This window comes from Lissotriton helveticus, chromosome 6 (genome assembly GCF_964261635.1).
Source record: "Lissotriton helveticus chromosome 6, aLisHel1.1, whole genome shotgun sequence".
NCBI lineage: Eukaryota > Metazoa > Chordata > Amphibia > Caudata > Salamandridae > Lissotriton > Lissotriton helveticus.
Window position 1 is genome coordinate 1237332921 of NC_136067.1, and position 72089 is coordinate 1237405009.

Consider the following 72089-nt stretch of genomic DNA (forward strand, 5'->3'; position numbering starts at 1 on the left):
TTCAAACATGGGTCAAAAACGTATTCAACGTCTGTTGCAGCAAGAGAATTAACCCATTGTATCCATCTTGGATGTAAAGCCTTAGCATTTGGAATGCTCGCTTTTGTCACTGCCTCTAAGGCAGGTACAGGAGTAACGACCATTATGCGCTTACCCTGTGCGAGGGCTCTCTCTTTTGCTACTGCAGTTTGAACCGCTGTCAGAATTTTTTATGTAGAAGTGAATTTCATTTCTGCTTGTGTGTGCAAATGTGATTTGTAAGTTATTGGTACTGTTTCTCCCTCATTAAAGGTTAAGTACGTGAATCTGCATCTTCCTGGAATGATTCGGATCACTAAGTTTCATAAGTTTACGTGTGTTTGTAAATGTGTTGTTGCTAACACGTCTTTTTGGACTGAATGCAAAATTTCTGTGTGTTTTTGAGTCCAATTAATTGTTGTAAAATCAGGTATGATTAATTCGTAGAGAGGTTTAACCCTTTCTGCGTAATTTAGAATGTAAGTTCTTCCAAAATTTAGGAAACCTAAGATTGACAGTAAGTTTTTCAGCGTTTTTGGAGGTTGGAGCAGCGCACACTTTTCTAAGAAGTTGGCTGCCAGGCTTTTGCCTTCACTTGATAACTCGTATCCTAGAAAAAGGACGTTGAGGTGGGCAATCCTCGATTTCTTTTAATTGAATTTATACCCTTCAGAGGCGAAGCCCAATATTATGGTGTTCACCCTGTTCAAGTGCTTATCCAAGTCATTGTCTGTTAGATAGATGTCATCGACATATGATAATGCCTCATCATCATAGGTCTGTAGTAACTCTGTTACTTTGGCTGAAAATAACCCTGGACTATTCTTGAATCCCTGTGGGAGACGACAGAATTGAGATGTGTCCCCATAATTGAGAAAGCGGTCAAATACCTACTTTCATGTGCAATGTTTTGACAGAAGAAACCGTTAGAAATATCTAATGTGGTTTATATTTTTTACGCACAACGTTATTCATTAGTTCTGCACTGTGTGCATTTTGTACTGCAAACTTTTGCAACAAGAGTTTAAATATCTGTAATCCAAAAGTAGACGATATGTATTGTATGGTTTGGAGACAGTAAACAAAGGAATGTTCAAGGGCGAAGTGCATGTTTTAATAACCCCTTGGCATTGAAGTTGATCTAATATCTCCCTGACCTGCTTTTTAGCTTCTTGCTTAACTGGGTACTGCCTTTGTGCAGTTGGTTGATTTTGTAACTGGATTTTATGTTGAGGAGAATCCTCATCCCATCCTACATGATTTTTATATAATGTAGTAGCCTGGGCTACTGCCCATTTCCTGGCATAGGTATATTTTATATGAATTGGAATATGATTGGAGAAAGCCTGCATAATGATGTCTGACAAATTCAGGGGGCCAGTCTTGTTCAGCTAAAAGACTGTCATAACCCTGAGAGAGTTTTTCCCAAAAGAGTGCTCTTATTTTTCTAGTTATGTCCGCCTCCATTCGGAGTGTTACTTCATATAACTTATGTGGGACACTAACCTTGGTATCTGCAGTTTCAACTTGGATGTACTCGTTCAAGTCCACTGTCTCCAGATGATCCTTCAAGTTCTTACGAGCTATAGTGACTTCTGCTGCGCTGTCCAACATCGTTTGAGCCCATTCCCAGTTCTTGAGTTGTGTCCTCAAGATCCTCAGCATGTCTGATTTTTAGACCTGCTACCTTCTTTTTGGTGAATTGAGTTTTCTTATTTTTTGGAACCTGTTGATCATCTTTGGACCTCACGCGTTCTTCCTTTTGTTCTGATCGTCCTCTTCTTTCGGATTTCTGTGAGGAATTTCCTCCTTTCAGAGGGCTCCTTTTGAGAAGACCTACCTTAGGATTGAGAACGCCTCTCTTTAGAAGTTTGTTTAGTGTTCTCCCACTTCTTTTTGGGAGGAGGGGAAGTGTTTTTAATAAAGACCTTTAACTATATAATTCTACTAAATTTTTTATATTACTTAGTAATTCATCGTCTGACATTGCTTCAATGTCAGGGTCAGGTCTGTTGTTGGCTAAAGCTAGTCATGTGGCTCCTGGTCTACCTAGTGGACCAAGCCTGGTAATGTGATGTGTATGTTTTAGGACGCCTTTAAACCAGAGCGCATGCTCTTGGTATGTTAGTTGAATTTCAACATCCTCGGAAGGAATGTATTCCTTCTTTGTAGAAGTGAAACACTTTTGTTCTTGGATTTGCTTCAGGGAAGACTATCCACAAATAGAACACCTCTGTCTGATGATATTCGTGTACAACAAGAAAAAAGATACCTGCCAGATAAGTTAAATACAGGCCTCACAAGGAGGTCCTTTGATACATTTAGAACCACCCAAACCAAAATTGATAAATTCAGCACATAATGGGAAATAGATACAAATGTTATTCCATCGAGAAACATTTTTTCAATACATTAGCAACAGACCACATGGGGCTTTTTCTTAAAAACCTGATGACTTACAAATGTAGTCCACATACCAAGATCATACAAAAACTCTCATACCTTCATACATACCAACATTTCAAACAACTCATACCACAACCACACATCCAATACAAAAGTACATGATAGCCATGGACTGATCTAATAATAAAAAATGGAAAACAGTCATTAGGGGGATGGACAAGAAATCAATCAGGTAAACCCCAGATGAAAAAAAAGCCGACCCGCGTTTTGTGTAGGGCCCCTGCCGAGGCTACACCTTCTTCAGGAAGATGATGTACAATTCACAGTGGGACAAACAATCAATCTTAAATGTAGACACACCAATTCTCACGGGGAATCCAACAATGCAGGGGTCCTCAATTAGGAGAAGATAGACGTTCGATCGAAAGTTCGCCTAGCTAGAGACCGGCGGGACCAGCGGTAGGGACCAAGGTCTCTAAGATGGCAGAAAGGACAAGAGTGTCTTTAGGAGACGGTCCGAAAACGGCGGGATGCATATGAGTCTTAGTCCAAAAGTTTGCAGTGTGAACTCACCCAGAGCTCATGAGGGAGACAAGCTCAGGGACACAAGCCGGTAATTATTTAGCCCCAGGAGTTCCTCGCACCCGACTCAGCTGAGTCTCCTAGGTTGGGAGCGCATGGGGCCCCAGCTCACCTCCTACGCTTATGCAGTGCAGCAAAGTCCTCCGAACGCAACCTCTGATGTCCCCTCCTCTCATTCCGGGGCGCCTCCGAGCCCTCCCGGCCGCCTCAGGCCGTCGTCCCTCTGGAGACGCCGACCGGCGCGATTTTGCCTTGTAGCCGCTGATGGTGTCCAGGGTTCCTCCCTGTCTCTGCTCGCAGGCAGCAAACTCGACCGCCGGGTGTTTCAGCAGCCGCCAAACGCACTGGAAGTTCTTTGTTGGTTTTTGTAGACCCGAGGGCAGCCCCTTGCTGTGATGTATCAGTGGGGGGCGGCGGAGCTCACGAAGGTCGCTACCGCTCCTCCGCTGTCGCAGCAACGTCAGCGCACGTGGCTTATGGCGCGGACGAAGCAACTGAGTGAACGTGTCCCCTATTGTCTGCTGCCGTGTAGTTAGGCCTACCCCGCCTTTGCCTCCTGAGTAGTCGGCTACCGCCCCCAGCCGCATTTCCAGCGACTCCCATATGTGCCCCACTACAGCCCAGGCATGCGATGTATTTACCTCTTTGTAAAGGTTGCTTTCCGTAGCAATCTAGCTTAAACTGGAACCCCCTCCCTCAAAACACACCAAACCCTCGAGCACTGCAGCTGTTTTAAGAACATTTCTCTGGCAATATGTCATTACATAGCTATATTCACTTTGTTGTACTCGCAAACAAGCGCACAGCCCATTGGACTCAAAGGGCTTCAGCCCCCCCCCCCCCATCCCCCGTTGTGTTTGGCAGCCCCGGGGTTGAGGCAGCTTCCCGGACACACACATAGCTATATTCACTTTGCTGTACTCGCAATCAGGCGCGCAACGCCCATTGGACTCTAAGGGCTTCAGACCCCCCCCCATATCCCCCGTTGTGGGTGGCAGCCAGGGATGAGACAGCTTCCCGGGCACACACACAGCTGCACCTGAGCACTTCACATGTCTTTTAAAGACCTTTTGCTTGTTAATGCGGCTTTAATGTTTTTCACCCTTTCTTAGAGCCCCTGCAGCTCCACTCTGCCTTTTGCTTTAAGAATCAACCCCCCCCCCCCGAAATTTTTTCTTAGCCCCCCCACCCCCAATTTTGACTCTACTTGGCTTCTGCTCGCAATTGTCACTCATAATGCCTTGCATGCTCACACATAAACGCACTGAAAACGTGCAAAATGTCACACATAAGCAAACTCAAAATATGGCAGATATAATACGGCAGCAAAAGGGTGATTTGTACTTACAAAAAGCAACATACTGTTGTATACTGTACATATTGTTGTTATCTATGACCACGAGATGGCACGTGGCCTTTCCCTGTGACATCTCGTGGCAGTTTCTGGCTGTTGTGCACATGCCTTTGAATGCATCTTTTGAATGTACATGCTGGGATCTGTGGTTTAGAACTATGCCATTATGAACTGATGCACTGGACTTCCTAAGACGTGTTTCCAATAAACTCCTGCTTCTTTCAACTCCTTGAGTCTACCAGTCTTTCCTACACTGGCGACGAGGGTAAAAGGACGTTTTCATCATCATACTGAAGATTTCGTCAACAAAAAAAAAAAAAAAAAAAAAGGAAAAGAGAATAATTTTCAACAAATCTATTCCTGGCTTACTCTATCTGGAGATCTCCACAGCGACGCAAGCGGACTCTCGCAGCTACTCCGACAACTCGCTCGTTTGTTTCGGAGGTATTTAAATTCATTTTCATCGTCTTTTCAAGCCTTGAAAAATTCCTTCTAGCGCGAGTTCCCAGCACGAGTCTGCCCTTCGAGCTTCTAACTCCACGCGCGCATGCGCGAACTTTGTGAAAAGCGTCTTCACGTCACGCGCTGTCAAAACAAGGGCAATCTCCTCTAAAGAGAAAGCAAATTTCCATGGCGGCCATCTTGAGTTGGTAACTTTCATCGGATTATTATTTTCCTCATCGTTTTTTTTTACTTTCAAAGCCGTTTTGCTTCCTGAAATTCATTCTACACGACAGTCTCTCAACTCGACCTCATTTAAAGGTATTGTTTCAGCCAGCCTTATATTTAAAAGTACTCTTATTAAATTATTTTTTTACACATCAAAATATTGTTTTACATCAACAATTTTGACATGAGTGGAATTGTTCCTCCCCCTTCGTTTTTGGCTAATAAAGGTGACCCCCCCATGGAGTGGGAAATATGGGAACCTGTTTTCCTAGCCTATGTTGAGGTCATGGAGGGCACCGAATGTGAACCTGAGAGGAAATTATCTCTTTTAAAACATTGCCTAGGGGGAATTGGATTAAAAGAATTCGTCACTCTTCCAGCCTTAACTGATCCTGGACAAAAAAATGTGTATGAATGTGCAGCTGAACAATTAAAAATCAGATTTGGAAAGAAAAAGAACATTGTTATGGAGAGATGTATTTTCTATTCTCGCAAACAATCAGCAGATGAACCGATTGATGATTTTGTATCATCTCTCAGATCTCTTGCCGCGACGTGTGATTTTGAACACATAACCTATGAACAGGTATTAAGAGACCAAATACTGATGAGAACGAATAATAAAAAAGTCCAGGAAAGACTTTGGACAACCTCGGATATGTCTCTAAATGCAGCCATTGACATTGCCAGGTCGATTGAACATTCCGAGAAATTTGTAAAGGAGATAAGAGGGAATGAAAAAGGAGATGTTTTTAGCGTTTCTAAAGAAGGAGAGAAATTCAGGAAACCGTTTACTTCTAGAAATGACTTTGCTAATAATAAGAGTGACTCAAAGTTTAAGTACACTAAAAGCGATAAGAAGAGCAACACTCAGTGGATTTGTTTCAGATGCGGAAGTTCAAATCATTTAGCAAATTCTAAAGCTTGTCCTGCTCTTGATAAAATGTGTATGAAATGCAATAAGAAAGGACATTTAACAAAATTTTGTAAATCTACTACCAAAAAAGTCAACATTGTTCAAGATTTTGACGACTATGATTCCAATGAAAATGATATCAATACTGTCATTAATATTTGTGGTAGTGAAGGTGTAAGTAAATTCCCATCTTGTGATGTGATTATAGAGGGAAAGACAATTAACATTTTTGTAGACACCTGTGCATGGTATACATTATTAGGTTTAGATGTTGTAAAAAAAAATTGGCCCAACAAGGTTTTACTTGAGTCTGACATTTCCCCAGGGGGTTATACTGGACATAGGATTGAATTAGTAGGTTATTTTTGGGGAAAAATCACCTTCTCTGGTGAATCCACATATGGGAAAATATATGTCGCTAAGTCTGGGCAGCCTCTGTTAGGATGGCCACACCAGGATCAATTGGGCATTAAGATAGACCCTAGAGCTAATCCTCCTGTTTACTCTGTTGCTAACACCAGTGATCCTGATCGTAATCTCATGCTTGATAATCTGAAATCTGAGTTCTCTGATGTTTTCAGTGGGAAACTCGGTCAGTTTTTGGGTTTTAAACACACTATTAAACTCAATGATGGTGCTGTTCCTGTTCGGCACAGAGTCAGGAACGTTCCCCTCACCTACAGGGATAAACTAAAAGTTCTTCTCAAAGACTTGTGTGACAGGGATATCATCGAGCCCATTGAGTCCTCCCCGTGGGTTTCCCCGATCGTCATTTCGGTCAAATCCAATGGCGAACTGAGGCTCTGTGTTGACCTTCGCAGTTTAAATAACTCTATTTGGGTAGATGCTCATCCCTTGCCAAATTTGCATGAGATGGTTTCAACATTAGGAGGTGCTGTCATTTTCTCATGTATAGATTTGGCAAGCGCATATCATCAAGTCGTTCTAGATGATGATTCCAAAAATCTGACGGCTTTTATTACGCCAGAAGGCCTCTTTAGATATAAGCGCATGCCTTTTGGACTGGCTAGTGCCGCTTCCGTCTTTCAAAGACTGATGAAAGAGACACTTGAAGGGTTAACAGGGGCAATCGCTTTTCAAGATGATATTCTTGTATTTGGAAAAAATATAGAGGAGCATGATATTAATTTAAGGAATGTCATTTCTGCTTTGTCCTCTAAAGGTCTTACTCTTCGCCTTGATAAGTGTAAAATAAGAGAAAAAGAAGTTGAATACTTGGGACATTCCATTAGTGGTTCTGGGATCAGACCTAAGCAAAAACATATAGAGAGCATCATTAGAGCCCCAGTCCCTGTTTCAAAAGAACAATTGGTAGCATTCTTAGGATTGATAGAATTCTATGCCAAATTTATCCCAAATTTTTCTTCCAAAGTTGATTCTTTTAGACCACTCCTAAAGAAGAACGCAAGGTTTTTATGGTCTGACGTAATGACAGAGGCATTTCAGAATCTTAAAGCGTTTGTTGTGAATGCACCCTGTTTAAGACCTTTTGTTATTGGGAAAAAATGTACCATCATGGTAGATGCAAGTAGCACAGGGTTAGGAGCTGTGCTCATGCAGAATGACTGTGGGAAAGAATGGATAGTCGCTTATGCTTCAAGGGCTCTGAGGGATGCTGAAAGACACTATTCAGTTATTGAAAGAGAGTTATTGGCGTCAGTTTGGGCAGCCGAACATTTTAAAACATTCTTGTGGGGAACAAAATTCACCATTAAGACGGACCATAAACCTCTCATTTACATGATGGCACCAGGTGGAGGTCGAACCTTATCAGCTCGCCTAGCCAGGTTGGCATCTAGACTACAATCTTTTCATTTTGAGATGGTGTATGTAAAAGGGAAAACTAACATTCATGCTGATTGCATGTCTAGGTTGCACACTTCTTGTGATGTTCCATGTGATGATGATGAATGTGAAGTAGCCTTCACTTCGCAAGACATCATGCTAGTGTTTGGGGAGAAGTTTGATTTGAGTAAGGAGTCCTGGGCAAGAGAAATGGAGAAGAGTGTTGAATTGACTCAGGTTAAGAATTACATTCTACAAGGATGGCCTGAACAAAGGAAGTTCTCAGGTGATATGATGAGTTATGCCAAAGTTCAAGACGAGTTAGCTGTTGAAAATGGGGTTTTGATGAGAGGTGATAAATTCATCCCTCCTTTTGCCTTGAGAAATACTATTATTAGTATTGCCCACGAGGGGCATTTGGGAATCTCTTTTACTAGGAGACGCATAAAAGATTTTTTTGGTGGCCAGGAGTGGACGGTTGTGTAGAACATTATATCCAAAAATGTTCAGAATGCGCTAACAGTGATAAGTCTGCTGTTCCTTTGCGTCCTGAACCTTGTCCTGTGGAGTATCCTCGAGGTCCTTGGCAGAAATTAGGTCTTGATTTCATTGGTCCGTTTTCTGTTCTACCGGAGCGTGAAAGATTTGGGATGGTTTTGATTGACTACTTCTCAAAATGGCCAGAAGTGAAAATGGTTAAGGAGATAACAACTAGGAGTGTAGTAGAGTTCTTAGATGAAGTGTTTTGTAGAGAAGGAATTCCAGAAGAAATAGTAACGGACAATGGACCACAGTTTACTAGTAAGGATTTTCAATGTTTTATCACCAAATGTGGGATTTTGCACAATAAAATTGCTGTATTCCATCCTGAAGCCAATGGCCAGGTTGAAAGATTTAATAGAGTTTGTGAAGGAAGCAATCCAACTTTCTGTTAAAGGCCAATTAAATTGACGTAATGCCCTTCAGTCTATGTTATTGTCTTACAGGACATCTCCCAACTCTGTCACTTTGATTAGTCCGTTTGAACTTTTAAGGGGTCGGAAACCCAGTACTCGCTTAACTCCATGGTGGCTAAAAAGAAGTTTGAGTGACAATAGGTTTTTTTCAAAAGTAGATTATGAATTGGTTCGAGACAGAGTTAGTGCATATAAGGATAAGATGAAGGAAAGGATGGAAGCCAAGCAAGGATCCGCTAGCAAACATATCATCTCAGTTGGTGATTTTGTTCGTATTAAAAGAAAGGAAGGTGTTTTGAAAGGGGGTCAAATTTGGTCTCGTCCCATGGAAGTTATTGAGGTTTTCAAGCATGCCGTCAGAATTGAGGATGGGAGTGTTTGGAACTTGAACAGAGTTTCTATATTTAAAGGGCAAAGTACGCTTGGGTCAAAAGATGGTGGTAACACTTTATTCAAAGGAGGTGATGCTGTTGTGCCAGGCGATGATAGCAATGTTTTTCTTGATTTTGAATCTGGAAATGTAGGAACTTCTCCAGGAAGTCTTTTGAGTGAGAATGGAGACCCTAAGGTTGTAAGGACCACTCCTTTTGCTGTGGCCTCAAAAAATTGTTCTAGGCCTCATCGTCTTCCTGAAAGATACAAGGATTTTGTCATGAATTAAAATTTTAGGATTGTATAGGTTATTGTTTTTTTTCCCTACTAGGAATTTGTCATGTATTAAGATTTTAGCATTGTATAGGTTTTGAGTTTTTTTTTTTTATTTTTTTTTTTTTTTCATTACAGGAAGGGAGGTGTGTTGTATACTGTACATATTGTTGTTATCTATGACCACGAGATGGCACGTGGCCTTTCCCTGTGACATCTCGTGGCAGTTTCTGGCTGTTGTGCACATGCCTTTGAATGCATCTTTTGAATGTACATGCTGGGATCTGTGGTTTAGAACTATGCCATTATGAACTGATGCACTGGACTTCCTAAGACGTGTTTCCAATAAACTCCTGCTTCTTTCAACTCCTTGAGTCTACCAGTCTTTCCTACACATACATTTTAAATTGCTAAGATGTATTTCTAAATAGAGACTTGAAGAAGTTCAGAAAGATTTCCAAATATATTAGCCAACTTGTAAACTAATGTCACATTACTTTAAAATTTTCAGGGATGCCCCTATTTCGTGGTAAAGAAGCAGAATTCAATCTGATAAATATTTTGATCCAACATACAAAACATCTGTGTGTAGTGCTCCCAGTAGACTTCCTTTGCCTTTGATCTGCCTTCTAAACCGCACCATTCAGAAATGGCCGACAAGTCTGCGTGGTCGCTTCCTACAAAACGGTATCTTTTTTTCTTGTCCGTTTTTCCTTTCAGTGACGACGAGGGGCTACTGCTGTGTCCTTGGTGTACTAAGACTGGTGCCTTTCTTCCTGGTGGTGGCCAGCTCGAATTTCAAAGGTGGCTGCTTGGAAGTCATGGCGAAGGTGGCGAAGGAGGCTCTGCTGTGGAAGAAGCGGATGTCTCTCGTTTACGCGGGTGGGGTCTGGGTTGTGGTGAGCTGCTTCGGGTTCAAATACATAAAGGATCACTGGTGGACGAAGAAGGCGATTCCTGTTACAGGTGAGAGTCTAACAGGCAACACTGTGAAAGAAGAGGCAGCGCAAGCACAAGTTGGACACGAAGTGTCGATACAGGAATGAGACACATTATGTTAGATAAAGCTCTTGAAAACATTTTTTTCTCTTACACAAACGTGTTCTGATGGGAATAATTTTCTTTATTTCATAGACTACGTGGCCAAATAGAATTGGGAGCTAAAGTGTTGACTATTTTAGGGGTTTTCCGTTAGCTTAAACAAAAAAAAAACGGAGTTTAAGCTCTGCCCACCTCAAAATAACGCACTCTTTTGCAGCACCCCGTTGTAAAATATAGATCTTGTTTTATTTTGGAACCCGAGAGGCTGACAAAACAGCGAAAGCTGTCTCTGAGTCAGAGCCTAACTTTGCAAGGACACACGGCACTGCCTTTTCTTTGTCACTGCACTGCTAGGCAATCTTTTGAGCTGTCACCAGTGGGAAGAATAGCGAGTTTGCACTGGTGAGCAGTGTGAGGACCTGGTACCGGTCGATAGTGCGAGTAGTGTGAAGAGCCTGCATTGTTGCAGGCGAGATGAGCACGCATTGGCTTGCGGTATGAGGAGACAGCATTGGCTGGCTGTGTAAGGAGTAGACTGTGGTTGGCAGTGGGAGAAGCTGGCATTGATTTCCAATGTAGGAGTGGACACTGGTGGGAAGTGAAAGGAGCTGGAACTGGTGTGAGTAGCATGAATGGGTGGGCAGAGTAAGTGCGGGTCTCCGTGGGTAGTGTCAAGCGCTTGCACCGGTGAGCAGTGTGAAGTGCTGCAGCATTGAACAGTGGAAAAGGGTGGGACGGGTGGGCAGTTTCTTCACTGGTGGGTGCTTTTATAAGTTGGCACTGGTAAGCGGTGTGTCCGGCTTGCAAAGGTAGTCAGTGTAGGTGGTTCTAGGAAATGTAAATAGCTGGCACCGGTGGGAGGATGTGTGCGGGTGGCTGTGGGAGGATCTGGGATTAGAGGACAAATAGGAGCTACCAAGGGTATACAATGTATGAGTTCACACTGGCGTGGAAGCCTCAAGGCACTGCCTTCTGAATCAACCACTTTTTTGAGTCAACAAATTCACTCCTGATTTTCAAGAGACTTATTTGTTATACTTGACAGAAAGCCCATGGGAGACAGGTGACAAAAGACCAACACACTCGAAGAAAGCTACATAAAGAGAAGCCACATCTCGCCTTTGGCATCACTTTAATATGTACTTTATGTTTTGTTGTTGTTTTGTTTTGGAATAACATTCAATTTCCTTGTGTAGCTATGTATCTTTGCTGAGAATAATAAACATATGCACCCAGTATTTCTCTAAAAGATCACTTATATTGTGAAAAAGCCCGAGCACTGACCGATCTTTGTTGTTAAGCATTGAGTTGCATAAAACGGTCGGGCACAATCGCATCTTTTACGGACTAAGAAAGTAAAACAATTTCCTTACCCAGGCCTACTGTTCTTGTATTATCAACATTGTCCACTTAGTGGCACTAAAGAGTCACTTTCCAAACTAAAAACAAAGTAATTTCTTTGATCAGATAAGTGGGTATTGAGCACAAAACTAAGTAAGCATAGGTATAGGGAAAAATATGAGGGGGACTCGGGATTAGAAGTCTCGAGGAAGTATAGATGGTGTGTGGTCTACAATTGATAGGTTGTCTATGTGCTCACAATCCAGAGTGAATTCTTACTTGGTATTGGGGAGACGGTAGGTTGCACCCCTGGGCGTCTCATAGTAATGTTCGGGTCACCCAATTCTACATGAATTGTCTTTACATCAAAGAACATCAAATATAACAGGCTCTGGCTAAAAAAAGAGCTTATACCCTTTTCTAGAAGAGCCTCTTGTAACCGGTGATGAACACTTAAAAGCCACAGTTTAATAGCATCCTTAATAATGATTGTTTAAATCCAGACTCTCCCACTTCTGCCTGCAATGGGACAGTCCTATAGAGACTGCTGCAGGGCAATAATAGGGGGAAAAACATATGATCATGTAGGGTTTCGTACCAGGCAGTACTCACAATTCTCGTGCATTTCTGGCACTTCACTGGTGGTGACCCTCCACCACTTTGAAAAACTCGACATTCCTGAAAACACAGGACAACGCCTAACAACAACACAGACAACCTCCCGTGCGGCGCTTTACGGCGAGTCAGTTTCCTACGGAGGCCTTTACCCGCCCTACTGGGGTGTGCTCACTTGTGTCTGTCTCCTAAGTGGCACGAGTTAGCGAATACTCACACCGCGTGGAGCATGTTTATTAAATGTTTTTTCTTTCTTATTATTATTGCGTTAGCCCTCTCCTGCTGTCATTAATAGCCGGATTCAAATTGCTCTGGCAGGCGAGGACCCGAGGGGAGCGGTGCCAGCGAAGAGAGTTTAAGAGCATCCCGGACCATCGCCACAGGCTGGTTGTAAATCAGTGAAGCCCTTCGGGTGGCTAATTAGATTTCTCCTTAAACGAGCTGCAGTCTGAGGCCTAATACTTTAAGTTGTGTGCAAGCGAGGATGAAGCGGGGGCTGGGGGAGTTGGCGCGGGCTTGAAAGTGACTTCAGAAAGAGAAAGTGTTCTGCTGGGGCGGGTTGTCACGGCCCTGAAAGTGACGGCGAGCGCACACACTAGCGAGTGGCAAATGGCAGCTGTGCACATCACGCGCTCTCTTTTGTGCGTGATAGCACCCTGGTCGCCGCTTTGGTAGCACTTTTTCAAGCAGCTACTAAATGTCTCGGCCAGATCAGCGCATGCGCTGGATCAGGCCGAGACCTAAAAACGGAGTTTAAGCTCTGCCCATCTCAAAGTAACGCACTCTTTTGCAGCACCCCGTTGTAAAATATAGATGCCTTTATGATTTGTTTATATATACCACGATATTAAAGGTTAGTAGCAAATGTAACAATTATTATTATTGAACTCCACTTAGTGTAGTCAGCACAGACAGGCTAGCTGGAATTATGAGAGTCTGCGGCTTGAGCAATTTCCACATAATTGTGGATTTACCATAATTGCCTCATATCCACTGTAGTGTCTTGTGAGTTAGAGAAGATGGGACCCTTTTGGTCCCTGATGGACTCTGTAGAACAGGGATGTAAATACTTGGACGTGGGGGTAGAATTCATGCTGTAGAATGTTTCAGTTAACAACTACATGCTGAGGAATAAAGACGTGCAATACCAAGCTCCATGTGTTGGGTGATCACTTACATGTACCCGGGGTGGGAAGGACGCTACATCCACCTTCAAACTAATTTACATATATTTTTCATTCAATGCTTCTTGCTTAAGCTTATAAGAATTTTCTAAAAAACGAATGCCGCAAGTGGTGCACAAAGTGGACATCTATTTGCTGGGGTTAACTAGTTATGTTATAAATTGATGTAGTGGTTTTATCCAGCTCTTCAAACTTAAGCGATAACGAAGCACCGGGAGCCTGTGGAATTTTGGTGCTCCACAAATAAACTTGGTCAACATGTAAATACAATAGAGTTAAACGTAAAGCACATTAGGCTTCACAATAAAGTCTGAGAAGTATTAAAATGAAAATCCTGAAAGTTCATTACAAGTTTAAAGGCTTTGCAGAGAGCAAATAAATGTCTAAGTCAGTTATTCATTTGTTATATCTGTATATGAAGCTCAGAATAAAATGCACTCCATGAACTAGCATAATATAGTAAGTCATAAATCAAGGATCAGTCGGACAGAGTGTTGCCTGCTAAAGTTTATGCGAAAGTGAACCCAACACCCTCTGAGTGAAGCTCATTTTGTAGGGTAGAATATATTGAGTTCTATTTTGGTGTGAACGTGCATTGGCCCCAAAGTCCTAGCACATCATATTACAGAAAGAACCACACAGTTTAAAATCACATTTGTCAGCACTGCGGCAGAGCCTTTTACAATACAGTTTCTATCCTTGGTGCTCCTGTGACACCTAAAAGTTAGTATAAATTCTGTTACAAGTTACAATAAAATTTTCATTAGAATTGCATTGTGGTCCCAATAGACACACCCCCAGGATTTAGCGATTTGCCAAAAAAATCACAAAATATGCACTCTTGTAAAAATCCTGCGATTTTTACAAAAGTGCCCGCAACATATGTTTTAAAAAAAAAAAATTTTACTATGTGCTTCCAATCAATTTGGTTGCATCCCCCTGTGTGCACACTCCTCTATTCTTCTCCACTGAGAATATTCAATGATTTGAACTCTTTGGATGCAAAAAGTTTTTAATGTTCCTTTTATTATTATTCAAGTTTCTTCATGATTTTTTCTCATTTAAATTCAATATCTTTATTGCTCTCGGTTGACATGTGTCACATTATTTTACTCCATAATGCTCCAATCCATTGTTCTTCCTCAGGGAGCCACTCTGTCAAACAGAATAAATGCACATTTGTATGTATGTGATTGAGCAAAAGCAAACATACAAAACAAAACATACCATGGATTTCTGTGCGTAATGTGCCAATGTGTGTACACACAATTTATATTGGGCATCTGTGATTGTTTGTAATTAGTCATATAGCATCGCGTTGTACTAGGAAACTGATAATTATCATGTGAACAAATGTGAAAAAACACACCGCGTTTGTGCCGTTAGTGTAACGATCGATCGTGTTGTTAGGTCTACATGCATATTATGTACTCACTCAGTTTTAGCAAGGTATTAGGTGTTTCTTTGAATTTTAAAGAAACTGAGAGAAGAAAAACGATGTTTGTTGTTAACTATATTCGAATGCGTTACGAAGAGTTTAAAAATTTGTATTATATGCATGCCTCACTTCATAGTGATTGCCAAACTTTCTGTTTAATACGGTCCTGTAATTTTCTTATTTTCAACGCGTTTGGTGTTGCACGTCGCTGAACCTCGAGTCTTCTGCCGAACAAAACGCTATTAGTCGGCATGGTAATAAAAATAGGACTTTACGTGGCGGCCATCTTTGAATGGCAATGTGTTAAATGAAGGCTAAATATGAGTTCTATATGGAGAATGTTATCGACGGTAATCAATGTAAGTGTATAGGTATGGGAACACAGCTAGAAATTAGTGTGTTTTGTGGGTGACATGGATAATCTGACCATGTGTAAACAGCAATGTAATCATGTGTAATATGACATTACATAGCACGTTGTTTTTAGTGTTCAAATTAAAATTAACAATTAAGAAATGAAAATTAACAATTAAAAGATAAAAAGTCAGAAAAGTTTTGCAACTACTGCATGTCCTAGGATCAGACCATTGTTCATAATAGTTCTCTTAATGTTCAAAGGTAGCAAGCATATTCTATGCGTTCGTTAAGACCATTTGGTCTACAAGATTGCAATTTCATGATCCAATAATTTTCCCTCTGCAATAGATATATGTCATTATCTCTACCTTCTTCTTTGTCGACCACTTCTAAGGCTAAAAACCGTAGTTATATTATGTTTGGCCTCCATGAAGTGTGTTGCCACGGAAGATTTAATGTTCTTTGTTCTGATATTCGATTTGTGCTCGTTGATGCTTATTTTCAGTTTCCTCTCTGTCTTGTCCACATACACTTTCCAGCACGGGCATTTTAACATGTAGACTAGATTTTCTGTGTCACATGTGGCTGTGACGTGAAGTTTAATGTCATTGCCTCTCATGGGGTGATTGATTTTGTTTCCTTGTATGATGCCATTACAATTGTTGCAATTTAGACACGGAGATATACCTTTTGCCTTCGATGTTGTTTTGTGTTTGTTTTTCAGTATCTCACCAATTTCTTTATTTCTGGTGTATGCAAAAATAGGTGTCAGTGCGAAGGTCTGTTTGAAATCAGGTTCCATTGCGAGTATATTCCAATGTTTGTTAATGATTTTCTTCAAGGTTTTACTGACTGTTGAAAATCTTGTTACCAATACCATCCTGGTGTTCGTGCATTTCTCTTTGCTTTTTAGTAAATCACTTTGATTCATTTCTACACATTTTTATTTTGCTTTTTCTAGTAAAGGTTGAGGGTACCCTCTTTCTTGGAATGTTTTTTCTATCTCCATTAGTCTTGTTGAACTCTTTTCTGGGTTAGAAACTATCCTTTTTACTCTCATCATTTGTGACAAGGGCATGTGTGTTTTTAATGACATTTGATGATGCCTGTTAAAATGTAGAATGTTGTTTCTATCCGTTTTTTTCGATGACAATGACATTAAACTTCACATCACAGCCACATGTGACACAGAAAATCTAGTCTACATGTTAAAATGCCCGCGCTGGAAAGTGTATGTGGGCAAGACAGAGAGGAAACTGAAAATAAGGATCAACAAGCACAAATCGAATATCAGAACAAAGAACATTAAATCTTCCGTAGCAACACACTTAATGGAGGCCAAACATAATATATCAAAACTAGGGTTTTTAGCCTTGGAAGTTAACAACAAATATAGTTTTTCTTCTCTCAGTTTCTTTAAAATTCAAAGAAAAACCGAATACCTTGCTAAAACTGAGTGAGTACATAATGTGCATGTAGACCTAACAACACGATCGATCGTTACACTAACGGCACAAACGCTGTGTGTTTTTTCACATTTGTTCACATGATAATTATCAGTTTCCTAGAACAACGCGATGCTATATGACTAATTACAAACAATCGGAGATGTACAATATAAATCGTGTGTACACACATTGGCACATTACGCACAGAAATACCTGGTATGTTTTTTTGTATGTTTGCTTTTGCTCAATCACATACAAATAGATATTAAGACCAAATGAGCATTTATTCTGTTTGATAGAGTGGCTCCCTGAGGAAGAGCTTAATTGCTCGAAATGCATTGGAGCATTATGGAGTAAAATAATGTGACACATGTCAACAGAGAGCAATAAAGATATTGAATTTAAATGAGAAAAAATCATGAAGAAACTTGAATAATAATAAAAGGAACATTAAAAACTTTTTGCATCCAAAGAGTTCAAATCATTGAATATTCTCAGTGGAGAAGAATAGAGGAGTGTGCACACAGGGGGATGCAACCAAATTGATTGGAAGCACATTTTAAATATAATACATGACCCAGAAGGTGGACAGGTCACCCCAGGAGCACCCCAAAAAAGTTTTATGAACAGTAAAGATTTAGAACAAGACACTACAGGTTGTGCGCAAGCAGTTCATTAGACCTTGCCATTCACCCACTACTGGCTCTGTGCTGCCACTGAGACAGTAAAGGGAGGGTGAGCACAGACCAGCAGGCAGCAGAGTTGTTAAATTCCTTTGTCACCCGTCTTCGAAACACATAGAGCCCCCTCCTGTGCGATTTAGCCTGCAGCCACCTCACCCATTAGTGTGCCCCCTTCAGACTCTAAAGGCCCCTGCTGCCTGTACGCACAGGTTGTTTGATGCCAAAAAGAGTAGGTTTCATATTGTAATCTACTCTCTTTGGCATCAGACAACCTCCAGTTCCAGGCGCTGTGCTGCTGGAGACTCTTTAATGTTACAAACTGTGATATAGCCCAGTCTACTGCAGTGACCGAGCACAGGCCTTCAATATTTTTGTGGCGGACACATTTTTTGTCCACCACAAAAATACAGCGAATTTTGAGGTATTGGGCCTCAAATGTTGCTTTTTTTGGCCACGAAATTTGCACCCAAAGCTTCAAAATCTTGGAGGGTCAGAATAGGATAGGCCTTGAGAATACATCAATCAAACAGCATTTGTAAAGCGCAACACTGTCACCCCTATCTGGGTGCTGTATCTCAGTCGAAGAGCTAGGTCTCTTTCTGAAGCGTGCTGGGGGCTGTACGGAGCTGAGGGGTGGGGGCGGGGAGGGAGGTTGTTCCAGGTCTTGGCAGTGATGAAGGAGCGGCCACCGCTGCAACGGATGTGGAGGTGTGTGTGCGAGGGCGAGTGAAGAGGAGAGCAGGTGTCTAGCAGGTTGGTGGGAGTTCAGTCATTGTTTGAGATAGGAGGTCCTAGGTGCTGGAGGGCTTTGTAGGTTTGCATGAGGATCTTGAACTGGTATCTTTTCTGGATGGGAAGCCAGTGGGGGTCTCCCAGGTGGGGGTCCACCTGGGTGAGTCTGGCTGCAGTGTTTTGTATGGTCTGGAGTCTTGTGAGAAGCCGGGTGGAGATGTCCGCGTAGAGGGCGTTGCCGTAGTCTAAAGCATTCAATTTGTTAGCACCACATGAGAATGAATCTTGAGAACGATTCATCATGTTGTACATAAGAGAATGACATTCTGTTCAAAACATTGCCTACAAAGTAGCTCTTTTTTTAACTCGAGGCCTACATTATTTATATTAAAATAAACACAGTGTCCCAGTTAGATATCTCAAATTCCTTATGGTAATACATTTAAGCATTTTCCTTGAAACCACACCACCAAGATCCTGATTACTGTATTCAGGTGTTTAATATGCATGTGCGAAATTTAGTTTATGAAATTTCATGTAAATACCGCATAATACTTGGCAGCTCACGAAATTCACTTTGCAGTATCTTTTGTGAATATTTAACATTTGAGAAAACCTCACATTCAAGCGTCATGCAAGATACCAGCAAAGGGACTGGTATGAGGTGAAAAAGTATCCCCTTCAACATTTTGTTTTGCTTGTACAGCCTCCTTCAGAACAACATTTTTGCAAAAGTTGTAGCCGGGCAATTTGGTATAATGCAAAACAATTTTATTTCTCAAATTTTGTAGGCATAGTAAAACATTTGCAAAAACAACAGTTGATGGACAGAATGCAGAACAATGTCATACATTCACCCCAGTTCAGAGATCTGGGCCTAAATCCATCGTTTTTTTGCACTCCACACCACCCCAGTTCAGACATGGCCATATGCAAATCAGCCTTGACCCTGTGCCTCATGGGAATAGTCCAGTCCGAACTGCCAAGCCATGTCTTTCCTAGACTGGAATCAAGCATCCGAGGACTGGTTTCTGGCTATCAGCCGTCTTCAGCCAGGATAGCTTGACTCCAGTGGTGTGGAGAGCATGGGACTCACGTCTGAGCATACCCATCCCACTCGCGGTGACAATAGTAAAACATGTCATGCAGGCCTTCTGTTAAATCGATACTAACGATCTGTACGGTTTCCCTAACAATAATAGTCTGTATTATAATGACAAAACAAATAATAGTGCAACTGAATGAGCTGCAATACGCCAAAAAAGTGCTGTTGTTTGCTGCATAATTTGGTTTTCCATTGCAACATAAATGCAGTGGCCTTCAAACATAGAACTATGAAAGGCTTAGTTTGCTAAAGCAGCATTTAAACCTGTGATCTTCCAGTTGTCCTTGGATAACTACAAAAGGAATATTAACTACTGTTTATTACAGCTTATACAATATTTATCTCCGTAGTAAAACTATTATGTGGAGAAGTGTGGCTCAGTGGTTAGAGGCGGCAGACCCGGAAGCTGAGATCGGCCGTGGACCAGGGTTCGATTCCCCCGCCTCGGCGGGTCTCGGGCTCTAAAATTTCACGGACTCGATAATTCTCGCTCCGGTGCCTACTCGACTCACGGGGTCACACTCTGCGACTCTGGGCAATAGCTTGCTTAATCTCCACTACGGCCCCTCGCGGCGGGATGCCTGGCTTTCACCTTGTGGATACCCTGCCGGGGTATCTCACAGGGGAATACCAGGACGGGTTCCCTAAGCAAGCGCTTAGATACCGTGTCAGTGATTTGCGCTATATAAATACATGTACATGTACATTCATTTAATAATAAATAGTAAACCCTGTAATCTCCATAATAATTTAAAGGAATAAAATCTTCAGATTAGTAATAACAACATTTCTTTAGCAAAACCAGTGTGTATTAGCTCTGAATATCAATCAAGCTTATGTAGGGTGCATTGCATAAGTTTATGTAAAACATTTTATATTGAGGCTAACAAACAAAACAAAATCACTGCTAGCTTGATGTAAGAACTAAAATATCGTTATGAATGTGGCAAACATGACAAGGAAAGAAAAAACCGAATCCAAAAGCTTAAAAAAAACCTCACACACACACACCCAACACCTACAAGTTGTCACTGTTCAAACATGCATGAAGTAATCCCTTTCTGATTTAAATATTGGCTTCATGAATGCATGCTAACTTCACCCGTAATATAGAATTAAGAGTTTGCCCAAATAACTTTCATTCCAGCAACCACTGTTAGGCGTTCCCAGTTGTAAGTTTGGAGTTTGGTTTTTCCTCCTTTTTAGGGAACATTTGTAAAACACACAACCAGCTGTAACCTCCTCTGGGTTTCTGGATTTTTTTAGATGGGGCTTTACGCAAATGCTTGTTTTCAGAAGAACAGGATATATCAAACCAGTGTGGTGAAAAGTCTTTTCGTTTGTGAATAGGCTTCAGAATTGCATTCTTGGTATGATGACACAAACTTAACAAAAGCTGGCTATACCTTGTTGCTGCCTGCAGTGTCAGAAAAGGCTAAGGTTTTTCAGTTTTTTTTTTACCAGGGAATCAAGGAATATGCAAAGGTTGGGTAGATTCCACATTAACCTAAACCCATTGTGCTGAGAAGGATGGTATGTATGTATTGGCATATTTATATAGCGCTATACTGTCACCCAAAGGGTATCCTGGTGCTTTGATTCAGCAAGCCGAAACCACCAATGCGAAATCACACTGCTCTCGGGAACAGGTGGGTCTTCAGACCTCTCTTAAAAGGTAAAAAGTCACCCTGACTCCTCAATGATATCTGGAGAGAGTTCCAAAGTCTTGCAGCTGCAAAACTGAAAGACCGACCACCCATCCTTACCCTCTGAACTCTGGGAACCGTCGCCAGATACGCCGAGAAGGAACGTAGTCTCCGAGAGGTGGAGTACCATGAAAAAAGATTCTGCAGCAAGAGTGGGCCCTGTCCATGCAACGCTCTAAAAACCAGGCAAGATGCTTTAAAAAGGATTCGTTGATGGACCGGCAGCCAGTGCAAATCCAGGAGTGCCCTGGAAGAAGAGGCGGTGCGCGGACGAGACAGTGCCAACTTGGCTGCCATATTTTGTACCAGCTGCAGCTTGCCCAGCAGCGTATCAGGTGCCTCCAGAAGCAGTGCGTTGCAATAGTCCAGCCTGCTTAGAATAATGCCCCGCACTACCTCAGGCCTAGCCCGCGCTGGAAGCAATGGAAGAACCTTGCGTAACATCCGCAGCAGAGTCATGCAAGTGACTACGGTTTTATTAACAAAGATGTCCAATTGTAAGTTGGGGCCAAACATAACCCCTAGATTGCGTGCAGATTCTGCTGCAGTCACTGTCCCAGGAAAGGAGGGATGCCAGAAATCGTCTGGCAGAGGACGAGGAGTCCGATCATTAGAACAGTACAACACCTCCGTTTTTGACCCATTGAACTGGAGGGAGTTGGAACGTAGCCAGTCCGCTGTAGCTGACATACAGCGGTGGAAGGTCTCTAAAGATACAGCGTCTTTCCCCTCCAAAGAAAAGACCAATTGGGTATCGTCTGCGTAATTAAACACCGAGATACCAAAGGAACTTATCAATTGGATCAGGGGGCGGAGGTACAGATTGAATAAAATAGGACTGATGGCCGAGCCCTGGGGCACCCCCTGCCCAACTTTCCGTACACCCGACCTAAAAGGTGGTAATGCCACCACCTGCTGCCTGTTGTTAAGGTACGAGACCAACCAGTCCCTTGCCAACCCCGTGACTCTGATCTCCTCCAGCCGCTCCAAAAGGGTGGAGTGGCTGACCGTGTCGAACGCGGCCGACATGTCAAGCAGCACTAGAAAGGCTGCCTGACCCGTGTCGACCCGCGACCGAAGATTATTCAACACGGCCACCAGCGCAGACTCCGCCCCATGAGCTGGGCGGAAGCCAAACTGGGCCACATCCAACCAGGTGTTATCCTCTAGGAATCTAGATAGAGATCGGGTAACCATCTTCTCCATGATTTTAACAGGAAAAGGGAGCAAGGAAATGGGTCTGTAATTTGACAAGCAGGAGGGGTCGAGTGTAGGTTTCTTCAGGAGGGGTGAAACCACAGCTTCCAGCTCTCCGGGACAGTTGCGGTGGCAAACGACTGATGGCAGATGGAGTATAATGGATGAAAGAGTTCTTTCTGGAATAATTTCCAGAATTTGTGCGGGAGTGGGTCCAGCGGGGAGCCTGATGACACAGTTTGCGCTAATTTGCAAAACTCGTCAAAGGAGGGAAGAGAAAAACAACTCAGCTGGGGTCGACTGGATGATTCCTCCGGAGCTCCCGGACTGAGAGGGGGACACCTCAGCTGGGGTCGACTGGAAGATTCATCCGGAGCTCCCGGACTAAGAGTGGGACACCTCAGCTGGGGTCGACTGGAGGATTCAACCGGAGCTCCCAGACTAAGAGAAGGACACCTCAGCTGGGGTCGACTGGAGGATTCAACCGGAGCTCCCAAACTAAGAGAGGAACACCTCAGCTGGGGTCGACTGGAAGATTCATCCGGAGCTCCCAGACTGAGAGGGGGATACCTCAGCTGGGGTCGACTGGAAGATTCACCCGGAGCTCCCGGACTGAGAGAGGGACACCTCAGCTGGGGTTGACTGGAGGATTCAACCGGAGCTCCCAGACTAAGAGAAGGACACCTCAGCTGGGGTCGACTGGAGGATTCAACCGGAGCTCCCAAACTAAGAGAGGGACACCTCAGCTGGGGTCGACTGGAAGAATCATCCGGAGCTCCCAAACTGAGAGAGGGACTGCTCGTCTGGGGTCGACTGGGAGATTCTTCTGGAGCGCCCAAAGTAGAAGGGAGACTACTCCGCTGGGGTCGACTAGAGGCTTCATCCGACTCACCCATCTGTGAGCCACCTAGAGAGACCTCTGAAGTGGGAATCAGTCGGCCCAGCGAGTCCGCCCAGGATAGTGGTGATCTTATCCTCAAATGCAGCGGCCAGAGAATCGCATAAGGCCTGAGAGACTGGGATGTTGTTTGTGGCACCAGTCGGATGGGAAAGATCCTTCACAATCCTGAATAAGGTCTGCGATTTATTGGTCGCCTGATTCAGCGTATCTTCCAGATAAACCGCTTTTGCACACTTGATCTGTGCTTTATATTCTAGTAGTGCCAGTCTGAAGTTGACTTTTGCTGCGTCTAAATAGTGCTTCCTCCAGGCCCTCTCTGCCCGCTTACATCTCAACTGGTGTAGAATCTTAGCAGGTGTATGAACAATGGTCAAGGGGGGCAGAAGGGAAACAATAAGTGGGTTATGGTTCACATAATTTGCACCCAGGAAACGCCCTCAGTATTTCAAAAGACCTACTGATGGACAGTTTCGCCCATGAAAAGTAGGTGTCATGACATTTTGGCTGGACTGTCTCATGTATGTTAAGTAAATGCATGTTATAGTTTCCCAGTTCAGTCCCCCTATGATCCGGTTGGGCCAATGTGGGTATACTTGTTAAATGATTGTCAAACAGAGCTAAGTCTTGGGTTCACAATGAAATCCCTCCCCCCCCCCCCCCCCCATAATGTCCTTCACTAAGAGAATCTGAATCTCCTTACAGGGGGTCTCCACTACAGTTATCACAATGACTAAAGAAAGCTTGATCCATGTTAAAAGAACTCCTTTGGCATGCCCCAAACTGGAGGGACAGAAAGTACTGAATAACATACAAAACCATGGTCCATGTTTCTTGGAAGAGGATAATGTAATACTTATTGATCATGGGAAGCCATTCAGGCTGCTTCAGTTTTAAATAGATCCCAGCGGTATTCCAGCTCATGATGTTAACTGAATGTGGAAAGAACTTAATCACTAGAGCTTGGTAGCTATTGGATTGAGGCCTGTGAGATCAGCGATAGTTAACTGGTTGTCAGTCAACTTTGGCTTAGGTTTGTATTGCTGCCAATTTGTTATGGAGAATCAATTTGTGACTCAAGGTGTAAGGCAGACAACTGTTAATCAGTGCGTGGATTGAGTTGGATGATAAATCAGCCAGTGCTTTGATCCTCGGGGTTTATAAAATTAGAAGTGTACGGGTTAAGAAATTATGAGACCAGGCGAGGTAGCAATAGATTTAAGATGGTCTAACAGGTTGCACACGTAACTAGGATTTATAAAGTTAATCAATACTTTGTTTCCTTCCTTGGCTATTCTGAATTGGCCAACCCATGCAACCGTTTGACAAAATAATCTGCAAGTATTGAAGCCTAAGTTTGAAGATAACCAATATATGACTTTGTTCTTTAATTGTTCTCTGTCTTTATCCAAGGCAGGATTGAGTCAAGGTATATTACGAAAATAAGTACATATGGGCAAGCAGATGGCAGTAGATTTAGGGTACTGGGCTGGTAAGTTGATTTGGCCGAGGAGGGAGAATGCAGATGTCCTCTCTACTGGTGATTTAAGAGGATTATGAGCAGTGCAAAGAGCACAGTTAGTAGGGCCAGCAGACAGATGATAGGTATTCGTAACTAGAGCTTGCTCCTGTAGCAAATTAGTGATGGCAGTTGGGTCAAATGCTGGACGAGGCAGTGACGTGGGCTGAGCACAAGATGGAACACAAAGGTGAGCATTATGAGAAGGCACCGCTTCATTGCCCTTCACTGCAGTAGACAACTTTGGGCCTGATTGAGGTCTTGGCGGAGGGGGATACTCGGTCAGAAACTTGACGGAGATCCCGTCCGCCTTATTACGATCCCATGATGTCCTATGACGATTGTAATAAGATGGACGGAATATTAGTTATGTTTGTGACGGAGTAATCCCTCCGCCAAGACTTAAATCAGGCTCTTTGTCTAAATGGCCAGTAGATGATCATAAAAAGGCTGCCGTTGTGCCTTCAGTAACACACTGAACCTAAGGCAGAGATGATCCAATAGAGCAGGCTCAGCAATAGGAGGGGATGCTAAAATCTTTGAAGTATTAACACATTCGTCAATCAATTCTGAAGCACATACCCCCTTTTTTCATTTCACCACTAGTTCTACTGAGGCGTCAAAACCATAGATCCTTGAAAACATGTGGAGCTAAGTTCAATGGGGTCAGTGGAGCCAATGCATGGAGCTTATCAATCCTGCTCTTGTGAGACTTTGTCTGGATTCATCATGTGGGCTTGCTCAAATTCTTAATCTAGCAGGTTAATTGAGAAAGCGAGTTCAGCTGTCTCCAGGTTTCACTGTACTGTTAAGTCGGCGCCATTTGACAACGTGAAGCACAGTAGACACTGCCTCTCAATCAAAAGAAGCTTTATTCAGTATGTAAAAACAAACATAAAAGAAATACCGGTTGCATAAAAGAAGAAAATACATTACAAGCAAGAATGCTAACACAGTAAAAAGGTGTTTAGAAAGCTTTTTGCCAAGTTCCATAGACCAAGTTTTCTTCATCCAGTGGTGCATGCTGAAATTAAAATGCAATACTTTTCCGTACATTTACTGCTTTCAGAATAAAAAGTGCAATGTTAAAGTAGACCCTGTTATCATTAAGATCAAGCAAAAATTTCAAGCCAGCTTTATGTGACCATATATCAGCATTATAAAAAGGGGTTTTGAAAATGACATCTAAAATTAGAATAAAAATCGCCAAATAGCATAAAATGGATTGTACTTTGCATGGTCTGTCCATCACAAGGACATGGTGGGGTCAAATCTGGGGGACATAAATTCATGATATGGAAAGCAACTAAGTGGTGAACAATTCTGAGTCTGAATCTAGTTAACCTCATGGCTGCTGGAGCAATTCCCCTGCGGTGCTGGGCCGTAATAAAAATGGGTGTGGTCATGACGAGCTCAGCTCGTCATGAGCACCTGAGAGGTGTATGCCATGACGAGCATGAGCACCGAAGGGGTTAATACAAAAGCGATGCAATGCGGTTGTGACCCCATTTAGACAACTTTGAAAAACCTGCTCAGATTGAAGTGTTTGATAAAAGATAACAGTTGGTTTTTCCTCGTCCAATCTCATACGAGATTCCATTCTGTAGTTCATAAAATTGACCGTAATAGACAGTTTTGTTAGTAGTTTTGTTAGTTGTGTTATTTTATTTTTGTCAAACAAACAAATGGAGGAGTACCCCCAGGAGGTGCCTTTATGCCTCCGTCAGAAGAATAGAGGTGAACCAAAATGCCTGAAAGGACAAATTCATCCTTTGTTAGAAGACCCCTCACTCGCCAACCTAGTTGGTGACATGCTTCATCATCGGGGTCCCACCCGGACAGCCGAGTGCCATCCGGGTGTGCTGCGACACCTGACTACAGTGGAGCGTGTTCGTTTTTTGAATTTTTTGTGAGTAAAAAAGGGGTTGGCGATTAAAAATTGTCCAGTAAGCTACTCACTATCAACTATTTATTCTGGAGTGTCTGGGCAACAATACAAATTCTATAAGCTGGCCACCATGCCAGGTTAGGTAGGACTATGGTGTCAAGGATATTGTAGTGAAAATAAAAATGGTCTACATGTTTCAACCGCTGCTATGATTATTGGGTTTTCGTCAGGACAAGTGGTGGTAACAATGTTTTGGTGGTTTTTTTCACGTAGTCAAGGGCTGGGTACACCTTAGCGAGTGTATACCACCCGGGCTACCACCACTGGTCCTGATGAAAACCCAATAATCATAGCAGCGGTTGAAACATGTAGACCATTTTTGGCCTCTTTCAAAGGTAGAGATAAAACGTCATTTAAGCATTCCGGAGTACCTGGGGAGATCCCACACCGGTGCCCACTCGCTGTAGTAGGGAATGCCTAAGATACTACGACAGTCAAACCATTGTTTGGCGGCAGCATGTAAAAACCTTCAGGCGAACTTAAAAAAAAAAACTTTGTGGCACCAAATTTATACATGAAACCCTCGTAAGAACTCTCGTGCAACATAGCCTTGAACATGTGGCCCGTCAGATGATCATCTGGCCTATTTAAGAGCATTCTGCTATTTTGCAGTTGGTATGCCCAACAATATATCTGTAGGTCTGGTAGACTCAAACCTCTGTGTGCCAGTTTTCGTCTGAGCTTTTTCCAGGAGAGTCCTATCCCCTTACCAGCCCAAACGAAAGAAGAGGTCTTACTCTGAAATTTGTTTCAGAAAATGTTGTCAAAAGTCAAGGGGATATTATTAAAAAGGTAAGTAAACTTCGGCAGAACACACATTTTAACCAGATTTACTCTGCCATAGTGTGTAAGCAGTAGATTCTGCCATCTTTTTAGAAGTATGTTGACTTCTTTAGATACTCGGGCTACGTTTTGTTTTAGGGAGTTCAGACAGCTCTTGAGTAATGGTAATTCCCAAATACCTTATGTCTTTTGACATCCTGAAACCTTGCACTTCAGAGTTCCATGTCATGATCTCCGTTTTACTGTTATTGATCTCATAAGCTGACAGTTTGCCAAAGATCTGTACTTACCTTAATAAACTTGGTAGGGCTTGGTTAACATTAGATGTAAAAAGGATTAGGTCGTCCGCATATAGGGCGAGTTTCCTTGAAAAACTATTCACTAGAAAGGGCTGTATTTCGTTATTTAGCCTTAGACTTTAAGCAAATGGCTCAATGTATAGATCAAAGAGTGTCTGAGACAGCGGGCAGCCCTGTCTGGTACCTCGCCCTATTGATATTCGAACTGAAAGGTTCCCATTTACTAACATTTGAGCTCGTGGTTCACTATATATTTTCCCCAACAGATCTCTAAAGGTGCGGTTAAATCCAAAAGCCTCTAATACACTTGACAGATAACTCCAATTAACACAACCAAAGGCTTTTGCAGCGTCCAATGTTATTATTGTTAATAGGGCTCCAGCCGCAGTTGCCAGATCTATTGCACCAATTGGGGAGATGACAAGATGCTTCATCTGACGCTCGGGGAGGAAACCCTTCTGATAGTCATGTATTATTGCCCCTGTAATTTTACTTAATCGTGCGTTAATGATACCGGTAAAAGTTTTGTAGTCAGAGTTCAATAAAGATATCGGGCGATATGATTGGCATTGGGTGGGGTCTTTACCAGGTTTTAAGATCAGGGTGATGATTGCCTCTTTCCAGGTGTCCGGTAATGGAGAACGACTCCTCAAAATATCATTAAACAATTTCAACCATATAGGGATGATTTCATCGATCAACAGGTAAATCTCAATTGGAATCAAATCTGGGTCAGCTGCCTTGCCTTTTTTGATTTTCTTAATAGCTTCCATAATTTCACTCCCTATTATGTCTTGATTAAGTAGTGTTAATCCTTCGGGGCTCCCTTTAGGAAGCTGTTTCTGAGCCAGCCAAAGGTCTACAGCTGTTTTATCTGGATCTAAATCCTCCCTATACAATTCTTGGAAGAATTTACAAAACTCCCTCTCAATCTCACTCGAAAGGTTTGTCACTATTTCTAATCCTGGTTATAAAGTTTTGAGACCTGTCCATTCTGCTCTTTATAGCTAACAGTTTACCGCATTCTTCACCCTGGACGAACTCTCTCATTCTACTTGCTTCCCAGTTCTGTAGCATAATTCCTTCTAATGTTAACCTATATTCACGTTGTTGATCTTCCAGTATACCCTTCAATTTATCTTTTTCTACCCCCTGAACTTGACCGGACTTTAATCTTGCTTCAGATTTTCTCAACCGCTCCTCCAATGAAGCTGTCTTCTCTTTTTCTGATTTAACCCACCCTGCAGCCGCCCCTTCAGCATTCCTCTCAGCCATTCTTTGAAGTCCCAAACCACATGAATAGATGCAGATTCTAGATTTTGATTAAAAAAGGCTGCTGCATCTAGTTTAATTTTTTCCATTATTTCAGTTTGTGACAGCAGTCTTCTATTTAATGTCCACCTCTTACCAATGTGGTAGAGGGGGGCTCCATATTCCATTCTATTGCACCACGATCTGATATGTGTATGGGCAGGTATTCCACTTTCTTAACCTTTTCTACTTCCAAGCAACCCATAAAAATGTAGTCTATCTTGGAGTAATGACATTCTTTTTACTGGAGAAGGAGTAGTCCCTCACATTCCCCATTTTCTTTTGCCATACATAAAATAGATTTAAGTTATCTAACTTGGCTGAAAGACAGGCTCTTACACGGGGCGCATACATTTGTGTGCGAGGGAAGATCTATCCAGCTTATTATTCAATAAAAGGTTGAAATCGCCACCTATTATCAATGGGGCCTCGAAATCTAGCGGGGCGGAACAGATTGTTCAGAAAACTAACCTCATCCTCATTTGGCCCATAATAACTAGCTAACGTGTATGTACTGCCTCGAGTTTTTATCTCTGCAACAACCCAACGTCCTTTATTATCTGCCTGTGTTCTACCTAGTTCTATTCCTGAATTATTTTTAATGACTATTGCCACACCTTTAGAACAACATTGTTGGTCCATAGCTATTACCTTTTTTTTTCTTTTTTAAATCATTTTTATTGAATTTTGTGGCATCAAACATATGACAAGTCGGCAAAGAAGTAATGCAAAGAACACCCTCAGCTTCCACCTGACTTCCCACCCTTCCTTCCCGAGGGCGAGCCTCACGTCGATATAAGAGAGTGTGTCCATGAAGGCGGGCAAGGGTCCTGAACCGGCCGACAATGTAGTCAAAAAACCCCATCAACAACGAACTTCCCCCCCCCCCCCAATCCCTTCCGCCTCCCCACCTCCCACACCCTTCCCCGGTGTGGTCAGTATGCAGCTAGCAAGCGTTATGAGGTATACATACAATGTGAATATTAGGTTGAGGTCTCCGTGTCCCGCCTGAATTCGTCTGCCAGTCGAAGCACCTTGAGGTATTTTGGGCATGTGAGTTTGTTAAATTCATCCGACAGAAGAGAGACCAGGGGCTGCCACGTATCCAGGAAGGTTTCCACTTGTCTGAGTTAGGGAGGCCTGTATCCGCTCCATGCCCATAGTGTACCAGAGCCTCTAAAGCCATCCCGTGTGTGTGGGTGTTCTCTTGGTGCCCCATAGTGACAGGATATGTTGGGTGGCTGCCCCCATTGCCATCCCCATCTGCTTCCCTCTGAGGGACTTGAGGGGGAACGTGATTGCGTTGGGGCGACCTAACAGTGCATATGCTGGAAATCGGGGGATCTCCGTCTCAAAGTGCTTATCTATGTCACGTAGCACCTGTTCCCAGTACTCCTTTACGGCCGCACATTCCCACAGTATGTGAGTAAGTGTTCCTAGTTGGCCACACCCTCTCCAGCAGGTCGGGTCCTGGCGCGGATTGCTTTGGTGTAATCGTGCAGGTGTCAAGTGCCAGTAATACGCTATCTTTACTGCGGATTCTTTGCTAGCTACGTTTCGGGCAGTATGGTGGGCCCTGAAGTAAATGTCCTGCCGCTCTTTGTCTGTGAAGGAGCGATCAAGTTCTCGCTCCCATCGTTTTTGGCTCGCGGAGCGCGTGGTTGATGGGGGCGAGCAGAGCATTTTGTAGAGGTCCGTGATCACTTGTTTATCAGTCCGTTTCGTGTGGAGCCACTTTTCATAAGCCGTGAGATGTCTTCTCACATGGGGTAACACCTCTCTCGTGGTGAGCCAGTCCCTGATCTGAAAATATTGGAAACGCTGAATCTGGGGAAGCGTATAGAATTCTTGTAGGGTGTGTATTTGCATGAAGCCGTCAGGGTCGAAGAGATGACCAGCCGACTTGCACTCCGATGACCTCCACTGTGGGAACGACCCAGGTACCGTTCCCGGCGCAAAGGCCGGATTATCAAACAGGGGCGTCATCGGGGACGGAAAGGTGGTGAGGCCCTTTGTAACCGCCACCCTGTCCCACACCTGCATCACAGTTCGGGTGATGGGCGACCTCTTGATGTATGAGGTTCTATCAGTACGTTTCAAGAATGGAACCTTCCAAAAGGAAATTTGGGCCATTGCTCGGTCCTGGAATAGCCACCGTTTTTCTGATTCAGTTTGGCTCCGCTCCAGAAGGTACCGGAGTTGCGTGGCCTGGAAATACCGAAGGAGGTCGGGAACCCCCAGACCGCCCTCTGACGTGGCGCGCGCGGTCAGGTCCCTGCGCAGTCACGGTCTTTTACCAGCCCAGACGAATTGCCGTATGCTGTCTTGTAGTTTTTTGAGTAGTCCTATCGGCGGTGTCACCGGGATGGTTTGAAACCAGTACAAGACTTTTGGTAACAGGGACATTTTGATTGCCGCTACTCGCCCCAACCAAGATAGTGGCTGCTGACGCCATCGTGCCAGATCACCCTGCAATTGAGTGAGCAGGGTCGTATAATTTGGTTCGACAGTTTGGGCCGTGCACGGCGTCAGGGATATGCCCAGGTACGTAGCACCATGAATCGCGTTTAGCTGTGCGGGTGTTCCGCCCCAAAGGCAAGATCACCGATTTCTCGACATTCATCTTGAAACCCGACACTTTTCCAAACGCCTCCATCTCCGTCTGGAATGCCGGTACCGATCTCTTGGGGTCTTCTACCGCTGCGAGGATATCGTCCGCTTAGAGACTTATGGTCTGTGGTTCCCCGCCAAACGGAATACCGACAATGGCCGGGTTGTCTCTGACCTTCTGTGCGAAGGGTTCGATGTATAATGCGAACAGCAGGGGCGAAAGCAGGCACCCCTGCCTGGTGCCCCTTCAGATGTCAAATGGCTGGGAGTGCACCCCGTTAACTCTGATCACCGCCTGGGGAGCCACGTAGCAGCTAGCAACCCACGTGCGGAATCGGTCCCCCACCCCGAACCGCGCCAGGACTGTGTCAAGATACCCCCAGTCCACCCGATCGAGCGCTTTTTCCGCGTCGACCGATAGGAGGGCTGCATCCGAATCATTGAAATGGGCCCTGTCAATGACGTGGAGTAGGCGTTTGGTATTATCCGCGCATTGCCTGTTCGGGATAAATCCCGCTTGGTCTGGCTCGATGATACCTGGCAGACAGGGACCCAGTCGCGCCGCCAGTACACCAGTGAATAGTTTGAGGTCCAGATTGAGGAGTGAAATGGGCCTATAGGCCGCGCAGTGAGACGAGTCTTTGCCTGGCTTGGGAAGGACCGCGATGTCGGCCTCCAGCATGTCCTGGGGAATACAGCCTTTAACCATGGAAGGTGTTGAACAGACTGGCTAGTAGCGGTGCCAGTAGGGGGCAGAAGGCTTTGTAAAAGCCCGCTGAGAAGCCATCAGGTCCCGGAGCTTTGAGCGGTTTAAGGCGCGCAATCGCTGAAATGACTTCTTCCGTTCTGATAGGCGCATCCAGAAAGCACCGGTTAGCCTCGTTAAGAGGTGTAATCGCCGCTTCCTCTAGGTAGGCCTCTACAGCCCCTTGATCGGGGGGGTTCTGCCGCGTATAGGGAGGCATAAAATGCCCGGAACACCTCCGCGATCTGGTCATCCCCTTGGGTCAGTTACCCCACTTGGTTGTGAATGGAAGAGACTTTGGAGCTAAATCTAGGCTCGCCAACTGGGCCCTAGCTGCTTTAAGCCGACGACAGATGCTGGGGGCCCCGGTTCTGCTGTGGGCCCGTTCCAACTCGAGCACCTGTGCAGAAAGGGACTGTCGCTTGTCCCTACGTTCCCTGGCTTCCGTAGCGGCCACTGCGATTAAGTCTCCCCGCACCACCGCCTTAAGCGCCCCCCACACCGCTGTCAGTGGGACTTCAGGAGTATCGTTCGTACGCAGGTATTCTGTAATGCGGTCGTGGAGCTGCTGCGTGACCCCTTTGCGCTGCAGGAGGATTTCTTTGAGGCGCCATCTGCCTTTCTGCATCGCAATTCGTGAGACTCGCATGTGTGTCATGAGAGCGTCGTGATCGGAGAGTGCTGCCGGAAGAACCTCTATGTCTTCGACCAAAGGGGCCAATGCTGTGGTCCCAAAGAAGTGATCAATTCGCGCATACGTGTGAATAAAAGGTGTATCCCAGAGTGGCGGGGTGATGTTTTCTCCATAGGTCTACAAAACCCCCTATTCTCCAGCCACTGACCCCCTTCCACAGAGATCGCACCTGTAAACCCAAATCGGTGACCCGACCTGTCCCTGTTGGAGTCCATCACTAAATTAGTGTCTCCACCCACCAGTATGGATTTCGTGTTGGCTGCTAATGCGTCTGCTAGAGCTCCTTTAAGAAATGGTTCTTGTTTAGAGTTCGGAGCATAAAGTGACCCCACAACCACCGCTAACCCACCTATCTGGATGTTGTAAGCTAGGAATCTCCCTTTAATTGTGGCCACTTTGTCTCCTACCTGTCCCTTAAAGTGTTGTGCCACCAGGAGGGCCACCCCAGCCTTTTTCTCAAGTGTGGAGGAGTAATACTGGAACGGGAAGGCCCTGGAGCGCATCCTGTGCCAATCTTTGGAGAGCAAGTGAGTTTCCTGAAGTAGGCACACTTCCGCCTCTGGAATTCTCTAGATAGGACAAGACGGCTCTACGTTTGACGGGGTTGTTAAGCCCCTTAACATTCAAGGTTAGAACCTTTAACGTGGAGTTCGCCATACATGGAAGACGTAAGGGATACGCTGTATGTTAAGAGGTCTCCGGACTTCAGCTGCATAGTTACCCTGTCTCGGATGTACCACACCGGGAGGTCCTGTCGTTCCCTAAAACTGTCCCTCCCCAAACCCCTCCTCCCCCCCACCCCCCCCCCCCCAGCAACCCCCTTTCCCCAACTGAAACTCCCAGCCCAGAGACCGCCACCCCCCTTCCCCCCTCCCTGAACCCCAACTGGAAACCCAATAGTGTTTATAGTCCCAGGCCTATCCGTATATAGTTCAGGACTACGGAGTCTTTACGTGGAGGAGTGTGTGGCGGTGGCGACCTCTTCGCCCCCCCCCCCGCCCCCCAGACCTGCTGGTCCTGAAGCAAAGAAGAAACCCCCTTACTGATTACTGCCAAAGCCAGAGCGCCAGGGCAGGGTACATGCCCCAGGTGCTTATTCCGACGTCGCCGTATCCTTGGATACCTCCTCAATGGCTGCCGCCTGTTCCTGCGCCACCGTCGCTTGATCCGGTTTATGGTGCACCTTCGGCGAGCGTCTGCGTCCCACCTGCTGCCATCCATTGCCTGAGGGCCGTGGTGAATTACTTTGCGAGGATCAGTCCGAGGGACCCTCCGTCGGCGTGTCGACGTCAGTGTCTATGCCCAGCAGTGCGCAAGTGTCCCGCAAGGATCTAAGTTGTTGTAGGACTCCGTTCCACTTGAAGATTAAATGGAAGGGATGGCCCCATTCGTAAGGAATTCCCTTATCCTGCAGCAATGTGGTGGCTGGTTTGAAGGCCTTGCGCTTTTGCAGGGTGATAGCCCAGAGATCCTGATACAGTGCTACTGGATGGCCCTGGTATCGGAGGGGTTGTTTTGTGCGGGCCCCCTGGAGGATGCGTTCCTTTAATGGAAAGGCAGGAAGAAATGCCAGGATATCTGGGGGGGGGGGCGGGTGATTGGCGCGCCAATCCGACCCTGTGCGCCCTGTCGATGCGGATATCAAAATCCTCCCCTTTGCCCAAGACATCCCTGAAAAGACCCTGCAAGAAGAGGGAAACATCGGTCCCTTCCGCCTTAAGTGGCACGCCTCGGACTCTTATATTATTTCTGCGGGAGTGGTTGTCAAGGTCCTTCGTGTGCGCTTGTAGGTCTACCTGTTGTTCTCGGAGGCGTACCACTTCGTGTTGCAGCTGTTCTACCTCCTCACTTCTAGTGTGGTCAGCATCCTCCACTGCGGCCACTCGCTCCCCAAGGCCATCCACGTCGCGCCGCAACTCACGAAACTCGCCCGCCATGTCCTGCTTTAATGTCTGGAAGTCTTCACGTAGCATATTGAAAAGGGTTTCCAGAAACGATTTAGTGATGAGAGCCCAGTCTTCCTCTTGCCCCGGTGCGCCCTTCGCCGCCGCCATGATCGTCGGGCTCTTCTCTCCCTTCTGGGCTCCTTTGGCCAACATGTCCGTGATCGTGCGGCCTCCCCTGCGCTGCCCCGATGTCATGGTAGCGGCGTCGGCCGACCCCGGGGGCTGCGATCTGCACCCCACCACAGAAGGAGCTGCCTCTGGGAGAGCGCGCTCTCCACCCGATGGAACCGTGGGCTCTCGTTCAGGCCTAGCTAGGTCGATACGCTGTCGTGGGCGTCACTAGGGCCCGGCTGGACTGGGCCCCCTCGCCATTCCCCTTCTCAGTACTCGTGGTAGTTGGGAATCCGGGGAACCCTGATAAGTGAAGCGGATCCCCGTCGTGTACCGGTCCAGCCCCGCCTCGCCAGAGCCGGCAGATGATCTCGGGCAAGTGGGCTCCCCCCGCCAGGCCCGGAGGTCTTGTGTGTGTCCGCCAACTGTCTCGCAGCAGTCCGCTGGTGTCTCCGACCGCCCCGCCTCACTCACGGTCCACTGGCCGCTGCCGCCGGGATGTGTGGCTCAGCGTGGCTACTGTCTCCCCCTCCTGGTGCGCTTTGCGTATTCGCCCTGTCCCGGGCCTGTCCGCCACCGATAGGCCCCGAAGCCTGGGGCTCAGTTTTCGCGGCCCCCAACCAGGCCCCCCCTGGAAGTCCTCGGCGGTTACCATTGGCTAGGCCCCAAAGCCTGGGGCACAGGTTTCGCGCACTAGCTCCGGCGCCGGCTGACCTGTTCTCGGTGGTCCGCGGGTGACTGCTACCGTCCCCCGTCCTCCGTTGGGTTCCCGGGGCTGTCGCCTGTAATGCCGCTGTCTCTCAGGCGGCCTCCCGGTCTGGGCGCGAGTGTGGCTTCCTGCAGCGGGCCCGTAGGCCGGGGGCTCCAGTTTTGCACCCTCCAGGCGGGCGCCTCCTGGTGCGCTTTGCGTATGCGCCTTGTCCCGGGCCTGCCCGCCACCTTTAGGCCCCGAAGCCCGGGGCTCAATTTTTGCAGCCCCCAACCAGGCCCCCCTGGAAGTCCTTGGCGGTTACCGTTGGCTAGGCCCCAAAGCCTGGGGCACAGGATTCGCGCACTAGCTCCGGCGCCGGCTGACCTGTTCTCGGTGGTCCGCGGGTGACTGCTACCGTCTCCCGTCCTCCGTGGGGTTCCCGGGGCTGTCGCCTGTAATGCCGCTGTCTCTCAGGCGGCCTCCCGGTCTGGGCGCGAGTGTGGCTTCCTGCAGCGGGCCCGTAGGCCGGGGGCTCCAGTTTCGCGCCCTCAGGGCGGGCGCCTCCTTGAGCCGCCTGAGGGTGCCCCACTTCGCTCCGTCACCGTTTGGGGCCGCCTGTGCCTCGATGTCCTGCTGCCGCCCCCGTCGACCACTCCGCGGCTCCTCGGTGTGCGTCTGCTGCACCGGCGGGGATCCGTCCCGGTCATCCTGCGACCCCGGCCGCCATTTCACTGCAGGCCGGTCGCGTTGCGTTGCAGATGGGATTCCGCGGCGATGCAGATGTCTCCATTAGCCGTGTTAGCCAAGCAGGCCAGTGAGTGCGACACCCCAGCAGCCTCGCCGGCTATGTTTTGGGGGTCTCGGGTGCTGTTAAGAGGTCTGGGCGAGGGCTCGGGTCGGGAGCCTCACAGACCCACGTCTGTCGCGATCGCAATCTTGGCCACGCCCCCCGCTATTACCTTTTTTACCAATTTCTGCTTGTTAAATAGTGCCATACACTCTGACATCATTAAAACATTCATAGGGGTGTTTTTCAAATATTCAATGACCAGTTTCTGTCTCCTTTTCACTCTGAGACCATTTATATTCCAACATAATATGCCCAAACGCTCACTTTCTTTGTTCAGGTTTCTATCCCCCATCATTAGATTCCCTGGTTCTTCTATTTTCAATAGCATTGGCTACATAATTTGAGGACACTTTTTCCATTTTTTTTTTCTTTTTTAACCCTGTGCTCCCCATCGTACACCCCTCCACCACCCCTGTGCTCCCCATCCCATCCACCCTCCTCCCCTGGGAACCCTCCCTGCCTACTTATTGGCTGTCACCAATTCGAGCTGCACACCCACACCTGTCTTCCATATCAACATTTATTATACTGGCTTCCCCGCATCTATTTATATTACTCTGTTAATCTATTTGCTTTCTCATGGAGCAACTCAGCTAACCACTTGCCTTACAACTTATCAGGAATTCATCTACCTCCTCCGGGGAGTGAAAGTTATACATTTTATTGGCTCTCATCACTTTAAGGTATGCTGGGAACCTCAGCTGGACTTGAGCTCCCAGTTGCCTAAGGGAGTCCATCCTTTTACCTAGCTCCCATCTTCTGTCCTCAGTAATTCTTGAAATGTCGGATCTTATTTTGAACGAAAAATCCTGGACCTGAGTAGCTGTTAATTTTAAGGCAGCCCCTAGTAGTTTTTCTTTGAGGGAATACGACCGTATATTTACCAGGATTTTCCTAGGATTTGTACGACCAGGATTAAGCCTGAAAGGGTCTCGATGGACTCGCTGAATTTCTACGTCCCAGACAGAGGCAGAAGCAATTTGAGGAAACATTTAGTCAGAATATCTATCACAAAGGCTTTTATGTCCTCTTCTTCTGCACCTTCCTTAATATCAAGAATCCGAATATTGTTCCTCCTAGAATTGTTTTCCATCCTTTCTAATCTGTCTGATATGTCCTTTTCTTTTGTTCTAGGCCTATCCAATTATTGGGTATGATTTTGCACGTCTTTCCCGAGCTTTAGCGTTTTATTTTCTAAGTCCTCTGTGCATTTTGTTAATACTGCTAAATTCTCCTCCAAGCTACTGCACGTTTCTTGAATTTATTTCTGGTTACTCTCTGATGTGGCAAAACACTCTTTAATCTCTGCAGAGAGCTGGCTCAGTAAGTCTTTTACAGCATTTAAACCTGTCATATCCACATCTTTAGCTCACTCTTTAGGTCGTATAGGTTGTGTATCCTCAGCCTGATCAATCTCTTTTGACACTAGTGTATTTTCAGATGCCTCATTAATAGCAGAGTTAGTGTCGCTCAAGGGTGAGTACTTATTTGAAACCGAGATAGTATAAGCAGGTGTCGATGAGAGTAAGGTAAAAGTTTCTATGTTTTGTAAAGCGAGCTCTGTCTGTACCTCTGTCTGTACCTCCTTAAGGGTAGGCGGGTCCATGCTACTCTGCGGGCTGACCTGTGGCTTTAACTTAAAATAGGACCTTAGTGAGGGTGTCACTCTGGGCGCTGGCTGAACAGATTTCTTCTTTTTTTCTTTTGCAGATGTTTTCCTCCATGCTTTAGTAGCAGAGTTTTTACTTCTTATTTTGCCTTGCGGGGGGTTAGGGGATGGTCTACTTGTCGCTCCACCTTGGGGTCCTCAACCTTGCCCAGGAAGTAGTTTGATCTCAGTTTGTATCTTCTTCCCCAAGCCACTGCTTTGCCTATATTTCCCTCTTTTTCCTACACAAAGCCTTCTTCTAGAACCAGATTTATGGACTCACTCCCTAACTCCGCACCTTTTTCATGTGACTCCTTACTCATATGAAGTGAACAGCAGGTGGTCATACCATAGCCCAGATTTACCTTTTTAGTCTGCTTTGCGTAATTATCATGCTGTAAGTACTGTGGTTGCAACCTTTTACCCCTGTTCGTTGTGTGCCGCCCTTCCTGACCCCCCTCCTGGGAGTCACAAACGTAGATTCCACCACTGCTGCCACCCTGAGCTTTTCCTAGATATAAAGACAGGGAACGAAAGCGAAGTGCAGCTCGGGACTCTCCGAGTGCACCCGCTGCCCTAAGAACCGCCGGGCCAATCCACACCCAGCCCCCACCTCAAACAACCAAGCCCGGACCTACCGTGAGGCAGCAGGGGAAACGTTGCAGGCTGCAGCGGTCCGGGGTGGAGTGGGGTGACGATGGATATGATGGATATGATGATCGACTGTAAGCAGTGCCGGCGGCTGGAGCAACCGCCGCCCATACCGCCGAGCAAATCGAAATGAACCGCAGTGATCTGCAGTGAACTGCCTCGACAACCTCAACCCTCACGGACCGACAAAAAAACAAGGTCATGAGAGGGTGCCGGTTCCGGCGCGGCCAGAACTATCGAAGACACGAACATGCGGGGAAAACTAAACTCGCAGTCATTCCATCTTAGCACGGGTGTGAGAGCAGCTCCCGACCAGCCCGCTAGCTAGCCGCCATGTTCCCTCATGGGCGTGCCTCACTTCCACATTACCTGTTAGTTGTATTATTATTAATATCTCAACCAGTGGATACTCAAAGCCTTGTCCAGTGACATACAATCTAAAATGAATGACTTCTTAAAACCGGTGTCTTCTTTGGCCCAAATAGACATCCTTAGCAACAAGGGGTGTAATGCAATTAAATCCACTAGATCCTGTAACCCTACTCCCGATATATTATTTCAGTAGAGGCAGAGGCAAGTCAGCATAGTAAGCGCTTCAGAGAATAATTTTCGTTGGCCTGCAGAGCCTTGCTGTTGCAGAAGCCCAAAACTCCAGCTCCATAAATGGTGGCGGCGACCACTTTGGCTGTATAAATGGCTAACATGTATCTAATTGGTCGATAGCCTAGTTTTGCTGCAAACCAAAAAACCCCATGAGTGCTACTATTCATCTTGTATCGAACATTCTTGATTTCATGAGACTATGACCCACTCCCAAATAGCAAAAGTGTCAGCAGTATTTACTTGGCTTAGGCTCTCAGATCATTGTGTATGTCTTTGATTTATTAACCACCAATTTCCTTGCCGAAATAAAATCTCCAAAAGTATTAATTAGTTGTTTGTAGGACCTTCTCCGCCCCATTAATAAATAATGAAAAAAGTAGTGGAGGAAGGACACAGCCTTGTCGTATATCTCATTTTACATTGAAGTTCGTTTTGCATTTGCCCCGGGGACCAAATTGCACTTTGCTTGACAAATTAGAATTTTGTATTTGTAGAGCGCAACCTACTGAGGTACTGGGTTTTTAAGAACCGGCACAGAACCAGTAACCCAGCGGTGTCCGGGAATCAACACCCAGAGACCTCGGGTTCTCCTGAGTCAGACCTACAGAAACTCAGAGTCTTCTAGGTGAAGTCAAAGATTAGTTTATTGGCTGCAACCAAGGTAACAGGGTCCTAGAAGTACAATACGGGTATATTCTCAGGAGACTGCACACTTTCACGAAGTCAGGCTTCTCTCTTTATACCTGATATTCGGCCTTGGGCAAACATTCTTCGAATTCGTGGTATTTCATTTATAGTTACTGGTTACAAAAGAAAAGCAGAGTCATGATGACATGTACATATTTCACGTCGTGCTGCCCATAACAAATCATCCGGCAAGGCCCAACATTTCATCAGATATCGCTGGACCCCCAATAAAAACGGTCACCTCCCCATCATAAAGCAAGTGAAGAAAAGGAGTGGAGAAAAGATGTGAGCGAGATATGGCAGGTGTGCGCGCTGAAATGGTTTTATGGCTGGTTGAGCCTAGATGCTATCTTGCTCGGCCACTGGGAGGGAACTGACCTGACGAGTTCGGCCTGGGGCAATGGAACTTGTACTGAGGTCAGGGAGAAGTCGATTAAGGAGTATGTGTCCTTGTGGAATCAAATTCAATCGGATTAAGGCCTATGTAAAGGGCAACATATAAATGGGAGTGGGGTTCAGAATGTAAATGACGATTTCGAGGTGAAATCGTCACTCGAATACGCCGAAAATACATGTACATGATGTACTCGTCATTCTCGGTCTTTTGATACCAAATTCGTCCTATTTCGACGAAGTTTTTATTCTCGAGTCCAGTACTATTATATGAATCCAGATTTTCAGAACCACTAACCCTCCTTTTGCCCTTACATAGGCAATTAAACTATCCTCATGTTAGTCTGAGTCCAGATCTAAATTCCTAAAGTCATTGAGATGTTGCTGTAACATCATTCTAGTACTGAGTTCATCTCTTGACACAGGCTTCCTCACACATGATGTAGCACAGAGGCCACATATTGCAGGAGCACACTGTATGCATAGACAGAACAGGAAAAGAATGGCTAAGACCATCCCAATGACCATCAGAATTTTCCATCCCAGGCAGATATCAGTTCCCAGAACCATCCCATTAATGACCAATCTCCTTTATCCACATGAATAGATTCGGAAATCTTATGCAGTTTGGAGATGGCCCTGTACACTGTTGGAGCATTATCTGGGATGAAAATGCAACAACTAGACTGGATCAATTTGCATACTCCACCTCGGTCCGCAAGTATTACATCCAAAGCGACCCGGTTCTGAAGGGTCATAAGTCGATCCGACTGGAGCTCAGCAGTCAGGTTACTAAGGGCACCAGCAGTTTCAGTCACGGTGGATTCAACTACCCTTGTCAATTGCCTTATGTTCCTGCTGTTAGCCATGGCTCCCCAGAACGGCAGAAAACCCATTGCAAAGTCACCAAATTCTTGACCTGCAGTGTCTTCTTTACTCAAAACACCTCTAACTACCCTTGTCCGATGGTAATCCGCCGCTGCTGTGTAGGTGGGAGGTAACAGGAATGAAACAAAACATGAGCCCGAGAAGTCAGGGGGCATCCATGTATAGGCTCTATCATGGCAGATGAAATAAGTACCCTTAGCGGCTAAAAACGCAGGGGAAGTCTGAGATCCAAAAACATACGTTTCTGTACAGACACTCTTCCCTAGCTGAGCTCTGGGAATCTTGCCAATACCTTGCAGACACAGGTGACCTTGATGAGGTACGGGGGGACTTGCCATATTCACCGACCTGGGAGGTCTGGGAGGCCTTTGCTTGGGCCACTGACACTTACCGCTATCTTTTGTTGTCCTGCTGCCTCCGTTTGCCTGCTGCCTCCCGGCCATCGCGGCGAGGCGGAGTTTCGGGGACTACATCCCCCAGCATCACTTGCGCCAAGGAGGGCGCGCATCCTGTCCCGCCCCCGGAGGTGCGCATAAGGCCAGCGCGAGCCCCGGGGGAGCGGGGGACTTGCCATATTCACCGACCTGGGAGGCCTTTGCTTGGGCCACTGACACTTACCGCTATCTTTTGTTGTCCTGCTGCCTCCGTTTGCCTGCTGCCTCCCGGCCATCGCGGCGAGGCGGAGTTTCGGGGACTACATCCCCCAGCATCACTTGCGCCAAGGAGGGCGCGCATCCTGTCCCGCCCCCGGAAGTGCGCATAAGGCCAGCGCGAGCCCCGGGGGAGCGGGGGACTTGCCATATTCACCGACCTGGGAGGTCTGGGAGGCCTTTGCTTGGGCCACTGACACTTACCGCTATCTTTTGTTGTCCTGCTGCCTCCGTTTGCCTGCTGCCTCCCGGCCATCGCGGCGAGGCGGAGTTTCGGGGACTACATCCCCCAGCATCACTTGCGCCAAGGAGGGCGCGCATCCTGTCCCGCCCCCGGAGGTGCGCATAAGGCCAGCGCGAGCCCCCGCGTCACGTGATCGCGCGCGGGTCAGCGCCCGGGGCTAAGCCCGGGCCCTCTGTGGCCCTCAGTGGACCGATTAGGACGGGACGGGCCACCCCCTTGTATCTTCTGCCAAAGGAGGTATAGCGTACACATATTATTTTGATTTTTCTTTCCTTCTGTAAAATTACTATCTTCACTCTGATCATGCCCTGCACGGGGGGAACAAGCTCAGCTGCGCAAACGCACCAAACGATTACCACAAGCTCCCTGCCTACTGTTCACGTGATAGACATAAATTGTCCTTGTTACTCTCCATCTAGTACGTTATCTCCTCCATTAAACTCCCCAAGAGTGCATAACCTGTCCCTGTGGGATGAACTAAACAGTCTATGTAAAACAAAGTATGTCAGTTTGGATGCACCCTCTCTTGCCATAGGCACCTGTACTATAAATACTAAAGGCAGTACACAGGATTCCCCCTTGCTATTGAACAAAGTCAATACACAAGCCTCTGTACTTCCATGGCTATTACCCGTCAAAAGAAAGCATGATGAGGACAATGCCGAAAGGACTCAATCCAAATTCCTTAAACCATCTGTAAGCCCCGCACGGTCTGTTCATAACCTCCCTATCACCATGGAGACTGATGTCAAACTGGATGAATCAATATCTTATTCCCAGATCCCTCTACTGACTCAGATTGAACAGCTTGTTAAAACCATCATTTCCCCACTAACAGAAAAAATCAACGCTATAGGAGAAAGGCTCTCGGGTCTGGAGAATAAAATCACGGCTATCCTGAAACCCAACGATAATTCAGTAACATCGAACCGACCCCAGCCATCTACCACTTTTCCAACAGCTAAGCCAACTGCCATCCACAAAAGCATGCAAGTCACTACACAATCCCCTAAAATTCCAGATTCAATTACTTCCAAAGCTCCATTCAAATCTGTTATAACAAGGCCCTCAGAGGTCAAGGCACTACGCAAAGTACCACACATACACCTTCCGCCAGAAGCCGCGCCATATGTGTCCGTCCTCTCAGGAGTACCAGCACTTGCAATGGGAAAAGCTGAAAGACAGCAGGACCTATTGAACAAAGTCATATTCTGGATGGGAAGAAATAGAGCCCTACCACCGGACAAAGACGGCGGGATCCTGAGTGTGAGAAGGGTGGGCTGGTTGGGCCCACTACCAAAAACATTTCGGGGGACTTGCTACTGGTTAGATTCAGGAACCGGAACATCGCACCATACTTAAGATCCTGTCCGCCCCAAGAAGGGGATGGCCCAATACATATTTGGGATCTACTTGATTTTTATCCCTGTATGCCAAATATCCCCCGGTTAGGACCAACAATAGCCTACCACCACGCGTTGGGTGGGGGAGTCCAGGTACCCAGTGGTATTAGTTTTTCTGTTTCCAACAGATTTGATCCATTGTACAACTGTCGTAACTTTTGAGTCTACTCACCTTAAAGGACAAACCCGTGTACTTTTACTTCAGATAGGGATAAACCCCTTGAATAATTTGTTACACTACTGAATTCTGAGGTTGGGGTTATGTCTTTTTTGAAATTGAAGTTATGTTATTCTTGAATGTACATATTTATTTTTAATGATTGTCTTTTTTTGTACGCTTTTATGATTTTAAAAAACAAAATCGAATAAAGCTTTCATGACTCTGACTCTGAGGTACGATCCAGATAGGGGATGATCTTTTGGCTTGCTGTTTCTCACTTAATGTAGTGCCATATCCGGTCACGTTCCAACCTACATATGCAAGTATCTCATCATCCGGGGTATCTTCGTAAGAGGTTACTTCCTTGATCATGTCAACTATACCTTTGACTAGGGCGCTAGTCTTGAGGTTGTCTTTTACAGAACGTAGGGGTTGGATTTCTCGTGCATATATGAACATTGTCCTATATGCCCAGACTGAACCATTGTGACTAAACGGCAGGACCAAATAGGGGATACCTTTATCCGTGGTGTGGGACATGAGACCACACACCCAACAGTTAGTTGTGTTCATTACAAGTTGGTGTTGGTGTAATAACTGAACGAAGGAGTTATTAATGAACTCTAATCTCCTATTTGATTCGTGGTCAGGCAGAGGGTGGAAAGAATGAGAGGAAACAGTAGGAGGAGGTATGGGTGATGTAGTGAGCGCAAATGTCACATGAAAAGAGAATAAAACATAGCTTATCAAAAAGACCATTACGCTGAATAGCATAAAAATACACACTATTATAAAACTTTTCTTCGTCATCGTGTTAAAAAGTCTCTGCTTAAAGTTCATTTGTTTGGCAGGCCTCTCCACATCAGGAAACTCCATCCTCTCTAAGGTGCTGCCCGGGGTGGTAGGATGCCTCTGCTAAATGATGCTTCCGTCAGTCTAGGGCAACTCCCTTGGACCAACCAGAACCAACGACCTAACGTCATCAGCTGCACCCAAAAGTCTTTAATCAACCGCGACCCTAGCAGCGGAACCCGGATGGCGGTTCGAAAAAACTAAAATAAGCAAGTTACCTAGATGGGAGATCTGCACTTTCAAAAAATAGGATTTGGGGAGAAAAACACATTTTTTTATTAGTCCACAGGTTTTTCTCTCGGATCATAAAAGAAATCACTTTTACTTTAGTCTGTTTTTCTTGGTCGCAAATTGTAGCGTCTTTTCCCGGGTACTGTCTGGTCCAGAAATAGTAGCTCAGGTTCCACAGAGTTCAATTGTTCTGGTGGTGGCACAGTTTCTCGAAAAATGTTCTCGCTTTCACAGTCAGGGTTAGTTTCTTTTACACGTTCATCAGTTGTGCGCTCTGAGTCAGTGCCTCCTTTCTGGACCCATTGGTCATGTGGCAGAGGGAAGGGTATCTTCTTACAATGGATCCCGTGGACCCAATTGGCCTTCCCCTCCACCCTAACAGCCGACCTTGCAGACAGGAGGACGAGGTGAGGCCCGGTCCATCTGGGCTGGTCGTTTCTTGTTCTTTGAAAGTTGCGGACGAGCACCCATGAACCGGGGTCAATGGAGTGACCCGGAGTCTCAGAGACCGGAGGCAAGGTGTTGTGGACCTGTTGATATAAAACACGCAATTTAGCCGTCAATTCATACAAGTAATCAAGCAAAATAGGGTGTTGCAGCTCGCTGAATTTCGTGGGCCTAGGCACTCCCCATATGTTGGCTGGCCGACCAAAGACTATTTCATAAGGGCTGAGTTTCACTCGCGAATGCACAGTCATTCTGGTGGATAGGAGTGCTAAGGGTAGAGCGTCAGGCCATTTAAGACCTATGCTCGCTTGGATTTTGGCCAATTTAAGTTTAAGCGTGCCATTGTAACATTCCACTAATCCAGCTGATTGGGGGTGATTTGCAGCGTGGAACTTCTGCCTAATGCCTAGCCCTTCACACACTCTTTTCATCACACGACCCACAAATTCACTTCCGTTGTCAGACCAGACCATTCTAGGCATTCCAAACCTGGGGAAGAACTCTTTTACAAGGGCTTTCGCTGTGGACAAGGCAGTATTGTCTTTTAGGGGATAGGCTTCTACCCATCTTGAGAAGGCACAAACAACCACGAGCACGTATTTTAAGTTGTTGCACCTCTCCATGTGTATGAAATCTAGCTGCAAAACCTCGAACGGATACGTAGGAGGTGCAAAATGACCAGCTGGAGTTGGGGTTCCCCTACCAGGATTGTGCTTCAGACATACCATGCAATTCTTGACAACATTCTCTGCATACTTGGGAATCCCTGAATTCTTCCACACTGGGGCCAACAACTCGCAAATCCCTTTCGCGCTGATATGGGCCATTCCATGAGCCATTGTAACCACTGCAGGCACATATGCATCGGGTAACAACCATCTCTGATGCTCTGTCAATTCAATCCAACAACCATTCGCATCCATTCTTCCTGTACACTCTCTCCACGTGCTCAACTCTTTCTCCGTGGCCTCAGCTTGGATGGACTTCACGCTCTCTATCGTGTCCTCACATATTCCAACATCACCAGTCCATCTTTCTGGGCTCGCAACATACATTCGGCTCATCACATTCTTTGCAGTTTCCTTAGCGGTTTCATCAGCAAATGCATTTCCACGACCAACATCATCAGTCACTTTCTTGTGAGCACTACATTTCACGATCGCTATTTGCAGGGGCAACGTCAGTGATTCAAGAAGCTCATTCACCAACTGACCATGCTGAATCTTAGTTCCATGCGAAGTCAGGAACCCACGTTCTCTCCACAATCGTCCAAAACTGTGAGCCACACCAAAAGCATACTGACTGTCAGTGTAGACAGTCACTCTCATTCCTTTAGACAACACACATGCTCTCGTAAGTGCTACGAGTTCTGCGGCTTGAGCTGAACCATGTGGTATTCGCGCAGTTTCAACGACTGTGTGCAAAGTTGTGACAGCATATGCTGTAGTCACGTTCCCATTTGGGAGCTTAAAGCATGAACCATCTACCCACAATGTACCATCACATTCAGCAAGAGGAGTGTCGAACAAATCAACTCTCCCTTTCGTCTCTTCCTCTGTTCTAAGAAAACAATCGTGCTGTTCTGAAGCATCTGATTCTTCTGCAATTGGTAACAATGTGGCTAGGTTCAAGGTACTACACCTTTTTATGTGCACATGGCTTGCTAGTAGCGTCAATTCGTAACTGGACAGTCGAGCACTAGTTAAGTGCTGTGTCTTGGTCCTATTTAATAATGTGTCTACTGCATGCGGGACCATCACGATTAGTGTATTATTCATTACTAGACCAGCAGACTGTCGAATAGAAACAGCTGCTGCTGCTGTGGCCCTTAAACAACTTGGCAATGCTCGTGCTACCGGATCCAGAGTTGACGAAAAATAGGCGCATGGCCGCTGTCTATCTCCGAATAACTGAGTCAGCACAGACAATGCACAGCCCTCCTTCTCGTGGACATATAATGTGAAAGGCTTACTGTAGTTGGGGGTACCTAACACAGGGGCCGAACATAATGCTGTGCGTAATTCGAGAAAACTTTTCTGACACTCTTCAGACCAAGGAATGGGATTGGGTGTATTTTTACACGTTAATGCCACCAAGGGTTTGGCCAATAACGAAAATTTGGAATCCACTGTCTACAGTATGATGTAATGCCCAAGAAAGCACGTACTTCTCTCTGTGTTCTTGGCACATTCAATTTTGCTATTGCCTGAATTCTTTCTGGGGTCAGTTTCCTTCCCTCCTTCGATAAGAGATGACCTAAGTAGGTCACTTCTTGTCGGCAATATTGAAGCTTGGAAAGTGACACCTTGTGATGCAGATCACATAGATGACGCAATAATGACAACGTGGCCGTTTTACAAATTTTCTCAGTATCCGCAGCGATGAGCAAATCGTCCACGTACTGTACAAGAGTGGCACCTTTAGGCAAAACCATTGTGTCAAGCTGGGCTTTCAGAGCTTGACTGTATATTGAGGGGCTTTCACAGTAGCCCTGAGGAGCGCGTTTGAAGCGGAAGCTGCGACCTAAACTGAAGGAAAAAATATCCCTGCTTTCCTCAGCAATCGGGATACTGAAGAAAGCATTCTTCAGGTCAATCACCGAAAACCAGGAGGCAGAAGCTGGAATCATAGTCAATAGTGTGGTAATGTCGGGGACAACTGGGAATTGTGGCACAACTATTTTATTCACCTCTCTAAGGTCAATCACGAATCTGTACACAGGTGGCTGAGAAGGGTCAGTTCGTTTTAAAACAGGCAGAACAGGACTATTGCAAACATTGCCTCGTGTTTCTTCAATCACGTCTTTTTCAATCAATTCGTAAACAATTTCTAGCAAAGCTTTTTTACCCTCATTAGATATTCTGTATTGGGGAATTCGTGGCATTTCGACATTTAACTTCAATGTTACAACATATGGTGGAATTTGTAAAAGACCTACATCATTCGGACCAGTAGCCCAAAGAATATCTGGGAGAGTCGACAATTCTGCTGGAAGTGCATTTCTCGACAAATAAATGGGAGAAACCACTTTCTTACCTAAAGTAAGTTGTACTCCTGAAGGAGAACAGTACAAAGTCGCATACAATCTTTTTAGCAAATCCAATCCTAGCAAATTTTCACCACAACCTGTTGTCAGAATAAGGGGTGCTTCGAATTCACAAGGACCAACAGAAAGAGATAAAGGGTCCGAAATCGGATTTCTAACTGGGGCGCCAGAAAAACCTACAGAAACGTTCATTTCGCCAGACAAAGGTGCGCCAGGGAGTTTGGAGTGCATAATAGAACTCTTTGTAGCACCAGTATCCAACAGAAAAGGTTCTGACACACCTGATGTAATCACCTCAACGTAAGGTCCACTCTGATCTACTGGAACTGAAACAACTCCCTCTCTTTGTCTATGGCTGTCCTAGCAATCATTATTCTCCCACTGCTCATTTTCTGTGTAATACTCATCAACATAGTATTGAGCGGTCCTGTCAGATACGTTATTCTGCTGATCAAACCGGTTCATAGAGTTTTGTGGTGGAAGGGGACGTGTGTCCTGTGGGGCGTTTCCACGCCCTCTACCTCTAGGCGCTTGCTGACTGCCACGACCTCTAACGCCAGGAACTCCATTCGTACGTTGTGGCAGGGCAGGACAGTTATACTTGTAATGACCCTCTTGTTTGCAATATAAACACTGGTTAGGACCTACACGGGGTTGAGTGTAATCGAATCTTTGCAAGTTTCTCTGATACTGTTGAGGCTGCTGAAAAGTATTTTGGTAGTGATTCTGACCATTATTATTTTGATTACCACCACCACGTGGCGGATAGGCTTGCTGTAGCAAAACCTTCGTTTTGAGTTCTCTAGTTTTCTTTTCAACTTTATCTTTCTCATCTTTGTCTCTATTCTCGTAGTATTGTGCAGTAGCTAATATCTGCGCTGAAGATGAGACTGCCCAAGAACTTTCTGAATCTTTTAATTTCCTGCACAATTCTGGAAGCAGATTGTGCACGAATTTATCGACAAACAATCTCTGACCACCTTCCGTGGTCATATCTTGACCGCTATGGTCAATGAATGTTTCTTCAAATCTGGTGAAGAAATCTGAAACAGTTTCTTCTTTCTTTTGCTTGCATGCAGACAACTTATCCCAATTTACGCGTATTGCAGGCATTATCGTCTTCATGTAATCTACTATTCTACCAGGTAGTTCTGCTATCAAAGGTTCAGGCTTGGCACCACCAACTTGGCGGGCATCTGTAGCAGTGATATTAGCCCACGTGTCACCTAATTCCTGGTCATGATCTACATGACGAATTTTACCCCATAAAGGCTGTGGAGCAACGTTCCCAAATAGCAGGTCGATATCGGCTAAATTCATTATACATGACCCAGCAGTTTGTGACAATTCTTTATAGTACCCTGCAGGATTTTTACGCGGATCTGGTAATGTTTGTTTGAGTGCTAAAACTTCAGCCCGCTTCCATGGGACATGTACCCATACACGCTGAAAGTGTGGCAGGACAGGTGGGACAGCAGTCGCGTCACCCTCTCTCCACTGTGGGGGAACTTCTCTCATAGGGTATTGTCGTGCCTTTTTCCTACTAGATGCACTAGATTCAGATGGTGACCCAGAACTGTTTCCCTTACTCCGATATGATAATAGCATGTCAACTGCCGTTTCCACATCTGGACCTACAATCATACCCTCTCCAAACTTAAATCGTACACGACACATTTCTTGTGGGATGCATTCTTGATCATTGTCTTCCAAATCCTCGCCAAGAAAGACACACATCTGTTCGAAAACATATCTCTGTGTCGCTGCTTCCCATTGATGTACAGTCTGTCATGGAAGTCTTCCATCATATTTTGCAGTGTCCATGACCCATTTCCGAGCTAAACTATTCAGGGAATCTCTCTCTTGATAATCAGGCAGTTGACTTCGCAACTGTCTTCTTCCTATGTTAGGGGTCGTAGCAGACGACCCGAAAAGAGGTAAAAGAAGATTAGTAACAGTGCTGGCCATTTTCTGCCGAACGGAAGGTGAAACTGAAGGAAAAATAGGTGGAAGAACGGGGTGTGATAAGGTAGGGGTAGAGATAGCAGAAGAGGTATCAGGGGAAATAGAGGGGGCACTAGGCAAAGTTGTAGAGGGAGCATTAGGAGACGTAAAAAGTACAGTAGGCAAAATCGTAGAAAACACAGGTGAAACAGAAGTGGTCGGTGGGCCTGGAGGAGGCTGCACCGAAGAAGTTGGAGCCAGCTGAAGAACAGCTGGTGGGTGCTGTGGAAGAGCAGGAGGCGCAGCTTGTGCAACTAAAGGTTGCGGGGGTGCTGTGGCATTCTGCGCATAGGGGGGTGGTGAAGTTAATAATTGCGACATTAATGGGTCTTTTTCACGCTCTTTTGCTGCCTCTTGCTGAAGAGACGGCAAAACTGGATAACAGTTCTCTATTGCCATTTTACGTTGCCTGTGCAACTGCTCATTTATCTGCTCTTCCTCATTATCTTTAAACTGCACTGCGGCTTGCATTACCGAAAGTCCCCCTTCTCTCTTATTTTTCTTAGCTAATTTAATTTCTTTTTGTCTGGCTTCTTTACGCCATAAGCGAAAAGAGTCAAACATCGCCGGCCGGGCTTTCTTTTTAAAGAGTTTTACTTCAAGGTTGTCTAAGATTTCAGAATCAAAGCTACCATATTGGGGCCATTTTAAAACACCATCTCTCCTAGTGTATTTAATCCATACTTCGTTGTAAACGATGGGGCCTACCCCATGTTTAACATATAGCTCGTAAGTCGGAGTTCCAACTGGAGGAACCGGACATGACTCCTCCAATCGGGAGTCCCTATTATTACCAAGACAAAACAAATTCCCAAGTCTAAGACTAGGCATCCTCGCTCTCTAGTCTAGTTCCAAAACTTCAAAGGATTATCGATTACGATATTTCTCGTGAATACACGAGTCCTTCGGTTATGGTGCTTGCAAGTACCAATACAAAACCTTTTGTATCCCAAAGATACCACAAAGTAAGTCCAACTAAGGACTGGGAGACGCTCCACTTATACTTAACTGAAAAATATCGATGGCGTCACCAGAAGACTCGTCTCAGTGTTTCGCTCTACCGAAAACTTCAAGGGTCCAACATCAAGGCGATAGCCAGGGCAGCAGTCCTTGTAGCCGTCGGGAAGCAGGGAACCTCGCAGCAAAGACCTTCGGACCACGTCGACATGCAGGGGTCGATGAGGTGGTGGGCCCTCCTCCAGAATTTTCACACTAAGCTCCTCACGATCTTCAGGCTGACTGGTACCACTGGAATCGCCCCACGTTGGGCGCCAACTGAGGTACTGGGTTTATAAGAACCGGCACAGAACCGGTAACCCAGCGGTGTCAGGGAATCAACACCCAGAGACCTCGGGTTCTCCTGAGTCAGACCTACAGAAACTCAGAGTTTTCTAGGTGAAGTCAAAGATTAGTTTATTGGCTGCAACCAAGGTAACAGGGTCCTAGAAGTACAATACGGGTATATTCTCAGGAGACTGCACACTTTCACGAAGTCAGGCTTCTCTCTTTATACCTGATATTCGGCCTTGGGCAAACATTCTTCGAATTCGTGTTATTTCATTTATAGTTACTGGTTACAAAAGAAAAGCAGAGTCATGATGACATGTACATATTTCACGTCGTGCTGCCCATAACAAATCATCCGGCAAGGCCCAACATTTCATCAGATATCGCTGGACCCCCAATAAAAACGGTCACCTCCCCATCATAAAGCAAGTGAAGAAAAGGAGTGGAGAAAAGATGTGAGCGAGATATGGCAGGTGTGCGCGCTGAAATGGTTTTATGGCTGGTTGAGCCTAGATGCTATCTTGCTCGGCCACTGGGAGGGAACTGACCTGACGAGTTCGGCCTGGGGCAATGGTTCTAACTTGTACTGAGGTCAGGGAGAAGTCGATTAAGGAGTATGTGTCCTTGTGGAATCAAATTCAACCGGATTAAGGCCTATGTAAAGGGCAACATATAAATGGGAGTGGGGTTCAGAATGTAAATGACGATTTCGAGGTGAAATCGTCACTCGGATACGCCGAAAATACATGTACATGATGTACTCGTCATTCTCGGTCTTTTGATACCAAATTCGTCCTATTTCGACGAAGTTTTTATTCTCGAGTCCAGTACTATTATATGAATCCAGATTTTCAGAACCACACTTCATCCCGAAGGACATCATGGCGCTATGATGGCATACAATGCAGTGTGGGAAAAGAGGGTATTTGAATGCGGCGCAGGTTATTCTAAACGACTTAGTATCTGGGGAACAAGAAGGTTTTTAACTTCTTTCTAAAAAGCAGATGGCCATCTGTCAGGTGTGAGGGAGGTCAATCCATTGAACTGCAGCTGACTTAGCAAAGGAGCGATCTACCATCCTGACTTTAGTGGTGCATTTAACTTTGGCCAGGGCTGATGGTGAGATCTCAAATTGTGTGATGGGGCGTGGAATTACATTCTGCAAGACAAATTGGGTGGGCCTTTTTTCTGTAAGGGTCTGTGAGCATAGCATAAGAACCTAAATTTAGCTCTTTGGTGCACTGGCAGCCAGTGTAGTTCCTTCATGCTGTCGGATGCTGAACTGTGTCTGTTTTTATGGCAGATCAATCTTGCAGCAGCATTTTGGACTACTTGAAGACTAGAGAAAAGGTAGTCGCCCATGCCCACATAAAGTGCATTTCCGTAGTCTAGTCTGCTCAGAAAAAGGGCCTGCGTGACCATTTTCCTGCAATTCAAAGGAATCCAGGGAAAGAGTTTCAATATTGCAAAAAGTTTTCCACATAACGTGCGTACTTGATCCTGCATGGATAGGGTATCATCAGATAGGATTCCCAGATTTTTTGCAACTCGTTTGGGTTCAGGGGCGGTTCCCAGCACGTGGGGCCACCAGCTGCTGTCCCAGATTGAGTGTGCACCCCCGAAGAGCAAAATCTCAGACTTTCCAGCATTTAACTTTAGGCAGTGATCTGTCATCCGAGATGCGACTTCAGCGAGGCTGTTAATTAGGTTGCTCTTAGTGTCAGTGCTAGCAGGTCTGGCATCCAGGGGGATCAATAATTGTGTATCTCGTCATATGAGCAGTTATCAAAGTCCAATTTCCTGCTGATGGTTGCTAACGAAGAAACATATGCATTAAAGAGGGCTGGGTTTAGAGAGGCTCCCTATGGGACACCATATTTGATGCTTTAGGGGGTGGAAGAGCAAGATCCTATTTGAATTTTTTGAGTTCTGTTTTCCAGGAAGGATGCAAACCATGAGGGCTTTTGAGTGTAATCCTTTCTCGTGGAGGATTCTTAGTAAGTAGTTATGAGATACTGTATCAAAAGCCCCAGAGAGGTCCAAGAGTATCAGTGCTACGGCTTTGCCTTGATCCACTAGGGATCTGATATTATCGGATACTGCAAGTAAAGTAGCCTCGGTGCTATTGTTGGCCCTAAAGCCAGTCCGAGAGGGGTCCAATAAGTTATTGGTTTCCAGAAAAGTGGCGAGTTGACCATTAACCAGTCTCTCCAGGACTTTGGACAAGTATGGTAGCTGCGAGATCGGTCGATAGTTTGCTGGATCATACTTTTCCAAGCCTGGTTTTTTTTAATAGAGGAAAGACCACTATTTCCTTCCATATGTCTTCGATGGTGGCTAGCTCGAGAGATTATTTAAAAATGTTGGTGACATGGGGGCATGGAACTGACACTAGCCGGGAGAAGATGAAGTGTGAGCAGGGATTGAGTGGCGATCCTGCCTTAACCTCGGTCATAGCTTTAGCTACCTGCTCTTTTGAGAAGGGGCCAGAGTGGCCAGATGGATCTGAGCCAGGGGATGGGGTGTCTCATTAACCTTGCAAGAGCCGTTTACCGATACAGTGGATCCTCATCCCCCGGGTCCCGTTGAGTGGTGTGGTGACCCCTTCCCCATGGACACTGCTTTGTTCCCTGCCCTGGAGAGTGCGGGCAGGGAATATATATTATTTCTTGGTACAATCACCCAGACAGGGAACAGAACTTTGCTCCCCCCAGGGTAGGAGCAAAGGAAAGTAGCCGGCTCATGCCTGTATCCATGGAGGATGCTGGCCGGAGAGCTGACATAGGCCATGTGGGCCTTGGGCCCTCCCCACCCTCCAACAAGTAGTCATGTATTAGGTGCCCCAGGTGGGTACCAGGGCATCTTCTTTCAAAAAGAAATAACTTCAAAAAGAAATTGCCAGCACCCGCCAGCACCTTGTATGTGTGCTAGCTGGGGAGCCGACTGTGGCCTCCCAACATTTAGATGTGTTGTGGGTGCCGCAAAAACAATTGTAAAGAAGGAATACTTTGACGTGATATACTTAAATTATTCTCTGCTGTCACTGTTGGGACTGAGAATTTAAGTAAATCACTTCAAAGTATCCCTTCTTCCCTTGTTAGCCTCTTACCTTTCAACATAGTGTATACCCAAGCTCGCAAGGGATTATTGGGTTGTCCTTTTCTTTTGACAACAACAACAAATACAAAAAGCATGAGCCGCTCATTTATAATTCGCAGGAACCACTCATTTATTATTCACTCTTCGTGCAAGGATTGCCCCGTAATGCCTAGGGCTTTTGTTAAGTTATATTCTTTCCTCCTGGTGCTGCCCCTAGAAGAGGTAGGGGCATCCTTCAACACTTTTATAATGTTGTGGTGGGCTGCAGAGAGTGTAGTAGGCCCCAGCAACATTAAAAAAAGCCACAGTAAGTCTCCTGAGGCATTGAATCCATGACCCCAGGAAAGCTTACTGTAATTTTATTTTTAAGAACTCCAGGATGTATGCTCCTTAGCTGGAGTGAAGGGATCCTTTATGTTTGGTTCTAGGGTTGCAATTTCTGGCCTAATTTTTTTTTTAATGGCTCCAAGGCATGTTGAATTTTTGTTTTTGTTTTTAGTAGGCTTTATTGAAAATATTTTATGACGATCACTTCTAATAAACATTGCAGTGTGTGAATTTATAAAATATACATTTGATTTTAGTTATTGGTTACTTTTGAACAAAGACAATAGTTCTGCGTTATATATGTTGAAGTGCTGACCTCTTGATCAAGCCACTAGACCCCTTTTTATATTTTGGTGTTCTGACGTGTTGAAAAAGTCAGTAGGTCTGCCTTATTTAAAATGACTACCTTTATATTGTGGGTGGGTCTGGAATGGGCGCAGGACCTAGTTTTTGACTGTGCACAGTGGGGTTGGTTGCCCTTGGGGGGTTAGGGTCCAACCTCTTGCTGCAGACAGCGATGGGCATTTTACTCTGCGTTAAACAAGGAAATTGTAGGAAAAAAACAAAGGTTAAAGTGAAATTATAGCTAGGAATTGTAATAATATTTTACTACTCATTAAAAAAATCTTGGAATTTCACTGACTGGGTAGCAAGTTATAGTTACTTTAGGGCATGAGTAATAGTTACATGAGATAATTAGAACAGGTGAAATTCAGTGGTTTTGTTTGTATAAAACAGTAAGTTTTAACTGACATTTTCACCTCACTTATGTCAAAGGGTGGCCAAGAAAAGGAGGGGTTGGGGTGGAGGGGGGGGGGTCTTGATGCGTCATATTCCCATGTTGATTCCCATAGAATATTTTGGGAAGTGATACAGAAAAAACAGCTGAATGGAATTACACCAAATTTGGCAAAATTAAAATTTTTACTCAGAAAGCGTGCTTTTCATTATTTGGTCTGATTCCGTTCAGCCGTTTATGTTTACAGAAGTGCTCAGTGAAGTCATGAAAGTGTTAATAATTTTGTGATATCTGGATGGTAGATCTTGAGGGATGCCCACAGTACCATAATTTAACAAACCAAAAAAAGGCCCTCTAATTGGTCAATGGAGCTTTTTTCCCCCGTCTGCATATTTGGCACAGGTCCTGCAGCACTGAGGAATCTGATTGACTGACCGCAACATGGAGAAAAATCTTCCGGCGTCCATTACTGGACTCAGGGACTCTGTTCTGTAATGGCCTGCACACTGGCTGTTGGTAACTGGTTTTGGTCTATGACCACAACCTTCTCATTTAATTAAAAAAATTGTTCTTCAGTACTGCAGTAGCAGTACAAGTACTAGTAGTTCACTTGGGCATCACTGGGAAGCGCAGTTCCGGGTGTTGGGACCACGGTTCTAGGGTTGGCTAGACTCTTTGTCCAACTCCACGTGTGCCCAACACCCCACAGGTGCCAAAATTCTGGCCAGACCCTGCACACATCCTTCTGATGGTGTCCAACCCCATGCTGCATATTGCCTTTAGCCATGTGCCATGGAGGGTTGGGGTCAGATAGATTTATTTGTGTGTGTTTTACACACACATGCATCATCTTCACAGTTGTCCATTGCAGGTGTAACCATTTTATGTGGCCCCTTAAGAATCACTTTGAAAGCCTCCACTGCATGATGCATCACATGTCTTTGCAGATCCATAACTCTAGACCATTAACTTTTCTTTGTCAAGCATAATGGTTCATTGGAAACAGTGATACAAATGCTGGTGACACTGCAATGTTTAACCTGTTATTTTATTCTTCTCAGATCATGAAGAACAGCACGAATTTTCTGAGGCTAAGCCACTAATTAAAGAAGTGGAGATTCGACCTTTTTTTGAACAAAAAGTTGTATATAAAGAGAATTTCATTCCCTACACAACCCGTATTTCCAATTACATGAACTCAATCTTTGGCAACCGTCCAGAAAAATAACAATATACGGGCGTGGATTCTGACTTTGGACATCTTGCACATGGACTAAATTGCTATTATCACTGGAGTAATCAGCGCCTAGCATTTGACTGATGTACATTTTCATATGGGATTGAATTCAAATTTGCTGTAGAATGATTCATTAACTGCCTCTTGCTTGCTACAGATGTACTTTTTGGTAAATTCTACAAAGTCACATCGAATATTAGAAATAAACATCTTTGAAAATGTTGGTGTATATTGAAATATGTTCCCTTTCCTACTGAAAGTGGTTTTAACCGGGGTGGGTTCTTTGGGGCGGGGAGGGGCACCGGAGTGGCACCAAATTCTAATGTAGATGCTGGTCACCTAGATGTTTTTGTATTTTTTAGGAGCATAGTCTGTACCTTTGCCTGAAAACAAATTTAGACTAATGGTACCGAAAATAAAACCTTTTTTTGTACGTTTGTATGTCAAAAGAGGTCACTGATCACGTTAGAGGAATCACGTGCCGTTTCTGATACTTTATTTTCATTTTTTTGACAGAATAAGCAAACACGTCTTATAACCGTGAGTCTCTCAAAGTAAAGGATCACAATTCTCCACCAATGGTGACTGAGAAATAGAGGTCACATAAACGTAGTACATGCACAAGATGGCAGGTAGTATGTAGGAAAAGCAGCGTCCTATGGACAGGTTATACTTGCTGAGGTTTCTGAGTGATCCGGAGCACTTGAGTTCTAGTGAGTTGGAGGAGTAAACCAAGAATAATCACATCCTAATCACAACCCAGATACTTTGTGATGTCCCCGGATATTTTGGTTCAGTGTACGGCCAGACCACATTAAACGTAATAATCCACAATCGGGCATTTTGCATCTTGGATTTGGGATTGGCATCTATTACTGATGACCAGTTAGATCATTTCTAGATAGAAATGTATAAACCTGTAACCTACATTAACCCGCTGCCATAGAACAGTCACAAAAGTCATTCATGGTTCAAGTGTGCTCTAACTTTTTTTTAAACTTTATTTTCAGATTTTTGCATAATAAAGGAGGTTGGACATTACAGTGCAGCCTGTGGCAATAGCGACTTCAAATCACGTGCAAAAAGGAGCGTCCTATACAATGGTTAAATAGAATCTTGTGAATAGAAAATACAATACAATTAAACGTCAGGGGTAGACCGCCAATTCGTGGATCGCAAGTGTTCAGCAATAAAAATAAAAAAAGCATCAATAAACACAGCAATAGTCATATGGCATCTGTAGGATAATCTAAACAATAACAATAGGCAATAAGATTGAATCGTGGCCTGGCACCTAGTTAGGAGCTGATGCTTAACCAATACCCTCAAGTGTAATGCAGCTCAACACTGGTGTGTCGTGTTCAGACCGTTTCCTGTCTATGTAGTCCCGATATGGTCCCCAGATATCTACGGGGCGTGAGGCACTGGGTATCAGGTGGAATACTCTTCGCAATTAACATTACAATAAGCTAAGCTACGGAGCCAAGCCTGCAGAAAAGGGGCTCTCTTGCTGCCCCATAATAGAGCAATTTTGCGCTTGGCCAACAGGAAACCCAGAGCCGTCAGCTTCCTGACCTTTTTAGGTAAGTTCGCTACGTAGCCTAACAGCGCGATCTCCGGGGTGGGCTGTAGCTGCATGGACAGGATGTCTCCCAGCGTGGCGTGAACTAGTAACCAATACTGGTGTATTTTGGGGCAGGTCCAGGCAAAATGGACGAAGTCGGCAAAAGGAGCCAAGCATTTCGGATAATGATGAGGCCTATTAGGATCAATTCTGTGGGAGCGGGCAGGGGTGTGATATATCCTACAAAGAAACTTAAAATGAAGCAATTTGTGTCTACTGTTTACCGAAATCTTTTTGGTAGCCCTACAACACCATTCCCATTGGTCGTCGACGATAGGTCTACCCAAATCCTCCTCCCAAGCCGCACGCACGTTGACGTCAGATATAGGCCTGGACATCCCGCATTCTTGTAAAGTTTGGAGACTAAGTGCGCACCAGTGGAGCTCTGTATTAGTAGTGTTTGCGGAGGAGTAGGGTCAGGGGCGGCAGGGAATGAAGGGAAAGTGGCACGAAGCATGGAATGCACCAGTTTCATTACAAAAGTATCCATAATGGAATGATCTGCAAATCAGGCCTCCTCCGACACAGAGAAAATATGGCTGTCAGGGAACAGATCGCCCACAATACGGATGTTAAACTTTTCCAGTGTGCGCTGGACTAGAACTTCACCAGTAATCTGGAACAAAGAAGGGTTAGGCAGGGGCAGTTCAGGAGAATAAAGCAAGTCGAGCCCAAGCAACATTCGCAACTTGATCCACGCCCAGCACGTGGTGGAGACTGTTTGAACGTCCCGGGGATCTCGTGGGTATCCCGTGGGTAGGATATTGGACAGCAGGCGTGGGTGCACTAAGTCGGCCTCCGGCTTAGAATATGCGATGCAAACGTCGGGGTGAAACAAAACATGCGCATAACAGCATTGTGCTATGAGATAATACAAATGAAAATTGGGAATCCCAAAGCCCCCCCCTCATACCGAAAAGTCAAGGTCTGCCAACAGACTCTAGGCGTCTTATCTGCCCAGACAAGGCATAATAACAATATGCGCAATTGAGTAAAAAAGATTTTAGTAAGGGTTATGGGGATATTATTAAAAAGATATAAAAAACTGGGGAGGACGACCATTTTGAGTATGGCAACTCTACTCGCCATCGATGGGGGCAGGCGTAACCACTTCGTAATCTGTGACTCCAGGGATCCAACGGCTCTGCCGTAATTCAGTCTGATAATGGTGGCGGTATCAAGGTGGACATACACCCCAAGATATTTAATCGTGTCAGTGCACCATTCAAGCGGGAACTCAATGGGTCAGGTGGTGGTGCCAGCCGTGAGCGAAAAGATGACCGATTTATGCCTATTAATGCTGAGCCCAGAGAATTTGCCAAACCGTGCAATTTGCAATATCAAGGATTCCAAGTTCAAATGAGGCCTTCTAACATTCAGAATAGTATCGTCCGCATAGAGCGAAACCAGAAGGGGGCCTGTACGAAACTGGAGACCGCAATGTAAATGCTTTTCCTGGAAATGGCGAACTAAAGGGTCCATAGCAAGAATGAATAATAATGGAGACAAAGGGCAGCCTTGCCTAGTACCGCGATAAAAGGTGAAAGGTTCGGAGAGAGTACCATTTAGGCGCAACCTGGCTTGGTGTATAAAAGCGTAACCGTGGAGACAAAACATTCTATCATGCCCATGCGCCGCATCACTGACAAGAAAAATGGCCATTCGAGGGAATCGAATGCTTTTTTCAGCATCCAAAAGGACAGCAGCCGCTGGCGTGGCAGGGTCAATCCTATGTAATACCGTAAATAAAGTGCAAAGATTAAGGGAGGTGGACCTATGAGGGACAAAACCAGATTGCGCCGGTGCAATAATGGACTCCATGAGTAATGACAGACGTATTTCAATTACCTTGGCCAGAATTTTATAATCGGTGTTTAACAATGATCACGGCCTATAAGAGCTGCATAGTATGGGGTTTTTACCTGGCTTGGGAAGGAGAATAATGACCGCTTCCCTAAACGTCGGGGGGAGTATACCTGTCTCTAGCGATTCCGGGTAAACCTCGACCAGTTTTGGGACTAAAATATCTTTGTATGCCTTATAGAAATCGTCCGAGAAGCCGTCCAGTCCAGGCGCAGAGGAGCCCCAAAGTGCATCAATGGCTTCAATGATGCTGTCTGAGAAATAGGAACGTACAGAAAATCCTGCATGTATTTCTCTAGATATACTAAAGCAATATCGGATAAATATTCCTCTTGTTCCCGCATAATACCAGCGACCTTAGAGGAGTATAACGTTTTGTAATAGGAAAGAAAATGCTCTCAAATTTCTGGGGTAGAGTGTAGCAAGTCATCATGTGGCCCAGCCACTGCCGTGATGTAGGCTGAGTCACACGGGGGCGTAAAGTCTGTGCCAGTATCCTTCCCGGTCTCTCACCATAGCGTCGCGCAGAACACCGTTTACTAAGAAATAGTAGCTCACGCTTAGCCGCTTCCCTAAATTCGAGCAGCAGGGCCAGGCGTTTGGCTTCACCCGAGGCGGAGGCTGAGAGAAGTAGTTCCCGGTACCAGGGGACCGCCCAGGTGTCGACCGTCCCAGTATTTAGTTCAAAATATTCTTCAATCGCAAGTCGAACCTCTTCACAAAAAACTTGATCTAACAATGCGTGTCCGGGGAATCGCCATTGACGCTCGTAGCCACCCGGTCTAGGGACATTCAAGCGGAGAATGACAGGAGAATGATCTGACAGTGTGCGAGGAAGGGTAAGTAGATCGTCTGGCCAGCCCGCCAGCCCGGGAGAAACCAGCCAATAATCTATCCTGGTCCACGTATTGTGAAACCCTGAATAGTGTGTAAAATTCGGAAGGAAAGGGCTAAGCCGCCGTTCGACATCTATCAAAGAAAAGTTAGAGCATATGTCCCTAAGGGTCTGTCTAGCACGGGGTTTGGTGTCAGGAGCAAGGGAAGTACTGTCTCTGGATGGATCCAACAGCAAATTGAAATCCCCCCCGCCCCCCCCCCCCGAGTATCAAGAGCCCGGGGTCAAGTGACAGGAGTCGGACCTGAAGGTCATGGAAAAAGGATGGGGAATCAGTATTTGGGCCGTAAACCCCTTCCAACATAATGTTGTGCCCCCATCAATGAGCCAGTAATGAGCAATGTACGTCCATCGGGATCCATCATAGTTTTGTGCAGAGGATAAAGGGATCCGCTTGTGTATTAATATTGCCACCCCCCTGGCATACCGACTAAAACTGGAGAAATATCTATGGGTGTCCCAGCAGCTCAGATCTATAGAAGCGTGGTCGGTACCGGACAGATGCGTCTCCTGGAGAAACACTATATCAGGGTGGTGCCTGGCGACATAATTGAGGACCTGTCTGCGCTTCCTAGTATTATTCAAACCCCTGACATTCCATGATAACAAAGAAAGGCCGGAAGGACCGGGCTGTTGTCCTAGCTTAACCACGGAGGAAGTGGTACCCCCATTGTATTGCGATGCATGTCCATCGCTCGCCGCCAACTAGCACTTTGACCAATAAACCAGCAAAAACCATAAGAACAAAACAACAACCCCCCCTTCCACCCACCACCAAGCTTCCCGAAACCACAGAAGAGGCATACCCTTTTCCTGTAAACTAAATGCTTGTGCAATGAACATAGTACACCCATTTCAGGAATCAAACAAGCACATAGCAGGCAGAACATATTAGCAGAGAACATTGTGGTATACACCATACGCGTAACAACGCCACGCCGGTGGGGCGATAGAGGAATCATGATCACATGTAGGAGGAATAAACATAAGGAATAAGTGAACATGAATATAGTGCAGCAGAATTGAACAAGCCAAGCGTAGGAACAATTAACCAGTCCCGGGCTGGGAGAAGAGGTTAACACTGTCCTGTGAGCCCCCCGGGGATGGAGAGGCCGGGTGCGGCACAACTGGAGACCCAGAACGATTTTTCTTACGGTTCTGGCAAAATTCCTACGCCTTTGTTGGGGTGTCGAATATGCGAGGCTTACCATCCACGTCAACTCTCAATCTGGCTGGGAATAACATAACATGCCGTACCGGAGGCCCACATTTTTCAGGGTGGCCTTGACTCCCTGATACTTACGCCTCGCCTCCTGAACCATAATGGTAAAATCCGGGAAGAAAGCCAGCTTACTGCCATGCCACTGGACGTCTCCCATGTCACGAGCCGACCTCCGAGCAGCGTCTCTATACCTGAAGTTCATCAGCCGAGCAATAATGTGTCTCGGAGGAGGGGGGAGGCCCGGTCGAGATCCGAGCGACCTGTGAGCACGCTCAACTACAAAGCCCTGTGTGAAGGTCTCCCTGCCAAACAGATCGGTAAGCAGATTTTCCACAAAAGTGTCCATATGCCCAGTGGCCGTCGTTTCCAGTACACCAATGATTCGGACATTATTCCGGAGACTGCAAGCTTCTAAATCTTCATTTTTGATAGCTACTTCCTTGAGAATCTTTTCTACTCTGTCCAGCCTTTTAAGGGAGGTTGATGTGCCGTCCTCAATGTCAGACACCCTCGCCTCCGACGTCCAGCCGTCGGTCATGCGCCTGAATCTTAGTGCCCATATCAGCCAGTTTCTTATCCAAGTCGTCGAATCGGCCATCCGACGCTTAGAAACCTGCACGCATCTCAGCCAACATGGCTGTCGCCAGGGAGGAGGCGTCGCCGGAGTCGTCTTGACTTGCAGCCCCATCAGGCAGCTCCTGGGGAACCGCCGAAGCAGACCCAGCAGCCTTATCAAACTGCAGCTTACTCTTCCTAGGGGCCTTCTTCACCATCGTGAGTGGAGCAAAAAAGGGCGTGGGTATGGAAGAGCAGGACAGTAGTCCCGCCAGGAGCCAGCAAGATGAGAGGCAAGCACGTGGGTGATACACAGTGAAATCCCTGAGCTCCAGTGACTCCAACACGATCCCAGCATCAATGATATAGCATCAGACAGCAGCCGGAGACCAGGCAGGCCCCCTCCCAACACCTCAGGTGGGCACACAGCGCAATGTAGGAAGCGCAGAGCGCGATATAACTGCGTGCGGGACGAGAAAAGAATGGAGCGCAGGCCGCAGGAGCCCCCCCCCCCCGCAGGAACCAAAGGCAACAGACCACACCAGGCAGTGGCAAAATGTCAAGGGCCCAGAGCCAGCCGCGCCATCTGGACCACAGCGCCAGGGAACAAGGAGGGCCAATCAGCACGATCATGCGCCGCAATGTTCATTCCAGGGTGGGCCGGCAAACACGGGAGGAGGCCGTGGGGAGCAAGCGCACCCGACGGGAACCAGCACCACCGCAGCTCCAGGGAGTTGAGCCGGGCCCTCCTCACTGGCCCGCCACTCTCCCCGCCAAGACCAAAAATCTGGGCCCCGGCGCAAACACGCCCACAAGGCCTACCATGCCCCGAGAGCTTCACGCCGAGAGCGGGACCCACACAAAGCCACAGCAGAGGGGGCGGGGGGAGAAAGACCCGCAGCGAGGAGCGTGGAGGGGAGTGCAGGGCAGCGCCAGGAACCCGCCGGGGCAGCCACTCACCGCACCCGCCAATGTCGGTTCTTCCGCCGGGGAAAGCAGCCGGGCCGCGTCTGGTCGATGCGCAGGTCTTTAAAGCGCCGGCCCCGGGAGCCTCAGTCTACCGCATCCAGCACAGAAAAGGGCTCCATAGCGTCCGGGAACCGCAGGATGATGTCTGCTGGCACTCCGCTGCTCCTACATAGGGCAAATGGGAAATATAAACGCCCAACCGGCGGAGCTTCAGTCGGTTGCGGCCATCTTGGTCGGCGTCGTGGCCACGCCCCCCAAGTGTGCTCTAACTTAGCCTTGCTAGTAGTGGGGAAACTGTACCACAGCATTCTTGAAAATAGTGCAGATATTGTTAAGCAAACACCTCCCACATCTGTTAATTGACAAAAAATGGAAGAGCAGGTTTGTGGCTCTAGAGATGCAACAATCCACAGGATTTTATAGTAGCTATTAACAAGCCAACAACCATTGACCTCATTGCCTTTGCTAACAGTGCTCAACGTCTTCCCTAGATTTAAGTGCAAAGTTGACAAACATATCTTTTTTATTTTTTTTTATTCTCTTTATTGGATTTCATTACCATCAAGACATTATCTGCCTCGCAGGGCAGTGTATTCAGAACATAGAAACAAAAATAAAATCAAATATTGATTATAACTTCAGTGATTGGTCATGCATTTAGCAAATCTTGTCTAGTTCTCAACACATACTTATAATTGTACACTTAAGATAACATGTCAGCATAACATTATAAGGGTTCACTCAGGTGGTGTGTGTAGGAGAGTAGAATCTGCTTACTATGGTTACCCCCACTTTTTTCTGGTGTTTCACTGATTTGTCGACTTTAGTCTGGCTTGGGCCCTGCTAACCAGGACCCCAGCCTAGCTGTTTCCTCTCTAAATTGATTGCATGTACTGTAGGAACACTCCAGATTGGTTACTGGGTTACCCTTGTGAGTCCCTAGTATATGGTACCTTAGGCACCAAGGGCATAGGTACCCCAGAGGCCTACCAGGGCTGAAGCATGTATTAATCCACCCCTGGGAAGCCTTCAAAAATGGCACCACAGGTCTGCTACTGCAGCCTTAGTAAGGTGGTGCTTGCACCCCTTACTAAGATATAGGCTACCTATATCTACCTTTACTAACAGACACACATAAACCTATAAGTCACTCCTATGGCAGGCCTTAACAATCCTGATGGCAGAGTGCTTGGTTTTGTGTGTGAGAGGGTGCCTAAGCATGAGCTGAGCCCCTCTGCAGCTTTCGGAATCACTTCTCTGTAGCTGTTCTGTGATACAGCCATACCATATACTCTTTTTTTTTTTTTTTTATTCTTTTTTTTTTAAAGATTTTCAAAAGGAAAATTCTAAACAATGGGCACAGAGTGCCAACCAAAAGCCAGTGAGCATTAGAGTCGCAATATACAGAATACTTATAAATCAATAAGGTCCATTTTCTAACATTTAAGGAGTACTGCATCAAGTGAACAACACGCAGAGGTCAGATTTTAGGATGGATACAAATAACACAGAGATTGCATCAAACATTACAGCAGAAAAAAAAAAGACAGTCATTTGAAACTCATGGGGCAAATATCCGGTAGAGGAGATGTGCGAGTGTGTACATACAGCAACACGTCCAAATAAAACCACAAACTATACAATTTCATATGTATCGGCCTTGCATTTTTAACAAAACAGCTCCCTTAATCACCAGCATCATGATTCAGCTCAGGCGGGTCGACACGTGCACGCGCCCACTCCAGAAAAGGCTCCCATATATCTTTTGGTCTGGAAGCCGAGGGCATCTGGTCCCAAAATAAGCCAAGTTGGGTGTGACCATAGGTGACGTCTGATAACCAATCTTTAAATTTTGGCACCCGTTTCCTACCCCAACGAATGGCAACCTGACGCCGTGCATAGAGGAAAAGGAGCGCATGTAGTCTGCGCCGTTTGGGTGGCGTGCCATGTATGTATCCTAGGAGACCCAACACTGGGGAAGGTGCATCAGCCCAGCCAATCATCTGATTCACTGCATCAAACACCTCCTGCCAAAACACACTCAATCTCGGGCATTCCCAGGCCATATGCAGTAAAGTAGCTTGCGCATATCCCCATCGCCAGCACCTATCATCCTCTCTCAAACGCATGCGGCAAAGACTGATCGGTGTTCGATAATATCTATGTAGGAATTTAAAAGGAATCAGTCTGAGACGGTAATTTGGGGAGAGTTCAGTCAACTGCCTACAGCAAAATTCCCATTGTTCCTCCGTCACTGGCGGGTCCGATTGGCAATTCCACTGTGACAGGGACTTAGGCTGCACCACCGGAGAGGTGTTTTGCATATTTGTATATAAGCGCGTGACTAGTTTACGCGCCGACTGTGTTTTTAGAACATTTTCTAATGCCAGCATTGTTGGGGGAGCTTTAGGGAAGTCCGCCCAGAGTGTACGACACGCAGCGCGCAACTTGTGATAGAGGAACTGTTCCCTCTGGTTCAGCCGGGGGAGGCCTGAATTCACCGTCTGGATATAGGTCTGCAAAAGTGCGCAGCTGCATACTCTCAGTCCGGGTCTTACCCACGCCCCCCTCCATGCAGGCAACATGGGGTTACTTGCCAGTGGAATGGATGGCGCGTACAGTACCGGAGCGCCCGCCCTTTTTTGTAACGCGCGCCACACCCAGCACAATGTATCAACATCTCCTCTCGGGCGCTGTGACTATTGGTATAGTGCGACTGCAAGGGGCACCGGGGCTATTGCATCAATTTCAACCGCCACGTGTGGCTGATATGGCGTCTGATGAACCCAAAAATGGAGGAACTGAGCCTGTGCACATAAGGCATATAGCTGCATGTCTGGGGTGCCTAAACCACCTTGCCTCAAGGGAGGTGTCAGGAGATTCCACGATACTACACTATGGCAGAGGCTCATCCGCGCCCGTATATATGGCATGTAGACTGTTGATTAATGTGCCCGCCCCCACCTATAAGTGTGACATTTTGCGGCATCTGAAAGAGCTTTTGCTGCTTAAGGCATGGGGAAAGTGGTGTGGAGTTCATTGTGAGCAGCAGGATAATGGTTCCCTTCATCAAAATGGCTGCTCCGGCGCAAATGGGGGACAGGAGATGGTTCCATCGTGGGTCATGCATGCCAGTGCCGGGGATGATGATCGCCAATAATATGCCCAGCCAATTGATATAACCACACTGGAATTTGTGGAAACCTTGCCTGCTAGTGAGGAGTTCTATTTTTATACTCCTTTCCAAAATCGCTGCTGTTGGATCTGACGGCACTGATGATCGCGCTGCATGGTGCTCTGGAGGCTGTGTCCAGACTATATAGCACGCGCCACTACCCATATGTATGATCCATGGTATGACACCGCGAGTGGTGCATGAGTACAGACTGGAGCTCTACTGCAGGACTTGGGGCATATGAATTGAGGGGCCACCTGCATACTTTTGTATGATGCCAGATGGAGCTACCTCGTTAGCTATGGGGAAGATTGACTTTGGGCTCCCTCCTTTGACTATCACCTACCCAGCCGGACTTCAGACTAACGCGCCTGCGTCTCTCCTGACCTTACCTTCCCGCTCCCACTTCCCCCAACCCTCCCCCCCTTCCGCTCCTACTCTTTCCAGCTTCTGTCCTCGCATGCCCCTGCCCTTTGTCCCCACCCTGTTTTTCTGTGAACCTCTTCCCTCGCCACTTGAGACTGAACTATTTTGTATGATGCCCGATGGAGCTACCTGGTTTTAGCTATAGGGGAGATGGGCCTTGGATTCCCTCCTTGGTCGTCACCTACCCAGTCGGTTTTTAGACAGACTTCCTTTCGTCTCTACGGTTGTCTCTTCCCTTATCCTCACTCTTTCCCCTCCCCTACCCCCACTACTTTATCTCTCCTTTCTCTCCCCCCCTAATGTAATGCTGACTGTTCTATTTAATGTTTACTTGTTGTCCTTTTTCTGGTATATTGTCGAACCACATTGTTGCACTTCCTTTCGTCTCTCCTGTCGTCTCCTCCCGCATCCTCCCTCTATTTATGTCTCTCCTTCCCTCCTCTCTCAATGTATTGAGACCGAACTATTTTGTTTGATGCCCGATGGAGCTACCTGGTTTAGCTATGGACCGTGAATTCCCTCCTTGGTCGTCACCTACCCAGTCGGTCTTTAGACAGACTTCCTTTCGTCTCTACGGTTGTCTCTTCCCTTATCCTCACTTTCCCTCCTCCTCTACCCCCCACTACTTTCTCTCTCCTTTCTCTCCTCCCCTAATTGTATTGCTGATTGTTTGATATAATGTTTACTTGTTGATCTTTTCTGGTATATTGTTGAACCACATTGTTACACTTCCTTTCGTCTATCCTGTCGTCTCATACCGCATCCTCCCTCTATTTATGTCTCTCCTTCTCTCCTCTCTCAATGTATTGAGACTGAACTATTTTATCTGACGCCCGATGGAGCTACTTGGTTTAGCTATAGGGGAGATGAGCTGTGGATTCCCTCCTTGGTCGTCACCTACCCAGTCGGTCTTTAGGCAGACTTCTTTTCGTCTCTCCTTATTGTCTCTTCCCTAGCTCCTATCCTCTCTCCCCTGAATCTCTCCCCTTGTCTGCCCTGGGATCACAGCTTACTGGACTTTTGACGTTGCCTTGACTCGTCTACCGGTTTGTGTCCCCATCACCCTTCCCCTCCTCTTCCCATGCTGTGTCTCTCACCCTCCCCTCCCCTTTCCTGCCCTCATTATCTGTCTACTTCCCGTGCTCCAACTCCCCCTCCCCTGAATCTCTCACCTTGCCTCCTTTCCCATTTTGTATTTGTGCTTATTGTTTATCTTGATCTTACATGTAACTATGTTGCCATGCTCTAAGAACTGTGTAACCTTTGTAATGAAGTAACCTGTAACTATGATCTGATGCTCATGTAAAGCGCTCTGATACCTCCGGGTCTAGCCAGCGCTATATAAAACTTAAAATAAATAAATAAAAAGATACCCTAGCTTGCCCACCTGCCCATACTAATGCTAGCAATTGTGAACGCAAATTCTTAAAGAAGTGTTGGGTGAGGGGGATTGGCACGTTTACAAACAAATAAAGGAATTTTGGCAGAATGACCATTTTTGCCAACGCCACTTTCCCCGCCACAGATAAAGGCAGCTTAGACCAAATTGCAACCTTACCCTCTAGTCATGTGTAGGCCCTCCCAAAGTTCGGGCTCCAAATGTCCTGGAGATTTCGGCTCAGCCACACCCCTAAATTTATTTTATTTTTTTATTTTTATTTAGAGAGTTTTATATAGCGCGAACAAGATCTTTGCAGATAACAGAGCGCTTTACAAAGGCAGGTGGAGGGTAGGGGAACAGGGGGCATAGTAGGGAGGTAGATCAACAAGATCATGTACATAGCACCAATATAGTATATAACATAGTACCAATATAACGTATAGTACAGGTATGAGGTAGCAGGCATAGTTGGAGCGTAGGCCATCAACAAGTTCATGTACATAGCACCAATATAGTATATAACATAGTACCAATATAACGTATAGTACAGGTATGAGGTAGCAGGCATAGTTGGAGCGTAGGCCATCAACACGCTGTAAATAATACAGAGTAATATTATTATAAACAATAGTACGTATAGTACGCATAGTACAGGTATGAGGTAGCAGTGCATAGTTGGGGCGAAGGCCATCAAAACGCTGTAAAAAATAAAGAAGGACTAAAATACGTCAAAACACACGTGCATAGGAATATATAGGCAATATCATAACACAATACTGTTAATACTGTTCTTAATGTAAATCAAACGAATTTGTTCAAGTGTATTTAGCCATAAGGATACTTTTGACTTTTTTCTTAAAAAGAAGGGAGGAAGAGATGAGCCTCGTTTCAGGAGGAAGTGCGTTCCAGATCCTGGGTGCCATACCAGAGAAGGAGCGTTTGTAGGTTTTTTCCTTCCGGAATCTTCGCGGTTTCAGCAGAAGATTGTTCGTGCTCCTGGTAGTTCTGGACCCACCAGAGATTGTCAACTTATGAGTTAGGTAGCTGGGTGATTTCAAGTGTATAGCCTTGTGCGTCATGCATGCAATTTTCAGCTGTATTCTGGCTTCCAGAGGCAGCCAGTTCAAGGCTTTGAAGTCAGGAGAGATATGCGAATGCTTTTTTGATCCAGTGATGAGTCTTGCAGCTGCATTTAGTGACGCTCTTAGGGGTGCAGTTGTCGTTAGGGGGAGGCCGCAGAGGGCCACGCTGCCATAGTCTATGCGAGGGATGACTAGAGCGTGTACTGCTGTTTGGAAGTCTTTTGCTGGGAGGAAGGGTTTCAATTTTCTCAAGGTGTTTATTTGGAAGTTCGCCCCCTTAGTAGCCTTGCTGATATGCTGCTGCATGTTGAGGTTGGTGTCTAGTGTTATGCCTAGGGATTTAGCTGAGTCCACGATGGTCGGTTGGACAGTGAGTGCTGTTAGGTGCTTAAGCCATGTTTGTGCGGAAGATATTTTCGTGGGAGGTGAGATTAGGAGGAACTCAGTCTTCATAGCATTGAGTTTGAGGTGGTTGTCAGCCAACCAAGATTGGGTGCTTCTGATCGTTGAATTCAGACTCAGGATGTCTTTGGGGGATTGTAACTTGAGGTATATTTGAGTGTCATCGGCGTACATGTGAAAGTGTACATTGGATGCTTGTAGCAGAGTGGTGAGAGGTTCCATAACTAGGTTGAACAAAGTAGGGGATAGGCAGGATCCTTGAGGGACGCCTAACGATACCGGTACTGGGGAAGACATTAGGTTTTTGCTCTTGAATTTTTGAGACCTGTTGTGTAGAAAGGAAGTGAACCAGCGAAGCACAGTCCCAGAGAGTCCCATTCTTGATTTTAGGAGTTCGAGTAAGCTCTCATGTTTCACTGTGTCGAATGCTGAAGAGAGATCAAGAAGGATGAGGAGGCAGGTATTGTTTTGATCTAAGATTTGGATGGTGTCGTCAATAATGTGAGTCATAGCGGTTTCAGTACTGTGCCCTGCTCGGAAGCCTGATTGGTGTGGGTTGAGGAGATCAAACTGTTCTATGTGCTTTGTCATTTGCAGTTGGACGCATTTTTCTAGCAGCTTGGCGAGAGTGGGAATGTTGGTAATCGGACGGTAGTTGTTTAGATCAGTGGGTTCGGCTGTTGGTTTCTTCAGTAAAGGTGTAACTTGTCCCACTTTGAGGGAGTCCGGGATGGTTCCTTGTTGTAGTGAACTATTGATAATTTTAGTCCAGAGTGGGAGTAGCAGAGGGATGAAGTCTTTTACGGCGTTAGCAGGAAGAGGGTCAGTGAGGTGATTGGATGGTTTTAGGGTGCTGAGTATTCTGCCAATTTCTTCTTCAGAGTAGGTGTCAAAGGATGACCATGTCGCATTGTTTTTTAGTTTAATGGGTGCTATGCAGTTGGGTATTGAGTACAGGCTTGCGTCATTGAGGAGGTCGCTCCTTATATTGTCAGTTTTATTGTTAAAGAAAGCTGCGAAATCTTCACAAGAAGGGGTAGTGCTGATAATGTCGACAGCTGGGGGTTGTTCCTTAGATTGAGATCGGATTAGTTCGAACAATTTACTTGGACGGTTTTTTGCTTGGTCTAGCTGGATTCTGAAGAACTCTGACTTTGAGCGTTTTATTTTCCTGAAGTATGCATTTCTCTTTTTCCTAAGAGTTTTGAGATGCAATGTCGAGGGAATTGATCTCCAGGTACGCTCTGCCGATCGCATAGCCCGTCTCTCTTCATTGAGACTCCCGTTGTACCAGG

The 72089-nt window shown here is 45.9% G+C and overlaps 1 long non-coding RNA gene across 1 annotated transcript; it reads left to right on the top strand.

The window, feature by feature from the left end:
* The first annotated feature begins 10014 nt into the window (after positions 1 to 10014).
* LOC144761693 (uncharacterized) lies at positions 10015 to 57421 on the top strand. Its single transcript, XR_013595850.1, has 2 exons — positions 10015 to 10318; positions 57025 to 57421. It is a non-coding gene; the product is annotated as an uncharacterized LOC144761693 (long non-coding RNA).
* Positions 57422 to 72089: the final 14668 nt, after the last annotated feature.